General features: G+C 44.9%; 5 protein-coding genes across 7 annotated transcripts; 3 read left to right on the top strand and 2 right to left on the bottom strand.

The window, feature by feature from the left end:
* Positions 1–33,313: 33,313 nt before the first annotated feature.
* LOC136472611 (U-box domain-containing protein 15-like) lies at positions 33,314–35,595 on the top strand. The gene is made up of 3 exons (XM_066470313.1): positions 33,314–33,825; positions 33,905–34,021; positions 34,099–35,595. Exons 1-3 carry the CDS (start codon positions 33,496–33,498, stop codon positions 35,593–35,595), a joined length of 1,944 nt encoding a protein of 647 aa, XP_066326410.1. The 5' UTR covers positions 33,314–33,495.
* A 257-nt stretch (positions 35,596–35,852) lies between these two features.
* LOC136476698 (pentatricopeptide repeat-containing protein At4g02750-like) lies at positions 35,853–39,091 on the top strand. The gene is made up of 3 exons (XM_066474629.1): positions 35,853–36,862; positions 37,458–38,881; positions 38,970–39,091. Exons 1-2 carry the CDS (start codon positions 36,109–36,111, stop codon positions 38,429–38,431), a joined length of 1,728 nt encoding a protein of 575 aa, XP_066330726.1. The 5' UTR covers positions 35,853–36,108; the 3' UTR covers positions 38,432–38,881; positions 38,970–39,091.
* A 274-nt stretch (positions 39,092–39,365) lies between these two features.
* Positions 39,366–47,713, bottom strand: LOC136476700 (putative WEB family protein At1g65010, chloroplastic). Of its 3 annotated transcripts, none has more exons than XM_066474630.1 (2): positions 47,341–47,713; positions 39,366–40,876 (listed from the first exon to the last, which is right to left on the bottom strand). In XM_066474630.1, exons 1-2 carry the CDS (start codon positions 47,343–47,345, stop codon positions 39,589–39,591), a joined length of 1,293 nt encoding a protein of 430 aa, XP_066330727.1. In that variant the 5' UTR covers positions 47,346–47,713; the 3' UTR covers positions 39,366–39,588. The 3 variants fall into 3 exon arrangements, with proteins under 3 accessions (XP_066330727.1, XP_066330729.1, XP_066330728.1); XM_066474632.1 differs by lacking the exon at positions 47,341–47,713 and adding an exon at positions 41,083–41,117; XM_066474631.1 differs by lacking the exon at positions 47,341–47,713 and adding an exon at positions 41,113–41,800 and having other exon boundaries at positions 39,367–40,876.
* Positions 47,714–48,410: 697 nt separating this feature from the next.
* Positions 48,411–51,133, bottom strand: LOC136476701 (14-3-3-like protein GF14-A). The gene is made up of 4 exons (XM_066474633.1): positions 50,453–51,133; positions 50,175–50,297; positions 48,902–49,018; positions 48,411–48,736 (listed from the first exon to the last, which is right to left on the bottom strand). Exons 1-4 carry the CDS (start codon positions 50,936–50,938, stop codon positions 48,686–48,688), a joined length of 777 nt encoding a protein of 258 aa, XP_066330730.1. The 5' UTR covers positions 50,939–51,133; the 3' UTR covers positions 48,411–48,685.
* An 11,231-nt stretch (positions 51,134–62,364) lies between these two features.
* On the top strand, positions 62,365–63,747 carry LOC136472610 (plant cysteine oxidase 4-like). Its single transcript, XM_066470312.1, has 3 exons — positions 62,365–62,560; positions 62,685–62,851; positions 62,961–63,747. The coding sequence occupies exons 1-3, from the start codon at positions 62,425–62,427 to the stop codon at positions 63,450–63,452; spliced, it is 795 nt and encodes a 264-aa protein (XP_066326409.1). The 5' UTR covers positions 62,365–62,424; the 3' UTR covers positions 63,453–63,747.
* Positions 63,748–70,831: the final 7,084 nt, after the last annotated feature.

The following is a 70,831-nucleotide window of genomic DNA, read 5'->3' as shown; positions in this document are numbered from 1 at the left end:
TCGACAGCCGTCCCAACAAGGGATGGGCCCGCGAACGACCAAAACTTAGGTGCACGAGCCTCAAAGGAGTCTCGATCTGCAATCGAGTCTCAACCGGGCTGATCTTGGATGAATCCCCACGAATAGGATACCAGGGTTCCCTTTAAACTATCGAGTTGTCAAAAACACCAGATCTCACAGCCATACCCTCGAAGGGTCCAAAATATCCCCGAGTGATTCTATTCGAATCACCCGGGAGCTCGGGGGCTACACCCGATGGGTGCGCTCGCGCGCACCCTCTGACGAATCAAAATACCCCCAGGCGATTCTGTCCGAATCACCAGAGGGCTCAGGGGCTACACCCATCGGGTGCGCTCATGCGCACCCTCTAGCAAGTCAAATCACCCCCAGGCGATTCTATCCAAATCACCCGAGGGCTTGGGGCTACTATCGGGGACCTAATACTGGGGTACCCAATGAGGTGGAGCTAATAACCATTAAGCGTTGATGCTCCTGAATAGGTGAAAGGTCCTTGTGTGGTCTTGGTAATTGAGTGACAACCTAGGTGGACTAATTGTGTTTATATGAGATACACAGGTGATTAGTCCACAGGTACATGTGTGAGCAACACCATGAAGGCAAAAATGGCTTGGAGATGTTGCAAAGCTCACACATATGAGGATGAAGGAGGTCATTGTACATGAGACATGACATTGAGTCATGTGATCAAGATGGAGAACATCAATACAAGACTTGGCTTGATGGATTGGTTGCAAGCGTGAAGGGCAAGTCGAAGGCTTTGGAGCGATGGACCGCGTGGTGGTGAAGCTTGAGAAAGACTTGGTGCCGATGGACAAAGGCAACGGTGAAAAGGAAGTGATGTCAAGATCGATAAACCAATAGGATCATGTGATGATATGAAGTGGATCATATCATTGTTGATCATGTTGGTGCATGTGTTGCATCGACATTGGAGGAGATGGAATGGAATGCGCAAGGCAAAGGTATAACTTAGGGCATTTCATTTCACCAGTCATAGGTGTGTAGAGAAGTTGATGGCCGGGTTTAGGATAGATGGACGTACTATCAAGAGGGGCAAACTTGTTTGCATATCAGTCATCTAGTGCCACTCGAGTGATCTAACTTTGCATCGTCGCTAGGATTGAGTGGCGTGGCAAGTTGAGTGGCTAATCCTTTGGAAAATGATTGTGAAAATGCTAACACACATACACATGATGGTGTACACTTGGTGGTGTTGGCACATTTATAAAGGAGATGAAGTTGGAGTTGATGTGGATCAACTCGACGATGAAACAGAGGCGAGAAGGGTTAAGAACTCCACCAGCGGAGTGTCCAACGGTGCCACCGGTGCCCTATACAGAAAAGACAGGGTCTCACAGAGTGGACCGGATGCTGGTCACGTAGTGATCGGATGCTGGGGTCCTGCGTCCGGTCAGTGGCGGCAGAGAGCATGCAGGCATCGGTCTTTGATCGGACGTTGGCGCTGAAAGTGATCGGACGCTGGCTAGGTACATCCGGTCAGCTAACATACGGTGACGTAGGCGACACAGAGAAGTTGGAGAAGGACCTTACATTGATGCTGCGTCCGATCATGACCGGTCGGACGCATCCGGTCGTGACTGGATGCTTACTGGAAACGACCGGACACTGGTGTTGGTGCGTCCAATCATTTTGAGCAGCTGTGTCTGGTCATCACTTGACCATTGAGATCAAGCGACTAAGGTTGAATGGAGGCAACATGTGGCGAGCATCCGTTGACCGGACACTGAGGTCCAGCGTCCGGTCGATATGACCGGCGCGTCCGGCCAACCTGAAAAACGCCCAGTGAAGGGGTAACGGCTAGTTTAGCCCATGGGGCTATAAATAGAAGGTGGTCTCGGCCATGGCTAGAGCTGAGCACCATGAGGGACTTTGTGTCCATGCTTGAGAGTGCTTGGGAGCCCTCCATCTCACATATGCTTGATAGTGATCATCCGATTGTGTGAGAGATTGATTCTAGTGCGATTACATCATGAGGTTGCATCGAGTGGCACTAGGTGATCGAGTTGCAAGCCGGTGGTGCTTGTTACTCTTGAAGGTTGCCACCTCCTAGACGGCTTGGTGGTGGTCTCCGTCAAAGCCCGCAAGAAGCTTGTGCGGTGCTCCGAAGAAGAGCTTTATGAGGGGCATTATGCTTTCCCCGTGGGAGCCGCGAAGAGCAACTCTAGTTGAGCGTGTCATTGAGCTACCTTCACTTTTAGGGTAGGTTCTTGTGGTGCTCGATGTGTGGGCTTGGTGGGTGATGCCAATTAGCCGCCGAACCACCAAGTGAGCGGTCGACACAACGGGGACTAGTGTGGCAGAACCTCCTAAGGAATTGGGCCCACATGCACCTATTGTTGTCTTAACAGACCTCGGATAGCATACATGAGTTCCCAACAACTCAACAGGTCTGTCGGGTGTCCTCGGGAAACCCGAATCATCCACGATTCTCTTTTCAAATAGGATCCCAATCACAGTCATTGCAGATTACAACAGTTTATTCAAATATATACCAGAGTAAAAGATAGCGGAAGTCTTAAGATATCATAATTACAAACCGGTTGTTTTCAAACTTACAATACCAAAAGTGTCATACAACCATAGTAGCGGGATAATATTACATTAACTTTATTTATCATACAAACTAGTGCCTTGTCCAAAGGCCATTCATTACTCCTCATCATCATCGTTGACTTCAAACACTGACATGCAGCAGGGACCAAAACAAGCCTGCGCATGCGACTCACCTGCAACAAGGGTTAACAAACCCTGAGTACAAAGGTACTCAACAAGACTAACCCGACGTAACGGGGTGTAAGACTTTAGAGATGCAGGGGTTTGGGACAAGGTAAAGATGTAGCAAAATTCAAGTCCTTTGCTAAAAGCTTACTATATTTATCCTATTCTCAAATTTTACCCCTAAGTCCTTTTAGTTCTTTATCTCAAACTAAATGTAAATTTCCCATATTTCATTCCTTCTCATTCCATTCTTTTTCTCATATTTTAGTAATTCACCAGTACTACATTGCTTCTGTAATGAATCGAGTCTCCATATCCGCGGAGCACCGGCAATTTGAATTGATTCAAATCTCAGCTGGGGATTCCTTATCACACGACATATGTAGAACTTAATCTTGCATATATCAACCTCGCTACAGGATCCTCCTATACTAAGCCGTCTCCACGCCACCCGAGAGCACAGCACACCTCAAATCCGGCCACATTCCAGCCACGAGGGTACACGCTACTCCCGCCATCTCTCCACTCCCAGTGCGCGGGCATTCGTCTTAGTATCGGATTAGCCGAAGTAGGCTTACCGGAGTATGTGACCAGTACTACAAAGTGTCTCGTTCAGAAGATCCACAATGAGTGGCCTTTAAGCGACATAGTCGGCAACATTACCCAACGTTCAAGATAAGTCACCCGACTAGTCTCTAGTTCATTCTACCTTCTTTCTTTCTTTGGCCAGTATGCCATCTTTGATTGTATCAAAACTTTTGCTTTGAAAGCCTATCATAAAGCATACTAAGCATTCTACGCCTTTGTAAATAAAAACATCTTCAAGGATGGTAAACAAGTAACAAGGTAGGCAATGCATCAAGTAGGTAATATTTGAATTGATCAACTTAATGCAATAAGTAACATAGGTGATAAACTTTTCAAAGTAACAAGGTAATGGCTTAATGCATAAACCGGGGCTTGCCTTCGTTGACGATTTCCGGTTCCGGATTAGTACCACAATTATCAAATCCCGTGACAACCGGGGATTCTTCCAGAACTTGCTCAACTAGAATCGTTTCGTTCTCGGGTTCTACACGAAATGATAACATATGCTTTAACATGATGATAATGTAAACATGATGCTTTCACGACACATGAAATGTAAAAACACCCGCAATGGATTTTATTTCACGGTATAGTTGCAAGCCAACAAAACTAACCTGTAACCCTATCATTAAGAACCACACATGTGACTTGACCTAATGAATCTTGGAACCCTACTAGTCACAAAACATGACCAAAACAAGATCCAACACTAATCAAACACTTAGGGTTTGCTTTTATCTATTTTTGAATTAATTTGGAATTAAGCCCAAAAATAAACTTGTTCCAAATGACCTGAAAATTTTATGTAAGCTTCCTTATGACAAATTAGTGTACCAAAACAAATTTCATAATTTTTGGAATTATACAGTGACCTACAAAAATCATGGAAATTGCATTTTTCAATTAATGGACTGAATATTTGAACATTCAAAATTTATCCAAATTTCAAATTTCAAATTTTTAAATCATACTAGAACATGTACAGAAGCTACACAAAAAATTTCAGAATTTTTGGATGTGTAAATAAATTCCTACAAAATTGCAAAATTGCTGCACTATTCAAAATTAGAAAATAACCAAAGCTCACTGTTCTTCTTCCTCAGCTTCACTGACAGCCTGGGTCCGCTGTTAGCGACACAAAGAGGACGCACGGCGGCGCTGCCATACTGGACGGCCAAAACGTGCCGACGGCGAGTCTTCGGCGAGGCGGATAGCACCAAAATGATCTACACCATCCTACGAATCTATCCCAGTCCTCAGAACGGTAGTAGGCACACCGAAGAAGACCCCACGCCGGCCATGGCGGCTCGAGCACGTCGGCTCACGGCGTAACCCCGGCAAAACTGCGGTAGCGTCAAAAGCGAAGTGATAAACACGTTCAGGAGCTCACTGTGATCACGATGGTGGCCTCGGTGCAGTCGGAGATGGTCTGGAGCAGCCTGGCCACGGTGAGGGCAGTCGCGGCGGAGCTCCGACCGGTCACGGGGAAGACGGGTTGCGCAGGGCGATTCCGGCCAACACCAGCGACGAGAGCAAGTCGAGGAGGAGCGCAAGACCAATGCGATCACGTTGACGTAGCTGGGAACGACTGACGTGGCTCGACGAGGCCTACGGCGAGCGGCGGAGCTACACGGTGGCGGAGCAGAGCAGAGGGGAAGAATGGGAGCGACGGCGGCGACTGTGGCTATTTATAGGCCGGAAGGAGGCGTCCGGTGTCGCCAACGCACGGGCGGGTTCGCCACGGTGACATCGGCGTGTCACCACGTGTGAAAGCGGCGAAGAAGGTCGGCGGCAAGCAGACTGCGTGGCGCCGGCGGTGAGCGGCGATGTAGTTTTTTAAATTTTGCATTATTTACAGAACTGCCACTGAGTCTATTTTTCAAATTACTCAGAAATTTTCTAAAGAAGTTGAAAATCTCCAAAAATAAAAGTTGCTCAACTTTTCAAGTACTACAACTTTGGTTTAAGAAACATTTTCAAATTCTGCCTCCATTTTGAAATTCAAATTTGGGGTACATTTAAAGATTTGAATCATTTCAAAATTACTCCAAATTTTGTATGTAAACTTGAAAAACTTTGAATACCAAAGTTGATCCTTATAAAATAATCTCCAACTTTGCTTTTTGCCTCAACCCCAAATTCCTCATGGATTTTGAATTAGTAAAAAGGGGCAAAAAGGACTTTTATAATTTGAATATGAATTCAAATTTGATTTGTCTTCCTTTCACTTAGATTTTGATTTTTGACCAGTAACATGGCCCATTAGGGTTATTTGAGTCAAAGGACATATGACCTCACATGATCACATGAAATTTAACCCCTGTGGTCATGATCTGTATTTAGGGTTTTTGAAACACATCACATGAAATAACAACATTATGAAATAAACCTTATTTAGTGAATGCATTCAAAACTTTATACTAAATGAATGCTTGGCAATGCACATGATGACATGTCAAATTTGAGTATTAGGTCAAAACACCAGAGGTGTTACAACCCTTCCCCCTTAAAGAAATCTCGTCCCGAGATTTAAAACTTAAGGCTAAGTAATGGAAAAGGAAATGTGTCAAGCTAACACATTACAACTTTATTCAAAAGGCTAGCGAGGGGGTTTTCCATTCTATTAATAACAAGACAAGTTACAATATAGACAAGGTATTGCAACTAGATAGAAGCGAAGAAGTCAGGAAAGTTCTCTTCTAAGTAATCCTCGGACTCCCAAGTAGCTTCATCTTCCGTGTGTTGATTCCATTGTACTTTGTAGAACTTGATCGTACGTCTCCGAGTGACTCGATCTTTCTGATCTAAGACTCTAATGGGGTACTCGGCATAAGTCAAATCAGGTTCTAGTTCTACACCACCAAAGTCGATCTCCTGGTCAGGTACTTGAAGACACTTCTTTAATTGAGATACATGAAAGATATCATGTACCGCTGACATGTGATCTGGTAACTTGACGCGATAGGCGACTGGTCCACATCGTTGTTGGATCTAAAAAGGACCGACATAACGGGGCGCCAACTTTCCCCGAATCCCAAATCGATGAACTCCTTTCATCGGTGATACCTTGAGGTAGACATAATCTCCCACTTTGAATTCTAGCGGTCTTCTCCTCTTATCAGCATAGCTTTTCTGCCAGGATTGAGCTATCTTCATATTAGCTTGTATGAGTTTAACTTTCTCTTCAGCTTCCTTGACCACATCCGGTCCAAAGAACCAACGTTCTCCAGATTCTGACCAATTTAAAGGTGTTTGGCACCTACGGCCATACAGTGCTTCGAATGGTGCCATTTTAATACTCTCTTGATGGCTATTGTTATACGAGAACTCAGCTAAGGGAAGGCACTCATCCCATTTAGCACCAAAGGAAAGAACACATGCTCTTAACATATCTTCAAGAATTTGATTTACCCTTTCGGTCTGTCCGTCTGTTTGCGGATGATAAGCAGAACTACGGATAAGTTTAGTTCCTAAAGACTCATGTAGACTTTTCCAAAACTTGGATATGAACAATGATCCTCTGTCAGAGACAATGGTCTTGGGTGCCCCATGCAAACTGAAAATTCTATCAAGATAAAGCTTTGCATACTGCTTCGCTCGATATTTATCTCTGACTGGCAAGAAATGAGCTATTTTGGTTAGACGATCAACAATAACCCATATTGAATTGTAGCCTGCAGATGTCCTAGGCAACCCTACTATGAAGTCCATACAAATATCCTCCCACTTCCAAGATGGAACTGGCAACGAATGTAATGGACCTGCAGTCTTCATATGAACTGCTTTGACTCTCTGGCAAATATCACACTTGGCCACATATTGAGCTATTTCTATTTTCATTTTGGTCCACCAATATCTCTTTCTCAGATCATGATACATTTTGTTGCTACCCGGATGAATGGAGTATCTTGTAGAATGAGCTTCATCAAGAATCTGCTTTCGCAGCTCCGGATTTTTGGGTACTACCAACCTATCCTTGAACCATACAACATCTGATTCATCAATCTTGAAACATGTTGGTCTTCCAGATCTGACTTTATCCTTAATATGGGCTATGCCCTTACATTTCTGTTGAGCAGCAATGATCTGATCTTTGATAGTGGACTCAACTACAATATTGGACAGGGAACCTTGTTCTAAGATTTGTAAATCCAGATGCTCCATCTCTTGACACAATGTTCTCTGCATAGTTTCTACAATTAGGCAATGACAATGACTCTTGCGACTCAGGGCATCGGCAACCACATTAGCCTTGCCCGGATGATAATGTACTTCTAAGTCATAATCTTTAATAAGTTCCAACCATCTTCTTTGCCTCATATTCAGCTCTGACTGGGTGAAGATGTATTTCAAACTCTTGTGGTTCGTATAGATATGACATATATTGCCTAATAAATAATGTCGCCAAATCTTGAGTGAATGGACAACAGCAGCTAATTCAAGATCATGGGTGGGATAATGTTCTTCGTGCTTCTTGAGTTGTCTGGAAGCATATGCTATGACTCTGCCTTCTTGCATAAGAACACAGCCAATACCAATTCCAGATGCATCACAATAGATATCAAATGGCCTCTCGATATCAGGTTATGCTAATACTGGTGCAGTTGTCAACAACTTCTTCAATGTTTGAAAGGCCTCTTCACATTCTATTGACCATACAAACTTAGTTTGATTTTTCAGCAATCCAGTAATTGGCTTCGCAATTCTGGAGAAGTCAGGGATAAACCGACAGTAATACCCTGCCAACCCTAGGAAACTATGAACTTGATGAACAGTTGTAGGTGCTTTCCAGTTAAGGACTTCTTCTACCTTGCTCGGATCAACAGCTATACCTTCAGCAGATAGCACATGACCCAGAAATTGTACTTCCTCCAACCAAAATGCACATTTGCTGAACTTGGCATATAGTTGGTGATCTCTTAATCTTTGTAGAACAATACGGAGATGTTCCGCATGTTCCTCTTTGCTCTTAGAGTAGATAAGAATGTCATCAATAAACACCACGACAAACTTATCTAACTCAGGCATGAAAACTAAGTTCATCAGGTACATGAAATGAGCCGGGGCATTGGTTAGCCCAAAAGACATGACTAGATATTCATATAAACCATATCGGGTAGTAAATGCTGTCTTCGGCACATCTTCACGTCTGATCTTAATCTGGTGGTAGCCTGATCTTAAGTCTATCTTTGAGAATACCTTAGCTCCCGCAAGTTGATCAAAAAGCAAATCAAATCGGGGTAAGGGGTATTTGTTCTTGATGGTGACTTCATTTAATGGCCTATAGTCAACACATAACCTTAAGGTTTGGTCCTTCTTCTTCACGAAAATAGCAGGACATCCCCAAGGTGATGAACTGGGTTGAATGAAACCCTTGTCTAACAACTCTTGTAGTTGCATTTTTAATTCTGCTAATTCTTTCGGTGGCATCCTATATGCTCTTCTGGATATTGGTGCTGTCCCTGGTTTCAGATCAATTCTGAACTCTGCGTCTCGGTCTGGTGGCAGACCAGGTAGGTCATTGGGAAAGACATCCATAAACTCACATACCACTGAAATTTCCTCGGCTCCTTCAACAATAGTTGCACAGACGGTCTCCACTGTACTCTTAGGAAAAGGAAGTTGGATGAGAAGTTGGGTTTTACTGTCAGGTGCATTTACCCTTATTGTTCTACGCAGGACATCTATGATAGCCCCGTGTTGAGTTAGCCAGTTCATACCAAGGATCACATCCATATCTTGATCCTTTAATATCAGCATATTGGTAGGGAACTCATAACCTCCTAAATCAATAGGTACATGCTGAACTACCTCCCTTGTACAGATTCGTCCCCCAGGCGACTGTATATGATAGGGTTCTTTTGTTTCCCCAATAGCTATCCCATGCTTCACAACAAATGTACGATTGATGAATGTATGGGATGCACCGAAATCAAATAAGGTAATTGCAGGATGCTTAGCAATGGGAAACATACCCATCATAACCGGTTCTCCTTCTGGAATAGATTCCACTTGCGTATAGAATACCCTTCCAGTTTTCTTCTCAACAGGACCCTTTTGATGGTTCTAAGCATTGCCCTTGTACTGATTTTGAGCTTGATTAACAGGGGCTTTGGTTGCATCAGGATTGTTCTTCCTAGGATACGGACATTCTCGAGAAAAATGCCCGGGTTTACCACAATTATAGCATGGAAAATTGTGATTCTGGGGAGTAGCATTGCGGTTTGCATTATTGGCATTGTTCTGCTGCTGTGGTGCTTGATGAGTATAAGGTGTATTAGTTGTAGGGCGAATGAAGATTTGTTGCCTGCTTTGGCCTTGTTGTGGGCGAAATGGCGTACGGCCATGATTCTGAGGATGGTATACTATCTTCTGACACTTGCCACTTGATGATCCGGAAGCAAATATTTTCTTCTTCTTCGCCTCCTTGTGTCGGCGGTAATTCTCTTCCGAAGCGATAGCAATGTTGATTGTTTCATGGTAAGTTGCATTACCACAGGCTGCCATCATTGTCTGAAGTTTAGTGTTCAAGCCTCGAAGAAAATGATTCTTTTTCTTCCTGTCCGTGTTCACATACTCAATAGCATACTGAGACAGGTGGTTGAAATGCCCAACATAATGCATCATTGGGTGCTCCCCTTGCTTAAGAGCCAAGAACTCTTCCAACTTCATGGTCATCATACCGTCTGGAATATAATGTGCCCTAAAGGCATCCTTGAACTCCTTCCAGTTGATTTGGTGACCAGCGGGCTGTACTGCTACCAAATTTGTCCACCAGGCACCAGCAGCTCCTCGGAGTTGCTGTGCCGCAAACCTTGGTTTTTGAACCTCAGTACAGTGGATCAGCTCGAACTTTTGCTCTATTGTCCTAAGCCAATCATCGGCTTCTAAAGGTTCATCTGCCTTTGAGAACACAGGCGGACGTGTGTCAGTAAAATCCACATAGGTTGACTTGTCGTTTCCATTATTACGATGGCCACGATTAGGGTATGGTGCTTGCTGGTTCTGCGCCAACTCCCTTAACAGCCTGGCATTCTCTGCCGTTGCGTTGACGAGTGCGGCTATGGCATCTGCCATAGTCGAGGGCATTGGTGGAGGATTTGGGCACTCATTATCGTCGTGCGAGCCACTAGCACCAGTTCGGGTGATAGGATGAGGCATCTGTTAGAGAAACACATTTACTTACATTATTCTTTATTGAAAGCTTTTAAAAGGTTGCATACTACAAAGGGTTCTTATTTATATTACATGTCTTGTATCCCACAAGACAACCCTAGTTTTCTAGGAAAGCAGTAAAGGAACTACTTCTACTCCAAGCTCTCAGTCTTCGGCATCCGTGCCTATATCGGACGAAACCTCATCTTCCTCTGAGAAGTACACTAACTCCTCAGGGTCCTCCTCCTCTTCTTCATTCTCGACTTCTCCTGGAGCTACAATCATTTCTTCATCGGTAACTTCACCATCCCCATGAGGAGGATGAAGTTGAGCATACAGCATATGGACATTCTCATGCAGAATGGCATTGTCCATCTCTAGGTCCTCGACGTAGAACTCCAACTCATTGACGCGTTCATTGGCTGCATCTTCTCGTGTCCAGGCTTCATTCCGCAGCTCCATGGTCATGGTGATACCCCTTTGCATTTCTGCTAGCTCTTCTTGGTCTTTGGCATGAGCTCGACGAAGAGTGTTGAGCTCCTTGTTAAGGTTCTCGACGTTGGCGGGGTTGCTCGAAGATCCTTTCTCTCCTAGGTTCTTGGAACTTCCTTCACCAAGCTCGTGATTTCTTGGTGCCAATTGGTGATGAGGGACTCCATGAGGTCCGGTGGACATGCGTGCGGTTTTCTTGGTCTTTGCCATAGCCTGAAGAATTTAGGGTAGGACTATAAGAATAGCTTGAGGATAACGGAGGTTAGCAAGAATGGGATTGACATTACTTACCCAACCACTATTAAGGGGAATTATTATGCAATGTGCTCAAGCATGATGTATGAATCGATCTTACGAATCTAAGTACAAAAGATTAATATAATCATAAGTACTAGATTTTCATAATACATAGGACAAACCTAATCATATTATCCGCCACAAACTTTTCAAATAAGTCAGGATTGAGTCCCGATCAAAGGTAAGAAGAAAGAAATTGAACTTTCAAAATATCATGTTTACTTTCCTTGATCCAAATCATTTTGAAGGTTTTCCAAAGTAACCTACAATGATCTTAGATGGGAACTGCTCTGATACCAGCTGTGGCAGAACCTCCTAAGGAATTGGGCCCACATGCACCTATCGTTGTCTTAACAGACCTTGGATAGCGTACATGAGTTTCCAACAACTCAACAGGTCTGTCGGGTGTCCTCGGGAAACCCGAATCATCCACGATTCTCTTTTCAAACAGGATCCCAATCACAGTCATTGCAGATTACAATAGTTTATTCAAATATATACCAGAGTAAAAGATAGCGGAAGTCTTAAGATAACATAATTACAAACCGGTTGTTTTCAAACTTACAATACCAAAAGTGTCATACAACCATAGTAGCGGGATAATATTACATTAACTTTATTTATCATACAAACTAGTGCCTTGTCCAAAGGCCATTCATTACTCCTCATCATCATCGTTGACTTCAAACACTGACATGCAGCAGGGACCAAAACAAGCCTGCGCATGCGACTCACCTGCAACAAGGGTTAACAAACCCTGAGTACAAAGGTACTCAACAAGACTAACCCGATGTAACGGGGTGTAAGACTTTAGAGATGCAGGGGTTTGGGACAAGGTAAAGATGTAGCAAAATTCAAGTCCTTTGCTAAAAGCTTACTATATTTATCCTATTCTCAAATTTTACCCCTAAGTCCTTTTAGTTCTTTATCTCAAACTAAATGTAAATTTCCCATATTTCATTCCTTCTCATTCCATTCTTTTTCTCATATTTTAGTAATTCACCAGTACTACATTGCTTCTGTAATGAATCGAGTCTCCATATCCGCGGAGCACCGGCAATTCAAATTGATTCAAATCCCAGCTGGGGATTCCTTATCACACGACATATGTAGAACTTAATCTTGCATATATCAACCTCGCTACAGGATCCTCCTATACTAAGCCATCTCCACGCCACCCGAGAGCACAGCACACCTCAAATCCGGCCACATTCCAGCCATGAGGGTACATGCTACTCCTGCCATCTCTCCACTCCCAGTGCGTGGGCATTCGTCTTAGTATCGGATTAGCCGAAGTAGGCTTACCGGAGTATGTGACCAGTACTACAAAGTGTCTCGTTCAGAAGATCCACAATGAGTGGCCTTTAAGCGACATAGTCGGCAACATTACCCAACGTTCAAGATAAGTCACCCGACTAGTCTCTAGTTCATTCTACCTTCTTTCTTTCTTTGGCCAGTATGCCATCTTTGATTGTATCAAAACTTTTGCTTTGAAAGCCTATCATAAAGCATACTAAGCATTCTACGCCTTTGTAAATAAAAACATCTTCAAGGATGGTAAACAAGTAACAAGGTAGGCAATGCATCAAGTAGGTAATATTTGAATTGATCAACTTAATGCAATAAGTAACATAGGTGATAAACTTTTCAAAGTAACAAGGTAATGGCTTAATGCATAAACCGGGGCTTGCCTTCGTTGACGATTTCCGGTTCCGGATTAGTACCACAATTATCAAATCTCGTGACAACCGGGGATTCTTCCAGAACTTGCTCAACTAGAATCGTTTCGTTCTCGGGTTCTACATGAAATGATAACATATGCTTTAACATGATGATAATGTAAACATGATGCTTTCACGACACATGAAATGTAAAAACACCCGCAATGGATTTTATTTCACGGTATAGTTGCAAGCCAACAAAACCAACCTGTAACCCTATCATTAAGAACCACACATGTGACTTGACCTAATGGATCTTGGAACCCTACTAGTCACAAAACATGACCAAAACAAGATCCAACACTAATCAAACACTTAGGGTTTGCTTTTATCTATTTTTGAATTAATTTGGAATTAAGCCCAAAAATAAACTTGTTCCAAATGACCTGAAAATTTTATGTAAGCTTCCTTATGACAAATTAGTGTACCAAAACAAATTTCATAATTTTTGGAATTATACAGTGACCTACAAAAATCATGGAAATTACATTTTTCAATTAATGGACTGAATATTTGAACATTCAAAATTTATCCAAATTTCAAATTTCAAATTTTTAAATCATACTAGAACATGTACAGAAGCTACACAAAAATTTTCAGAATTTTTGGATGTGTAAATAAATTCCTACAAAATTGCAAAATTGCTGCACTATTCAAAATCAAAAAATAACCAAAGCTCACTGTTCTTCTTCCTCAGCTTCACTGACAGCCTGGGTCCGCTATCAGCGACACACCGAGGACGCACGGCGGCGCTGCCATACTGGACGGCCAAAACGCGCCGACGGCGAGTCTTCGGCGAGGCGGATAGCACCAAAATGATCTACACCATCCTACGAATCTATCCTAGTCCTCAGAACGGCAGTAGGCACACCGGAGAAGACCCCACGCCGGCCATGGCGGCTCGAGCACGTCGGCTCACGGCGTAACCCCGGCAAAACTGCGGTAGCGTCAAAAGCGAAGTGATAAACACGTTCAAGAGCTCACTGTGATCACGATGGTGGCCTCGGTGCAGTCGGAGATGGTCTGGAGCAGCCTGGCCACGGTGAGGGCAGTCGCGGCGGAGCTCCGACCGGTCACGGGGAAGACGGGTAGCGCAGGGCGATTTCGGCCAACACCAGCGACGAGAGCAAGTCGAGGAGGAGCGCAAGACCAATGCGATCATGTTGACATAGCTGGGAACGACTGACGTGGCTCGACGAGGCCTACGGCGAGCGGCGGAGCTACATGGTGGCGGAGCAGAGCAGAGGGGAAGAATGGGAGCGACGGCGGCGACTGTGGCTATTTATAGGCCGGAAGGAGGCGTCCGGTGTCGCCAACGCATGGGCGGGTTCGCCACGGTGACATCGGCGTGTCACCGCGCGTGAAAGCGGCGAAGAAGGTCGGCGGCAAGCAGACTGCGTGGCGCCGGCGGTGAGCGGCGATGTAGTTTTTTAAATTTTGCATTATTTACAGAACTGCCACTGAGTCTATTTTTCAAATTACTCAGAAATTTTCTAAAGAAGTTGAAAATCTCCAAAAATAAAAGTTGCTCAACTTTTCAAGTACTACAACTTTGGTTTAAGAAATATTTTCAAATTCTGCCTCCATTTTGAAATTCAAATTTGGGGTACATTTAAAGATTTGAATCATTTCAAAATTACTCCAAATTTTGTATGTAAACTTGAAAAACCTTGAATACCAAAGTTGATCCTTATAAAATAATCTCCAACTTTGCTTTTTGCCTCAACCCCAAATTCCTCATGGATTTTGAATTAGTAAAAAGGGGCAAAAAGGACTTTTATAATTTGAATATGAATTCAAATTTGATTTGTCTTCTTTCACTTAGATTTTGATTTTTGACCAGTAACATGGCCCATTAGGGTTATTTGAGTCAAAGGACATATGACCTCACATGATCACATGAAATTTAACCCCTGTGGTCATGATCTGTATTTAGGGTTTTTGAAACACATCACATGAAATAACAACATTATGAAATAAACCTTATTTAGTGAATGCATTCAAAACTTTATACTAAATGAATGCTTGGCAATGCACATGATGACATGTCAAATTTGAGTATTAGGTCAAAACACCAGAGGTGTTACAACTAGCGTGTTGGCAAGCACGTGAACCTCAGGAGAAAAATCACCGTGTCAACCTTGTTCTTCCCGTTGGTTTGGAATCCCTTTACACAAGCTTGTGATTACTTTTATATAAATTGTGCTTGTGTAGTTGCTCTTGTAATTAGTTAGCTTGTGTAGCTCACTAGTTACCTTCTTGCTTGTGTAGCATAGAAATAGCTCCCTTGCATGGCTAATTTGGTTTGTGTAACCTTGTTAGTCACATTGCTTGTTTGTGTATCTAAGTATTTGCGCTCTCTAATTTGGCTTTGGTTGCCTTGTTATTGAGCATTGCTAGTGAGCTTAGTTGGCTTTGTGCTTTTGCTTACTAGCATGTGTAGGAGCTCCCTTGTTGCTTAAAGTACTAGTGGCATAGGTTTGTGTGACCTTACTTCTAGAATTGGTTAGGTGAGCTCTAGCTAGCCTGACACCTTTGTTGCTTAATTAGTATCTTTGGAAGGTGCTAGAGAACATAAATAGAGGGGTGTAGTCTTGGCTAGACCGATAGTTTTATTTCCGCACTTGTTTCGGTTAGTCGACATGATTAATTTTAGAAAGAACTATTCATCGCCCTCTAGTCCGCCATCTCGACCTTACAAGTGGTATCAGAGCTAGGTCTCTTATTTGTGGTCTTCACTGACTCAAGAGGATGGCGTCTAGTGGGCTAGATGTTTGTGAAACACATATTTTTGATGGCACAAACTTTGCACTTTGGAAAAATCATATGCTTGATCATTTTCATGCAAAGGGACCTAAGTTTTGGTGGATTGTCACTAGTGGTCTCACTCATGTCTTGGATCATAGAAATCTCACCAAAGCTCAAAGAGTTCTCTATAAACTTGATGCACATGCTTGTTGTTTTCTAATGGATACTTTGAGTTTTGATTTGATAAAACAAGTAAACTACACGGGAACCACTCATGAGATATGGGAGTCCATCAAGCGCACCTTCAGTGATTCCTCCACATGGGATGATGGTAAATTCAAGAAGGAGGATGAGCCCAAGAAGGAGGTGCATGAGTGTGTTGAGCATGATCACAATTTGGTGATTGTGAAAGATTGCTCCACCTCATGGTCAAGTGATGATGATGATGATCGATTCACTACAAGTTCACTTGACAAGATTGATGATGATGCCACAAGTGTTGCACATGAAGATTCTACCTCAAGCACACTTGGTGGTGATCTTGATGATGTTGGTTCATGCTCAAGCCATGATGATGATGCTACTACAAGCTCTCCTACTACACCACATTGTTTCATGTCACAAGGTGACATCAAGGTATCAAATAATAATGTGGTTGATCATGTTGATTCATATGATGATCTTGTTAGTAGACTTGCTAGCATGACCGTGTCTTTAGAAAATAAGAAAGCTAAAACAATGAAATTAGAAAATGAAAACTCATTTTTAAAGAACTCTTGTGAAGAATATAAGAAATTACTTGATGCTTTTAAATCTTCACATGATGAGCTAAAATTGAATCATGAGACACTACTTGCATCTCATGAAGAATTATTAGAACAACATGCTTCTCTCAATAAAGTATTTACAAAGAAACTTAAAAATAATGAGAGCTCCTCACATGGATCAAATGATAAATTGCAAAATATTGCTAACCCTTGTGATGTAGACAAGAAGCATGTATCCACCTCTTGTGATGATTTATTAGATATGTCATGCTCTTCACAATTAGATGCTTGTTCTACTTCTATGTCTTGTGAGACTAACCTTTTGAAGGAGAACAATGAGCTCAATGAACAAGTGAAGAAATTGAGCAACAAGTTAGAGAGGTGCTACAACTCTCAAGTCACCTTTGAGTATATGTTGAAGACTCAAAGAAACTTTGGTGACAAGAGTGGCGTCGGCTTCAAGACTAGCAAAGTCAATCATCAAGAAAGCCACAATGACATAAGTGGCATTGGCTTCAACAAGAGCAAGATCAAGGGTAAAAGATGGGGCAAAAGAAGATATGAAAGAGAGATGAAGAAGTAAGAACAAGAGAAGCTCTCTCATTTCATGTGCTTCAAGTGCCATGAAGTGGGACATCTTGCAAATGGTTGCCCCAATGAAGAAAAGCTCAAGTTGAAGAAAGAAGAAGAGAGGCTAAGGCATGTTAAGTGCTTCAAGTGCCGCACTTGGGGTCATCTTACCTCAATGTGCCCAACCAAGCAATTGGTGAAGCAACTAGAAGAGCTTCAACCAAAGCTACAAATTGAGCAAGAGAAGACACTCCAAGAGCAAATCAAGATCAACCATGAAGATGGTGGTGATTTAATGATAAAGAAGAAAAAAACTAGAAGGGGTGGAAAAGCAAGAGAAAGAGCAATGCGTCCAAGGATGAATCAAGATGCAAAGCAAGTGAGCAAGAACGAAGAAGAGAAAATGGAGAAGATTGCTCACATGAGATGCTATAGTTGTGACATGTTGGGACACCTAGCTTTGGGTTGTCCAAACAAGCTTGAGAAGAAGGCTCAAGCAAACAAGGAGAAGCAAGGCAATGAGAAGCACAACATGAGCAAGGAAGAAAAGGCTCAAGCAAAGAGAAAGTGCTACTCATGCCGGAAAAGGGGACACATGGCACATTCATGTCCTCTAGGTAACACCCCTAAGCCTATTTCAATTAATGATGATTCTATGCTTAGGAATGGTGGTAATGGTACCTCTATGGTTGCTATTGCAAAACATCTCGCTATTCATACTAAGGCTATGCCTAAGTATGTTGCACCTAACTTGAGAGGACCCAAAGTTGTTTGGGTACCATCAAAAAGTGGATGATTGTTTGTAGGTACCATTGGCATTGGAGGCCTAGTTCAAATTATATTCATCTTGTTGATCATGTAGTTGAGCCAAGTATTGCTAAGTGATGATCGTTATCCTAATGCCATGACAAATTGAGTGAAGTCCAAATGTGCTACAACATACAAGTGTCTAATTCAAGTTGTTGGTGATTTATTGGATATATTTGATGGTTTACAAATAATTGAGTTGAAGCTTGCAAGTTGGATGATCATGAGCCAACCAAGGTATATCTCTTGTTGATCATTTCATTTGGGTGCATATGAGTTGATTGAAAGGGACAAATATGCAAAGTTGCTTGCTATAAGTTGATTGAATGGATACTTGATTAGTAATCAAGGTTGAATTGATTTGTGTTGGATAAATTCATGAGATGACTTTTAGTAAGTGGTTTGAATGGATATATGTCTTATGGAAGTATTCAAACAAGTTAGTTTCAAGTTTGATTCATATTTGATGAAGTATAGCTCAATTGTTGAAAATATCCTATAATTGAGAATCTGAGCTAGCTGTGATCTTAGCCATGTTTGAGTAATCAACACTTATTGGATTGGCATAAAAATTGGTGTACATGCTCTAGACTTATGGTATAAGATGTTATACAATTTTTATGAGGATTGGATAAGAAATGCTTCAGTTTTGGAGTGGGTCTTGTCAGCTATAGTGCAGCAGTTTTCAGCATGTAGCAGTGGTGGAAGAATTGAAATCTGGCAGCAATCTAGAAGTCCAATGAAGCTCAAATTTTTACAGCTGCTAGATAACTTAGTTATTCACATCTCCACCAAATTTTGTGGCATTTGGATTTGTACTTTGGGACATATGCATTTTTCTTTAAAGAGTACAAAATCTGCTAGAAAAGTGACAAATATTAGATTGATCTAGAGTCACTTTGATTGAAAGGTCCTCAAGTTGGAAACATGTTTATAAGTACTTTGCATATATTTGGTACTCAAATTAGAAAATCAAGATCAAACTCAAGTGGAAAATAAAGTTTAAGTTCTAGATATGATTGGAGATCATTTGATAGAAAGAAAAGGACTTAAATAAGTAGAAAGAAAAGGACTTAAATAAGGAATCAAGGTTACTCATCAAGTTAAGTCCTTCACTTGGATCAATAAATCAACTTATATCAAGTGAGTGTCAAGAATGGTTTTTGGAGAGAGGTTACTTCTTCCTAGTGTAGGGGATTGCCGCCTATGTGTAGGTGAACCAAGTGTGGTACTTGGAAGGCTAACATGGAAGTAGTGATCCGAAAAACATTTGAGATGCTTAGTTGAAGCAATCAAAAGGGTCGATCAAGAAAAGCAAGCAACACCCAAAAGAGAGCTAATCATATTATTTCAAGTGGTATTCCAAATAGTTCTCTCAAGCAAGCATTGATCAAAAGATGAAGCAAGCCAACCATAAAAAGAAAGTGCACTTGAACATAAGTGGTATTCATTTCATATGGGTGAAGAATGGAATTCAAAATGGTATCTATTGGTCTTCACCAAGCTTATAATTGGACTTCACATTGCTATTGGAGTAATGAATTGGAATCTATGTGACTATCCTCTACTCCAACATAGCAAAGGTATCATTGTAATGTGCATGGTTATTTCATCCCTTACTAGTATGCGGTTAGTGCATATAGTTCATACTTCATAGGATCATGCATAACAAATGAAACGTTTAATTTTATAGCCTACCACTATTGCTTTAATGATTAAATGATCTAGTGGTTAGTATATGAATTTGTTCATGAGCTAAGTAAACCCAAGTCCTTGATTTAATTTGGATTGCCAACAAGTGACAAGTACAACATTGGCACGATAACCCTTGTAAGAGGTGTGAAGAAACTTGTCATTGGTTCAAACCAGACTTAGGCAAGTCAACCATAGAAGCTCATGATAGTGATAAGAGTACAAGCACAAGACAACATTGCAAATGGATATCTAGTTTGTTTGTTACAAGTGGTATCTAGACTCAAGTATTTCATCACTCAAGTATTTCATCAAGAATTCACAAGTGATGTCTAGATCAACTCACAAGTGATATCCTATAAGTGGTACTCGTAAAGATAGCAAAGGTTCAAGAAATGGTTTTTATTGATAAATCCAACAAGTGGTTCCATACTAGAAGATTCTTTCAAGTGATATCACATCTACACATAATATCAATCATGCAAGATGATGGTTCCACAAGTGATCCTCAACTTTAAGTGATCATCAAATGAAGAATGCATCCCTCACCTACAAGAGCTTAAGTGTATCAAATGGATGACCCATGCTATCACATAGGGGGAGGTGTCACACAAATTGGTATCAAGATCAAAGATTCTATGTGTGGTATCTCAAGAAGCCCTACACAAGATACAAGTAGTACAAGTTACAAGTGGTATCTACAAGTGGGTGTTATTCCAACAATCAATTGATGTCCATAAAAAATGCAAGATTTAAGCCTCAACCATCTACCCCAAATGCATACCTTTGCATCAACAAGAAACACACCTTTTATGGAAATTGATGACAAAGGGGAGAGATTGTACAAAGATATGAAAGCTTTGAGATTAAGATTGTACAAGGGGGAGAGATAAGATATGAAAGCTCAAAGAAGTAGAGGTAGGACATGGACATAGACAAAGAGGGAGCAACATTGAAGAAAAGAGATGGATCAAAATTCTTGGACAAGAGAAGCACACAAATAGGGGGAGCAAGCTCATAAACTTTGATTGATTGCATTTGTTATGTGCATATTCATGTGCTTGCTTGCATTACATAAGTTCTTAAATTCAAAATGTATGCTTGTGTGATGTATGCTAGTTGTAGAATGTGATTGATGAAATGAAAAATAGCATGCAAAGGAAGATAGCTAGACACTTGGAATGCTTTTCAAGTGATGCTAGTACCTTGGTTTTAATGTTGATATCACGAGTAAAGATGGCAACGGGGAATTCCCCGTCGGGGGTTAGCACCCCATCCCCATCCCCGCAGGGACAGACTTTCCTCATCCCTGTCCCCGTCAACACTCGCGGGGGAAACTTTCTTCCCATCCCCGTCCCCGCGCGGAGATTTAATCCCCGCGGGGATCCCATCCCCGTAACAAAATGTAATCTGCTAGAGCAGAAGGGGCAAAATCAAACCAGTTTCTAATCTCATAGAATGCAAAGAAAGAATGATACGCTAGTTCTATTCTTTCAAATCCAAAGAAAAACATGCCGAAGAGAAAGAAGACTAAAAAAAGACTAGTTCTCTCATCTCAGATCCAAAGAAAATACATGCCAGAAAGAAAGTATACTACTACGAGGCTATCCACTCCCTACAGTTCTCAGTAGTCAGCATCTTGATTCTTGAGTCTTGACCACTGACCACGTCCATCTTGCGCCCACTCCTTGTGGATTTGGATGGGGACCATGATAGAGATTTAGGATGTGAGCGGACTGTAGGCAGGACCGCCGAGCGCGGCAGCTCACTTGTACCTACGGCGGCATGTCTGCGTGGGTATGCGGATAGGGAGCAAAGCCTGGTGGAGACGTGGAGTTCGCCGGCGGCTAGTGTGCAGGAGTCGGCTGGTGGAGAAAGCAAAGTTGCGGCTGGGGAGAAGAAATGAGGAGCGGTAGAGTTAGGGTTACACAGCTCACATTATATATTCTTGGCTGGCTATTGGGCCTTTAGACGGGCCTTTTACTTCTTTAGTACCGATGGGCCTTAGATAGCGGATCGGGTTTGCGGGGATCGGGGACGGGGGGACTGATCCCATCCCCGTACCCGCCAGACCCAACGGGGACTGATTTCCAACCATTTAAATCCCTGTGGGGGGTCAATTGATCCCATCATCATCCCCTAATAGGGGAATTCCCCGCGGGGAATCGGGGATCGGGGCCCCATTGCCATCTTTAATCACGAGGTATCTAGTGATTTTATTTCCAAGTGATATCTAGTTAACCATGGTGCTAAGGATGAACTTAAAGGTGCAACTTCGATTGGTATCACACTTCAAAGGTTTACTCTATACATCTTAGCATCATTTGGTAGTAATTACTCTCCCACATTTTGAATCTATGCATATGTGCAAACTTCAAAACAAACACTCTAGCACATATGTTGTTGGAGCTAATACTACCATTTTGGGTTTGTGGTACTTGTCCAAAATCATTTACACATGGTAAAATTGCTTGGGCAAGCAACATGAATCCAAAAGAGGTTAATTTCTATATCTTTGTAGAGTTGTCATGAATTAACAAAAAGGGGGAGATTGAAAGGTCCTTGTGTGGTTTTGGTAATTAAGTGACAACCTAGGTGGTCTAATTGTGTTTATGTGAGATACACATGTGATTAGTCCACAAGTACATGTGTGAGCAACATATGCCATGAAGACAAAAATGGCTTGGAGATGTTGCAAAGCTCACACATATGAGGATGAAGGAGCTCATTGCACATGAGACATGACATTGAGTCATGTGATCAAGGTAGAGAAGATCAAGACAAGACTTGGCTTGATGGACCGGTTGCAAGCATGAAGAACAAGTCGGAGACTTTGGAGCGATGGACCGCATGGCGATGAAGCTTGAGCAAGACTTAGCGCCAATGGACGAAGGCAACGGTGAAAAACAAGTGCAGTCAAGATTGACGAACCAATATGATCACGTGATGATATGAAGTGGATCATATCATTGTTGATCATGTTGGTGCATGTGTTGCATCGACATTGGAGGAGATGGAATGGAATGCGCAAGGCAAAGGTATAACTTAGGGCATTTTATTTCACCGGTCATAGGTGTGTAGAGAAGTTGATGACTGGGTTTAGGATAGATGGCCGTACTATCAAGAGGGGCAAACTTGTTTGCATATCGGTCATCTAGTGCCACTCAAGTGATCTAACTTTGCATCGTCGCTAGGATTGAGTGGTGTGGCAAGTTGAGTGGATAATCCTTTGGAAAATGATTGTGAAAATGCTAACACACATACACATGATGGTGTACACTTGGTGGTGTTGGCACATTTTATAAAGGAGATGAAGTTAGAGTTGATGTGGATCAACTCGGCGATGAAACGGATGCGAGAAGGGTTAGGAACTCCACCGGTGGAGTGTTCGATGGTGCCACCGGTGCCCTATATAGAAAAGATAGGGTTTCACAGAGTAGACTGAACACTGGTCATGTTGTGACTAGACGCTGGGGTCCTACGTCTGGTTAGTGGCGGTAGAGAGCGTGCAGGTGTTGGTCTTCGACCGGACGCTGGCACTGAAAGTAACCGGACGCTAGCTGGGTACGTCTGATTAGGCTAACGTATGGTGACATAGGCGACACAGAGAAGTTGGAGAAGGACTGGACGCTGATGCTGCGTCTGATCGTGACCAACCAGACGCGTTCGGTCGTGACTGGATGCTTATTGGAAACAACCGGACGCTGGTGTTGGTGCATCCGGTCACTTTGAGCAGCTGTGTTCGGTCATCACTTGACCATTGAGATCAAGCGACTAAGGTTGAACGGAGGCGACACGTGGTGAGCATCCATTGACCGAACGCTAAGGTCCAGCGTCCGGTCGATATGATCGACGCGTCTGGTCAACTCGAAAAACACCCAGTGAAGGGGTAATGGCTAGTTTAGCCCATGGGGCTATAAATAGAAGGTGGTCTCGTCCATGGCTAGAGCTGAGCACCACGGGGGACTTTGTGTCCATGCTTGAGAGTGCTTGGGAGCCCTCCATCTCACATATGCTTGATAGTGATCATTCGATTGTGTGAGAGAGCGATTGCATCGTGAGGTTGCATCGAGTGGCACTAGGTGATCGAGTTGCAAGCCGGGGGTGCTTGTTACTCTTGGAGGTTGCCATGTCCTAGATGGCTTGGTGGTGGTCTCCGTCAAAGCCTGCAAGAAGCTTATGCGGTGCTCTAGAGAAGAGCTTGATGAGGGGCATTGTGCTCGCCCTGCGGGAGCCACGAAGAGCAACTCTAGTTGAGCATGTCATTGAGCTACCTTCACTTTTGGGGTAGGTTCTTGCGGTGCCCGACGTGCGGGCTTGGCGGGTGATACCAATTAGCCGCCGAACCACCAAGTGAGTGGTCGACACAACGGGGACTAGCGTGTTGGCAAGCACGTGAACCTCGGGAGAAAAATCACCGTATCAACCTTGTTCTTCCTGTTGGTTTGGAATCCCTTTACACAAGCTTGTGATTACTTTTATATACAATGTGCTTCTGTAGTTGCTCTTGTAATTAGTTAGCTTGTGTAGCTCACTAGTTACCTTCTTGCTTGTGTAGCATAGAAATAGCTCCCTTGCATGGCTAATTTGATTTGTGTAACCTTGTTAGTCACATTGCTTGTTTGTGTAGTTGTAACACCTCTGGTGTTTATTCCCTAAAACATGCCATGTCATCATATGCATTGCACATCATTCATGTGTTAGTGAAAACTTTGATATGCATCCACTAAAACAAGTTTACTTTTATGTTATATGTGTTGACTTGTATGGTTTGAATCAAGTTCAAAATCTTTGTATTGATTTGGAATTTCCGAAAACCCTAATTTTCAGCATTTAAATTCTACCCTAAAAACCTAATTCAAAATCTAAGCACATTTTGCGGTTGAGCCTAAAAACAAAAGTGTAGAGCTTGTCAAGGTGTACAAAGTTGGTTTTTGGAGTTTTCAAAGTTGTTATATAAAATTTGAAGTAATTTAAAAAGGTGATAAGTGCTTAAAGTGTCCCCTTTTGATTTTAAACTTGCATTTCAAAATGTAGACATAATTTGGGTATGGTTATTAAAGCAAAGTTGTAGAACTTTGAATTTGAAACCACTTTTATTTTTGGAGATTTTTGAGTTACCATATAAATTTGGGTGTAATTTGGGAAATTAGGTGAGTGGCAATTCTGTAAATATTGTGAACAGTACCCACGGGCAACACCTCACCGTCGGTGAGCTTCCTTGGCGTTCCAGTCGCGCCTGTGGCCATCTTCGGCGTCGCGCTGGCGTGGAAAAGATGTTGCGCGTCGCCTTCGTGTGCCTTAACCGCGTTATAAAGGTCGGGATACCGTCGTCGTCGTTCTTTCTTCTTCCTCTGCTTTTTCCGTCGCCACCGCCCAACTCCGTTGAGCTCGTGTCGTCGCTGTGGTGTCCAGTCTCGGCAAAGCTTGCCACAGCTCCATCTACTCCTTACGAACCCAGCCGACCGGTCCTAGGCGCCTGACTTCTCCGAGTTTCGCTGCACATCGTCGTTCTTCCTCACGGCCGACATCATCGTCGTCGACCTCGATTCACCGTGGCCAGCGCTCTACGGTCTGTCCCTGCCCTTGCTAAGCATATCTTCAGCTTCACCATGTTTGGTCTGGTGCTCTGTGGCCCTTTAATTGATCCTTTTGTCCACCGCAACCACCAGAACACCACCGTCGACGTAGCTTGCGCCGCCGTGTCTGCTGTGATCGTCGACCCACTTCTCTGTTGCTCCTCCGGTTCCTCTTTCTACTCGAGTGTGTTTGGGATGAGCTCCTGATTCTTCCCAGGCTTTGTGTTTAACCGCTACCGGCCTCCTTTCGCTGGCGTGCCGTAGCCACACCGTCGTGGTCGCCATGGCCGGCGTCGTGCTCGGTCCAGGCCGTAATTGGTCTAGCTTGTGCCATCAATCGATGCGTTGTGATGTAGGGAACGTGGTGGTACCGTCGTCATGGCCGAAGACCTCACCGGCGACGAGATATCGGCGGTCAAACCCGCGGTCATCGCTGTTGAGCGTGGGGTACTGTGCTGACATGTGGGACCCCGATGTCAGTGACAGTTTCGTTTGAAAATGGTTTTTTCTATTTTTCTGAATTGAATGAATAGTGTTGTGATTTGTTATTTTTGTAGAGAATTAATTAGAGCTCAAAAAATTATGAAAATTTTTGTGTGACCTCTCTGAGATGTAAACTATTTACGAAAAATATTAAATGTTATTTTTCAGTAATTTTTTAATGTAATAAAAATTTCTCAAATTAATTAATAAATGAGTTTCCATGATTTTTCTAGGCTTATATAATTATCCAAAAATTATGAAAATTGTTTTGCCACTTATTTATCATATGATGAATCTTCACAAAAAATTTGAGCTCATTTGGAAGAAGTTGATTTATTTCATAATTTTAAAATAAATAATTAATTCATAAAAGCAAATAGTAAACCTTAATGACTTAGGTTTTGTTTGAATTTTGGATTGAGTGATGACCTTGGGTTATTAATATAAAATAATTCTTGGTATGTATAGTATGTGTTTGAGTTTATAAAAGTGTTTAGTTAGTTGTTGGTTTGCAACTGTACCGCGAAGGAAAGTTGTATTCCAGTTATTAACTTTTGCATCCATTGTCAAGCATCTTGTTTTATATCGCGCGTCATATTAAACATGGCATGGTTACTACGTGTAGTGAATGAAAGTGAGAACATGGTAGTTAACCAAGTTGTTGAGGAAGTTAATCCACCTGTTGAGGTCGGGTTTGATATCTGTGGAACATCCCTAGAACTTGACTTTTCCGACAACCAAGGCAAGTCCCGGATGCATTTAAACCTACCTTGTATTTTACAAGTTTTTATCGCTTTGGCTTTTCAATACTGCAATAAGTGATTAGGAGTTGAGTGAAAACCTAATTGGTGCATTACCAACCTTGTTTTTTCATATCAACCTTGTTACCCGTTTTAATCCGTGAATGCCTAATTATGCTTAGTCATGCTTAGAATGATAAAAGTCGGGTGATTACCTATCACCTGTGAGATATAAATGGTTTTTTGGATACGACTGGTTATTTATGTGATCATGAGATATGAGCATGTGGAGTAATAAATCTAAATCGGACGGACTCGGTGTATGGGAGCCATAAGACATGGAGGTCTTGTGAGCGGGTTCTCTCCGCTTGTGTCGATTAAGACACGTCCATTGTTGAATTGCATAAGGTGATACTTTGTAGTACTGATCACATACTCTGGTAAGCATTAACTTGGCTATTCTATTACGGGCTACTCGCGCACTAGGAGTGGAGAGACGGCGAGAGTAGCGTGTACCCACATGGCAATGGGCTGGATTGGTAGAGTACTGTATTCTCGGATGGTGCGGACCCGTTCTTGTTTTAGATGATCTGAGGGTGGGTTGGTATATGTAGGTCAGGGACCTACATATGTCGTGTGGTTGGGAATTCCGGCTGGGTTTTAATCGGTTTGAATCGTCGTTGCTTCTCGGTTATGGAGACTCAACTCACTATTCATCATCGTAGTTAACAAATGAAACTTGAGCTGGTTTTGAGTAAGGGTTTGATATGAAGTTCATGATCTCAATACGGATAATGGCAGATTCATATATAGTCTTGAGGAGGTTTCTATGTTGAAATAAAGAATCTTGTTAGAGAGCTTTTACGTAAAAGAACCTTGAGTCTTGTTAAAGCCTTACCTTGAATCCTTGAGCCTGCATTCCTAAGTCTTATTAGTTTTTATTTTGGTTAAGCCTTGTTGAGTACTTTTGTACTCAGGGTTCGTTAACCCTTGTTGTAGGTGAGCCTCATGGGCAGGTCTGTCTTGGACCGTGCTGCATGACTGTTGCTCAAGTCGATGATGATAAGTAAATGTGTGACCCTTGGGCAGGGTACTTTCTTTGTGTGTTATATTTTATGTTACTAATGCCACTCCACTACTATGGTTTGTAATAATAATCGTACTTAGTTTGTAAGGTTTGAAACAACTGTTTTGTAAACTAAGTTACTGTAAGACTTTCGCTATTTCACTCCGATGTATATTAATGAATAAATTATTATAATACTGCAATGACTCTATAATGAGATCCTGCTCGAAAAATCGTGGATGATTCGGGGTTCTCCGAGGATACCCGACAGTCTTCTTAAGTTACCGGGAACATATACATAGTCGTCAGAGATCATTGGACAGTGACAACTGCATGTGGGCTCTATAATTTAGGAGGTTCTGCCACAGTAGCTAAGTATTTGCGTTCTCTAATTTGGCTTTGGTTGACTTATTATTGAGCATTGCTAGTGAGCTTAGTTGGCTTTGTGCTTTTGCTTACTAGCATGTGTAGGAGCTCCCTTATTGCTTAAAGTACTAGTGGCATAGGGTTGTGTGACCTTGCTTCTAGAATTGGTTAGGTGAGCTCTAGCTAGCCTGACACCTTTGTTGCTTAATTAGTATCTTTGGAAGGTGCTAGAGAACATAAATAGAAGGGTGTAGTCTTGGCTAGACCGATAGTTTTATTTCTGCACTTGTTTTGGTTAGTCGACGTGATTAATTTTAGAAAGGACTATTCACCCCCTCTCTAGTCTGCCATCTCGACCTTACAACAGGCAAGAACGCAACTACACTTCTTGCCCTGCGTCTCACCTGGCCCCTAAGGGTTGGCTCTGCCTCGCCAGACCCCCGAGGGCTGGACTCTGCCTCGCCCGACTGCTGGGGGCTGACTCCGCCTCGCTCGACTACCGGGGGTAGACTCTGCCTCGCCCGACGACCGGGGTCTGGCTCCGCCTCGCCCGACGTCTGAGGGCCGGCTTCACCTCACCCGACGGCTGAGGGTAGGCTCCACCCCGCCCGTTCCGAGGCTGGCTCCGCCTCGTCCGACGTCTGCACCCCGTCCCTTCATAATGACGAGCACAGGGTAAGACAGGACACTCTGGTCAACCACAATACCGAGGACCATGCCCTGCGCGCCTGTGGAAAAGTACCGTCAGGGTATGACGGGACGGGCGCTTTAAGCCCTCCCAGGCATGACAGAGCCCGAATAGTGTTGTAGACGTCGACTTTTGTCTTATAGTGTTGTGGGCGCCGCCATTAGCCCTTGGGCGTGGATCCTAACACAAGCATACGACAACCACTACAGTCCAGGAGGGAACTCACATCATCAACAGTAATGAACGTGTGGTCACCTCCCCGTCTGCTCCCCGCAGGGTCACGACTCGGTACCCTGACATGCCGCATCGTCCGCCGGAGTAGAATGGGACATGATCACTAGCTAACCGAAGCCAGGGCACGACCCTATCAGGATCTGCGAACATGCTATCCCTGGCATAGTCTGTCATAATAGCAGGGCAAGCTCAAGGAAAAAGAAAGATCCGATACCTTCGAAGGACTCTCTCTACCTCTGGTTTTTTCCTCTTTCTTCCATCTATAATACCTGCTCCCCGTTGATCAATAAAAGGGAGGGCAGGGCGCCCCACTAAGGGAACGGATCGATTCCACACACAACACACAGCCAAGCAGCAACCGAGCTCTTGGCATCCTTTCGATCTTTTCATCAGAGACTTGGGACATGTCCCTCTCTCGACCGTTTGTACCTCCTACTACGAACCTTTTTTAGTGCTAATAACACGAGCAGCAGCAGACTGGACGTAGGGATATTCTGTCCGAACCAGTATAAATCATGTGTCCTTTAGCACACCATCCAGGCCTACCACGTAACAAATATAAATTTACTAGTTGGTGTTTATTCGAAACATCGACAGTACTGTTTCGGCCTCCAATAGATTACCTGTATGCGAGACGTATTTTGGGTTGCAGCAGACTTACAACCTAAATATGAGTATTCTCTTTTCTGAAGACTTATTTGTAGAAAGGGTTTTCCTTTGGGTCCTATTGTTGGAAAAGACCAAAATGAATATTGAACCCTTTACCTATAGCGCTACCTAAATATAAAATAAATCTGATATTTTAGGTGATATTGTTGAAGATGGTCTAAGGTTCATCCGTTCATGTTTGAGCTTATCAATAGCAGGGGACCTGCTTGATGCGGATCAGATCAGATAGAAGCAACAGGGGGGCCCGGCCATTGCAAACCTGGCAACACTGACTAAGCTGAGATCGATGCGTTAACCGAGTCAGGCCGTCCCCTGTTTTCTTTTGGCGTTGATACATACGGACGTGTATCCCGAATATAATGGACCAATCGCCATTTGACTTTTTGCAATTTCCTGTCCTCTTCTTTGCCGAGTCCCCCTATTGGCTATTGCTGTCCTGTTGTAAGGGTACTTCCGGACCGGATAAAATACTCATGGCTCGTCAACTCGCTCGACTCGTAGTCGGCTCAGCTCGACTCGACTCGGCACGTTTTAACTTTTTCACAAATTGAGTTGGAAGTCCAGCTCGCTATTTTAACGAGCAAGCTCGCGAGCTGCTCATGAGCTGAAACGAGCTAAGACCTATTAGCCTACGACCATGAATCCAAAAGATGATGATGCTGACCTAGAAATGTACACCTATTTTATTGGTATGTAATCTTTATTTTCAGATGTTTCATATGAATTTTATTTTTATAATTGTTGTGGTACTTAAATGCGGATTTTATGGATTGTTTTCCAGGGAGACGATGACATTGAATCTGTGGACTTTTTTAAGTTTGGGGTGACAAACAACTAGTTAGTATTCTGGAACTGTATGATCATGGATGGACCAGCTATGTTGCATGGTTGATACTTTTGATGAACCTGATATGTATTAATCATATATGATTGCATAATGGTGTGCGTCACCTTCTGAAATTAATGTAGCATAAACATTATAAATATGTGTGTCCTATTTTTTTAATAGCCCACGAGCTAAACGAGCCAGCTCGAGCTCGGTAACGAGCCGAGCCGAGCTGCCCCTCTAGCTCGTAATATGTACGAGCCGAGCCGAGCTAGCTCGTTAGCCTAACGAGCCAGCTCGAGCTGGACCGAACTGAACCGAGCTGTCTCGATATCCAGCCCTACTCCCAATACAGAAACCATCATAGTTTCTATGGGCATTAATTGTACTGTCACATAAACGTTTTACTGATGTGGCAAGGTAGTTATTGAAGAGAGAGGGCAAAAATCATATAAACCGGGTCTAAGTTAGAAACCATGTCTACACGAGAACCAAGACATGAAGGGATGTGATTAGTAGAGAATGAAGAGAGAATATATATGATTGGATAAAAAATTGTTCTGTAGAAACTATCTATTAGAATTATGGTTTCTGTACATAGTGTCTATAAAAATTAATAGATATAGAAACTGCGTTACACTGCCTTAGCATATGTTGCCGTTGGAGAGGGACCCGCCTGGGTGTGCTGTGGTGTGGGGACACTCATGCTGTGATGGAGAGCGACGCCGGCGCAAATTGCCCGCTTGCTCATGCTCATGGCCTCATGGGCCTCATGTGATGTGGCACTGGCAGGACATGAGCGTCATTTCACCGCTCCCGGAATGCAAGTGAATTGACACGTCCGAAAACGACCATCATGGACAAAACACCGTGTAAGGTGTAGGATGGATGCCGGTGCGGTGCCAGCGACACGGCAATATATATAGTACCACGGACTAGTAGGAGTACATTTACGTAGCTCTCTGTCAAAAAGACAAAAACATATTATACTCCTGTATGTATGGAGTTTGTGCAGCAGCTCACGGTTTTCCTTTTGTGGTTCTTCGGAGTGTTATTTGGCATCCTCAAACACCACTGCTTTTATAATTTCTAATTTCTCAGCAAAGTTGTCTGGTTCGTTCGTAGTAGTACGACAGGTCAGGATTTGGATGTGCCGGTTCGTCTGTTCCATGTGTTCCTTGGCCACATGTAATGATGTAAGCCAATTTCGACCTCGTTTGGAGGAGCTAAACTTTTTATAACCTGCGATAGTATTTTTTTTGTTTCTTATAAAACTATGAGGGATTTAGGCGACAACTTTTTATGTACCTCAAAAAGGCTAATATCTTTTTATAAGCTGGATTGTTTGCAATTTCTAAATAGGCTACAAACTTAGTTGAGTTGTTTGGATCAATTCTAATTCTTTTAGCAATTAGTAATTTATTATTTTAGTTGATCCAACCATGACCTTAGTGTTGCTAATCGATCGATGAATCTTTTCATGCGTTCAACATTCACCTAGCTAGATATGGATCCTCATTGGTTGCGTCAACCACCCCCCCCCCCCCCCCCCCCCCCCCCACCCTCCACCTCCTTCTCCCCTCCCCTTCCTTCTTCATGCTCACCTGCATGCGCCGCTGGTATGATAGATCTAGTGGTCCATGCTCAAATTCGGTCCTACCCGTGCAATATTTGCTTCCTTGGCTCCAAGTGAAGCTCGTTCTCTTGACCCAATGAAGTTTGTCCCTTTGTTGCTTCCCTCTTCCTCTCTCTCATTCTCCCCCAAGCTATGGCTCCACTAAACTTTGATCGCACTGTCTTCGCATGGTCCACAAGCCTCGTTCGGATCTAGCCTATCGGTCCCTGGATATTGTGCTCCTTGGTCTAGTTGCGGTGGGACTCACAGGCAACTTATGCTTCCCTAGGTCAGTGATGAACGCGCAATGCCTTATCCCGACGTCCTCCACCGCTTGGTCAAATTACTATAGGCTCAGGGGCTGTTTGGTACAGCTCTGCTTCACTGGTGAAGCAACTTGTTTTGGCTTTGGCTCAAAAAGCAGCTCTATTTGAGCACCGGCGCCCGCGCCCGCACCGGCCTCAAGCCGAGTACCGGTGGCCACACAACCCTGCCCCGTCCCTCTCCACACCGCCCCGGGGCAAATATGTCCTTGCCCATGCTAGGCCCACACACGTGAGAGGAAGCTGTGAGAAGCTTGTTTTTTTAGCTCCTTCCGCGCATAACAGCTCTAGTCACCGGTATTTGCGGGACTTCTTGATTGAAGCAGTTTGATAGGAACGCGTCTGGTTGGTGAAGTGCTAAAACAACTCCTAAAGCATTACCAGAAGCCATACCAAATGCCACCTTAGTTTATGAAGGGTGCTTATAAGGGTATGGCGTATGCATATAGATTTATTTATAGGAGTGAGTGGAGCTGCGTAGGTGTATTTAATCCATTTATTTACATGTATGTTTGGGTCTGTGATTGTAAAAATTACCACGCCACAAACATGGCTAAATATTGATAAATCAAACGCGTATTTTTGAATGACCACCGTCCAAAAGGAAAGGAAGGGGGGAAAAAGAGAAGAAGTCGTACAGAGGAAAAGAATCTATGTGCCAGTTGATAAATCAAACATGGCTAAATATGTGCCAGTTGACATTCTAATTACCAGATCAAAACCAACATTCCCGCTCAAAGGTTCATTGAGCCCACAGAAAAAGAGGCCCACTAGGCCATGGTTAGTATACATCCACGGCACTACACCGTGGGCTGGGTTAGTTAGTTTTTCTTTTTAGGCCCACCAATTCTCTCTCAAAAAAAAAACTTGGGTTGCCGATGGACATTGGTTTGCCTACAATGACTGCACGAATATCAGCTGCTACATTTTTTATACAGGAAAGAAACATGTATTTAGCTCATAACTAAAATTCATACGGATTGCAAGGTAAGCTAGAGGAGATTATGAACCAAAGCATAACTATTTTCGGCTTGCATGGTTCCATTTCCTAGTAGAGAAATAGAAATGGAGGCCGGCCGGCCGGAATGGTATACATTTTGGCTCGGCAGCTGCAGCATGCAAGGGGCAGCGCACTATACATAGCATTCTCCATTTTCTTGTGCCGTGTCTGGCCCAGAGCGTCGGAGCACTTCCAATCCTTCCCTGGAATTTCGCACACGCGAGGAGCATCCATTGTTGTTCCTGTTGCTTGTCGATCGTCATCCCGATCAATCGCCGGTGACCGGATCGATCGAGAGCTTGATGCCGCATGCCGCCACCGACGCTGCCACCGTCGTCCCCGGACGACCCCGCGGAGCCATCGATGGGGCGGGAGATGGACGACGAGGACCTGGTGGAGGAGCTCCTGGTGACCGTGAACTCGGCGCGCGCCTTTGCGGAGTTCCGGCGCACGCAGCGCAAGGAGTGTGCCAACCTCCTACGCTGGCTGCAGCTCGTCCTCCCGCTCCTGGAGGAGCTCCGCGACGCCGCACCCCGGCTCACCGACGACGCCTACCGCCGGCTCGCCCTGCTCGGCCGCGCGCTCGCCGCCGCGCGACGCCTGCTCCGGTCGTGCCACGACGGCAGCAAGATCTACCTGGTTCGGTTTCGATCGACGACCCTCCGATCAATCACTGCATGCATGCCTTGCCTGAGGCTCCTCTCTCCTTTGATTTCAGGCGCTTGAGAGCGAGACGGTGCTGGCCAAGTTCCGCGACGTGTACGAGAAGATGCACAGCGCGCTGGACGGGATGCCGTACGCCGAGCTCGCCATCTCCGATGAGGTCAAGGAGCAAGTAAGCTGGCATAGGCATGGGCATGTGTCATGTGTGTCGATCTCTGCCATTAATTCAGAGTCTTGAATTCCATCCAGGTGGAGCTGATGAACGCGCAGCTGACGAGGTGCAAGAAGCGAACGGACACTCAAGACATGGAGCTGTCAATGGATCTGATGGTGATCCTCCAGAACAAGGAGGAGGAGAGGAACGCCGACAGGGCCATCCTGGAGAGGCTCGCCAAGAAGCTGGAGCTGCAGACTCTGGCGGAGCTGAGGGCAGAGACGATGGCCATAAAGAAGCTCATCAACGACAGGAATAACAACGGCGACGGGCAGCACGCGGTGGCGGACAGCACCAGGCAGATGGTCGACCTGCTCAACCGCTTCAAGGAGATCGCCGGCGTGGACGAGAAGGACGTCCTGGGCGGCGACGTGTCCATGCCCAAAAGCCTGGACAAGTGCCCCTCCCTGATGATCCCCAACGACTTCCTCTGCCCCATCACGCTGGAGATCATGACGGACCCGGTGATCGTGGCCAGCGGGCAGACGTACGAGCGGCGGAGCATCCAGAAGTGGATGGACAGCGGGGAGAGGACGTGCCCCAAGTCGCGGCAGCCATTGGCGCACCTGTCCCTGGCACCCAACTACGCGCTCAAGAACCTGATCCTGCAGTGGTGCGACAAGCACATGGTGGAGCTGCAGAAGCGGGAGCCGGAGCCCGCCGCGGAGACGGAGGAGCACAAGGAGGACATCCCGTCGCTGGTGGAAGGCATGTCGTCCATCCACCCCGACGTGCAGCGCAAGGCCGTGAAGAAGATCCGGAGGCTTTCCAAGGAGTGCCCCGAGAACCGGACGCTGATCGCCGACAACGGCGGCATCCCGGCGCTGATCGGCCTGCTGGCCTGCCCCGACAAGAAGGTGCAGGAGAACACGGTGACGTCGCTGCTGAACCTGTCCATCGACGACAAGAACAAGGTCCTCATCGCCAGGGGAGGCGCCATCCCGCTGGTGATCGAGATCCTCCGGAACGGCACCCCGGAGGCGCAGGAGAACTCGGCGGCGACGCTCTTCAGCCTGTCCATGCTGGACGAGAACAAGGCGGCGATCGGGAGCCTGGGCGGGCTGGCCCCGCTGGTGGAGCTCCTGCGCAGCAGCGGCACCGCCCGCGGGAAGAAGGACGCCGCCACGGCCATCTTCAACCTGGTGCTCAGCCCGCAGAACAAGGCCCGGGCCACCCAGGCGGGCATCGTACCGGCGCTGCTCAAGGTCATGGACGACAAGGGGCTCGGCATGGTGGACGAGGCGCTGTCCATCTTCCTGCTTTTGTCGTCCCACGCCACGTGCCGCGCCGAGATCGGGACGACGGCGTTCGTGGAGAAGCTGGTGCGGCTCATTAAGGACGGCAACAGCACGCCCAAGAACAAGGAGTGCGCGCTGTCGGTGCTGCTGGAGCTGGGCACCAACAACAGGGCGCTGCTGGTGCACGGGCTCAGGTTCGGACTCCACGAGGACCTCTCCAAGATCGCCAAGAACGGAACCAGCAGGGCGCAGAGGAAAGCCAACTTGCTCATCCAGCTCGCGCGCAAGCTCTGATCTGCGCCCCCCCCCCCCCCCCCCCCCCCCCCCCCCCCCCTTTTTTGTTGTGTGTGTGATGAGGAGGCGTACAATAACAATGTGCAACGTCTTTCGGCAGGGCATAGAAATTTGAGAATTTTTGGTGTGCTTGTGTATCCATCGCCCATGGCCCAACAGATTCGTCATGCGTTGCTACAGTACTAATTAGGATAGAAGACATGGCTAACTTAATTTTTGTTCTGGGCAAATCTGGGAGTGCCTGCATACCAATGCAATGATGCAACACGTAGTGGTGACAACATATGAAAAAATCAGGGCACGCCGATTCAACGTCCAAATCCAAATAAGTACAAAACATTGTTTAGATTTTTTTCTTAAAAATAAAACACGGTCACGCAGCAAATTAGTTATTTTGTTGGAGCAGGGGCATTTGCAATGGGTGAATTGAATCAATTGGGGGCCAATTTTGTCATTGAATTCAATATTTGATTGACTGGAATTCGGCTTGCATTGCACTCCCCTGTCCCCTCCATGCTGTGCTGTCCAGAACTCCAGATGCTCCCGCTCCGTCGCCCAGCCTCCCTCGCCGCCCGCCGCCTCCTCCGCGACAACCAGCGCATCAGCGCCGTCGCCCGCGCGGGCGATGTCGCCGCGGCGCGCCGGGTTTTCGACTCCATGCCGCACCGTGACGTCGTCTCCTGGAACGCGCTCATCACCGCGCTCTGGCGCGCCGGCCGCCACCACCTCCCAGCCGCTCGCCGCCTCTTCGACGAGGCCATGCCTTCCCGCGACGTCGTCTCCTGGAACTCAATCATCGCCGGCTGCCTCGCGCACGGGGATTTGGACGCCGCCTCCGCCTACTTCGCCTGCGCCCCGAAGCGCAACGAGGCCACGTGGAACGCCATGCTCGCGGGGCTCCTCCGGCTCGGCCGAGCGGATGACGCCGACAGGCTGTTCGGAGAAATGCCCAAGAGGAACGTGGTGTCGTACACAACCATGGTAGACGGGCTCGCGCGGCGCGGTGAGGTTGCGAGGGCGCGGGAGGTGTTTGACGCAATGCCAGACAGGAATTTGGTGTCGTGGGCGGCCATGATCAGTGGGTATGTTGATAACGGCATGTTTGTCGAGGCGACGGAATTGTTTAAAGCGATGCCCGAGAAGAATGTTGTGGCATGCACTGCGATGATAACTGCATACTGCAAACAGGGGGATGTGGAGAGCGCTAGGAGGCTGTTTGATGGGATTCGTGCCAAGGATGTCATCTCCTGGAATGCCATGATCGCTGGTACGTCCTACATGTTGAATCCTCTTTCCTGTGATTTCATTTTGGCTAGATTTTCAAGCTGTAGATGAGGCTGCACACCCGCATTCCTCAACTACTTGTGTCATCGCGTTGCTTCAAATGATAGATAATAAGCTTTGAAGAATGTTTATGTGCAATAAACTTCTTGTGAATTACAGTTTACAAAGTGTACACCTACTAATGCTTGTAATACTCTGAAGTTATAACTTGTCTTGGGGATCTTTAAGTGTATGATTGCCATGTTTTATTTGAGCTTAACAACTTTAACTTTTGTGCATTCATGCTTCAGTTTCTTTTTCGTTTATTCAATTAAAAAAAGAAGATATACTTGGTGAATGCAACATTCACGTTGGACAAACTGTGGAATTTCAAGCTTTTAGCTCATGTTTCATTGTTATTGATTCAGTGATTCAGATAATCCTGTCGATGCGTTTTTTTTTTTTTTTTTTGTTAAAGAAGGGGATTTATAGTAAACAAGAATAAAATATAAAGATCATGCATTTATCCCTTTTATTAATTGTGCCGCTGATCATGCAATGATAGAACCCTCACGGTTCACTTCTCCGTATTTCTGCAGGATATGTTCACAATGGACACGGGGAAGAAGCCATGAGATTGCATGCTGTAATGTTCAGAGAAGATGTAAAACCAGATCATGCGACTCTTATTGCAGTCCTGACAGCCTGTTCTGCTCTTGCTTTGCTCAGACAAGGAAAATCCACACATGCTATTGCCATCAAAGCAATGCTAGAATCTGGCGTCTCTTTTTCTAATGCCTTGATGACAATGTACAGTAAATGCGGTAATGTGGGTGAGTCAGAGTTAGTCTTCATCAATCTCAGAACCAAGGATATTGTTTCTTGGAACACAATAATTGCTGCATATGCACAACATGGTAAATATCAGAAAGTTATAGCCCTGTTCCATGAGATGGAAGTGACTGGACTTATTCCCGATGATATCACCTTCCTTAGTGTGTTATCGGCATGCGGGCATGTTGGCATGGTTGATGCCAGCTTGAAATTGTTTGATCTGATGTCATCTAAATACGCCATATCCCCAAGAGCTGAACACTATGCTTGTATTGTGGATATATTGAGCCGAGCAGGACAATTGGAGAAAGCTTCTAGTTATATAAAAGATATGCCATTAGAAGCTGAGAAAAATGTATGGGGTTCTTTGCTTGGAGCATGTCAGATTCATGGTAACGTGCAGCTCGGTGAACTTGCTGCTAAGATGCTTGTTCAGTCAGACTCTGAAAGTTCAGGTCCTTATGTGATTCTTTCGAATATATATGCTGCTGCTGGCATGTGGGGTCAAGTCAATCAAGTAAGAGGTCAGATGAAAGAAAGAGGTGTGAAGAAACAACCTGGATACAGTTGGACTGAGATTGCAAATGAAGTTCATATGTTTGTGGGTGGAGATGCATCTCATCCAGAGATGAGAAAGATCATATCTGAGCTGAGAAAAATCAGCTTTCATATGCGAATGGTCACCAATGAAGCTTATATAATGGTAGATCTGGCACAAGAATGTGGTTACTTTTCATAATCTTAAGTGCCATGCCATTTGAAACATCCACTCTACTCAGTATCCTATGAGTTCAAGGATCAATTTTTTTTGGAGTACAGGCGTGTTTGGATTCTTTGCAGGTTACTGTGCTGCCTAGGTGGGCAAGGGGTTCGCGTGGAATCAGAGTTTGGTTCCCTGGTTAGCATTGCCTTGGTGCCTGTGCTTTCCAGATTTTCCTTGCTAACAAGAGTGAGCCAATGCTGCTCACCGTCGTGGGCAAGGTTATGCTTGCCTGGCAAAGCTAGCTGTAGAACTAAACTTGCCCTAAACTCGGCAAAATGGAATTCCAACAATCCAGCATGTCCTTTAATCAGACAAGTTTAGTGGCTATTGTAATGATGACACTGGATTCTTTGCGATAAAAGAAAAGGACTCAAGTTTGAAAACTTGATGGTTGGAGCTGCAAATTAGAAGGAGCAGTTCTTAAAGGTAATAATTGTATTCGTTTGTGTTGTCCTCGGAACTTCTAGTGTTTTAGACAAAATCTAGATCCAACTTACTTTAGGCATATTTTCAGGTTTCACAGCAACATCCAGGAAAACTGCAAATTACCTAAAGGAAAGTGATACGGTTCTTCAGACAGTGTTGTACTGGTCCTCCACAGACCTTTGTAGTTTTCATTAAACCTCGTAATGAAATACCTTTTGCGGTTTTACTTAGACGGTTAGGCCTATTCGGATGGTGGGGGATTCCACTGTTAGATCACAGACACACATAATTAACTTGTAAATATGCTCTTTGGAGAACCTTGACACAAGTTCTTTCAATCTCGTCATTAACTGTATTAATCAACGTATTTCTCAGAAAGATAAGGTAATTTGGGCATACTGTAATCTGGGAACATGGGCTGCTTAATTGCATATAGCAGGCCAAGATTTTATATAGAGATTCAAAAATGCAGAAACTTATAAAACCATAAAAGGCTATGACACTTTCTTATTTCATTCTCTGTATTTTTACATGTATGTTCCATTCTTTGTAGTCTAAATCCATGGCATGAAGTAAAAGGGAAAAAGGTTACCCCACACAGTCGTCATTGTAAATCTTTGCCATTCCAGCTGTCCTGTGTGCTCAGTGGATCTGAACAATCAAAATCGAAACTATACTGCTTTCAATTCACAATACTATATTACAATTTAAGAGTTTCTTTTCTTCATTATTTCACCAAATCTTCTGAGAATTGTCTTCTTTTTCTGCTTTCCAGGGTTTTTGATGTCGTCTGGTTGAATAGATCTTTCGACATCAGAATACACATCATCTGCTGCCACAGAATTTTCTTTCATCTTGCTTCCCTTGGCATCACGAGGTGATGCTGTTGCTGATGTTTTGGTCGATTCGGAACTGAACATAGCATCAATCATATCCTTCAATTCTTTAATGCTACTCTGTGCTGCTGCCTCACTGATCTTGAGGGATTCATATTCTTGCTTGATACTCTGCAAGATACTCTCTTTCTCAAATATATGTTCATTAAGGCGAGAGTTCTCCACTCTGGCAATCTCCAGTGATTCCCTTGCTACGTTAGCTTCGCCCACCGCGTGCTTAAGCATCTCCCTCAGCCGAGAATTCTCATCTCTGATCACCCTCTGTGATTCAATCAGCTTATCATTCTCTTCCTTTCCTCTACTTAGGTCCTCCTCAAACAGCTTGATGCAATCAACGAGGCCCCTCTCTTTTTCTTTTGACGCCGCTGCCAATTCATCTGACTCAACTTTTAGTCGCTCTGCCTCTTCCAGTGCCAACTGCAGCTTGCCCTCTGTGCTTTCTAGCGAGGCCTTCAAGCTCTCCACTTCGACCCTTGCATTATTCAACTCAGCTTGCACCAATGAAAGCTTCGCTTTTGTTTCTCTGGCCTCTGTAGTTTGTTCATTCAAGGCTATGGCCAAGTCATCCATGGCCTTCTTGCACTTCTCCTCAGATTCCACAGCTAACTTGAGCTCACGCTGTAGCGACCATGTCTCAACCTCTCCAGGGTCGGCAAAAGAGAATGACATCATACCCCTTCTCCTGAAATTCTTCAACGGCTGCCTACCCGGATTAGAGCTGTTGGTGCTGTCTCGTAGCGAAACTATCTCAATCTTGGCCTCCTCCAGAGATACCTTGGTCTGCTCAAGCTGCTCTGTTTGGGCCTCCAAAGACAGCAGCATCTTCTTCTCTGAATCTCTTGCTGCCTCCAGTTCGCCTTCCAGGTGCTGTAACCTGTCTGCAAGGTCCGACTGCTCTTCGCCTCCATTGCTCTTCAATTTATTGTTCCTACTATTCTTGTTCGTCGTCCTGAGCTCTTGTATCTCATCTAGGGCACGTGCCTTCTCCTCTCTCTCCTTCCGCAGCTCCTCCTGCAGTCTGCTCAACTGTTCCTGCACGTCTGAGTCCTCCATGAAACCTTGGTTGGGGACTCTGCTGCCATTGAAGGATGACCTGAGGCTGACAACGTCAACAGAAGCACCACTCATGTGAGTTCATGGATTGGTGACAGGAATCGATACAAGAAAGGGAAAAGCAACACAGTGAAATGAATCAGCAGAGATCCAATGCTCAGTGAAGATCGGCTAGTGACAAACATGATCGCATAATCTGATGAATGAATAAGAAAAAGTAGGGAAACTAGTATCGAGTGCGTGCGTATCTACCTGGACTTGAAAGAAAACATATTCTCCAACCTAGAACCCTGGAGGATGCAGCAGCCAGACTCAGAATCAACCAACCATACCACTCGCGGTGGGCCTATGAAGCCGCAACTTTTATGTCAGAGATGATCCGGTGGCGAGCCGGAAAGTTGGTTCACGCGCATAGGAGACCAGTAGGTTGTATGTTGGAGCGAGGAATTTTCTCTTTTGGTGTCGTCAGAGGAAAGGGGAAGACGAAGACGAAGCCAAGTCTTATTGGTGAAGGATTGTGGCGTGGGTCGGAACTGAAACGGTCGATCTCTCAGCCCCTCAGGAGAGGAGCCGGCTTGAAGATGGAGGGGTCAGGTGGATACGAGTCGGCGATGGTCAAGACGTGTGGTTTCTTTAGATTTTTTCTTCCTCTTTTGGTGCCGGTTACCGAAAGGTCCTCTGACCTTGACGTCCTACGCTTTGCTGGGCCCAGCAGTCAGCCTGTGAGACTCTTTTTTTCTTTTAAAAATAAATAGAGGAGCCGGTGCGGTGAGACTATTGCTTGACTCTCCTTACGCGGTTCAGGATGGCAACAATGACACCTCCAGCTCTACTAGGTAAATGAATCCTCCGTTCTATGCGGCTCGTCATGTCTTTCCCCTTTCTCGGCCGTTCCGGGCACAATCAAGAATTGATTAGTATTTTTTCCTTGCCAAAGAAAATGAATTGTTTGTTTTGGTAGTTCGTTAGTAGCGTGCACGTATTGGCCATATGGAATTGACATTCCTGGAAAAAGGAAATGCTGGAGGAATGATTTGCACGTACTATGTGTTTTATGTGCACATTTGATACCTGACAATTTGGCCGGCTTTGCTCCCCTTTTAACACTTAACGTTTTTACAAATGGCCCCGTTCGGCTTGCTGAAATTTAGCTGAATTGGCTGAAAACACTGTTTTGGCTGAATTGTTGTGAGAGAAAAACACTGTTCCGGCTGAAAAAAACAAGCTGAATAGTGCGGATTATAAGGTAAGCCGAACGGGGCCTTGTGTAGATAAGGATGCGCTGGCCCAAATCAATTGTTGGCAGCTGTGGAGGGTGATTAAGCTTGCGTGTACGCAAATGACGTTTAAAGCCCTCATTCAGTTTGCACATTTGTCATGAACCCCTCACTGGCATAAAAAGAGGCGAATTTTAACGCTCCGGTCTCTCCATCTTCCACCACTTGCCGCTGGTTTCACCATGTTGAGTTGAGATCACTGGCCTGCAGCTCCTGCGAAGGAACCGAGCAGTTTTAGCGTGAAGGATTGTCGTTATCTGTAGGAGGCAAGCAGGCAATCAAGCATGCCGTCTCAGTCGCTGCGAGGGGCGAGCATGGACAACGCATTCTTGTTACTGTGGCTCATTTTCGTGCAAAAACCGTAGCGACGAACCGTGAGTCCGTGACTTTTTGTCTAACACTCGGCCCAGGTGCCGTGCGGCCCACATGTGAGTGACATACTGACATTGCATACGTACATCATAGGATCCTGTCGCGTTCAAACCCGGCTGGTGCTTCGTCCCACTCCCTCTTTTTCTTCTACCTCTTTTATCTATCTTAAAGGCCTGGCTGGATTGGTGTCCAGTCGGTAAAACTATTTAGTGTACAATACAGCAGAAAAGTCAGTCTATTAATTTTTTTTTTGAAAATTGCGCAGTACAACGTCGGCGTCCACAACACACACGCATACTCACCCTTATGAACACACGTACGCAAACACTACCCTATAAGTACTTTCGAAGGATTGAACCGACAGATCTTGAAATTTACGAAGTCAGCATTTGATTGTTGAATGACATATGACTATATACGATAAATGATGAAAATTATTGTTTATTTGAGATTTCTCTTATGCTCTTGATCCGTTTAGTAAATTACTACTTCTCGGTATAGAAAGTGACTAACACGTAAATATTTATAGTTTTGCTATACGTTGTGATCAGATGTGGCCTAACACTTAATGACACGGGGTTTATACTGGTTCAGGCAACGTGCCCTACGTCCAGTTTGAGTCGGTCGGTGACTTTATTCCTGAGCCTAGGTGCTCGAAGTTTGCTGTGGGGTTACAAACGGAAGGGAGAAAGATGGGGGTACAAGAGGTCCGGTCGAACTCTGATCTGAAGGGCCGAGAATGACGGGAGCTCCGCTATGTGCTAAGTGTTCGAGCGTGCGCTCTGTGTAGCTTTAGAGTGTCTAAAGCTACAAAGGATGAATCGATGTAAGTGAACTGAGGGATCTATCTGTTGGGAGAGAGCGCATCCCCCTTTATAGATGAAGAGGATGGTCTTACAAGAGAGAGAGTGTGTGTACGTATGCTAAGTCTTGCTGCCCACGTAGTCGGGTACAAGATGATTGTAGGCGCCCATAACACTGTTAATGTCAGATGCATGTGGGAGGTTGCGTCGTCTTCTTCTGGTATGGCAAACGTCAGTGCCTGTTATATTGTTGGTTTTTACCATGTTCGTCCGGTATGGTAAATGTCGGCGTCCGCAACACTGCTGATGCCTAGAGGCATGTGGGGGGAGCCTTACCATGTTTGTCTGGTAAGGGAGTCGATGGCGCCCACAACACTGTAGAGAAAATGTCGACGCCCACAACACTGCTTGAGTTCTGATATACCATGAAGATTGCAGGGTACTGTTCTGCATGTGTACACAGTACGGTCCTCGGTATTGCTGTTGACATTGAGCGTCCTGCTTTTGAAAGTGCATCTAACCCTTTAGTGGGTTTTGGATAATTGAATGACAACGTGATTAAAGGACTAACCCGTTTGCTATGTGTGGACAGGTAATAGGTTATCTCACAGGTACTTAATAAAAGCCAAAATAATGTGTTGTTGTATAAACAATCTAGTTCAAGCACAAGACAACAATGCAAATGGAATTCATGCAAAGGCTTAATTATTTTGGGATTTTCGTGTACTATGTGAAAGCAAGCTTGTAAGAATTAATTAATGAGACATAAGGGATTGCATATGGATTGGTCTCATATTTGAAGCTTGCTAAATTAAAATGAAAAAGATAACAATACATGAATGGATGATTCAACACAAGATGTGACTTGATGGCTTGAGATGGTGAAGATAGCAAGAAAAGGCTTCGAGGTACTAAGCAAGGGTGAAGGGCAAGCGATGGCTTGGCGGCCAAAGAACCTAGCTAGGGTGAAGAAGGAAGTACTTGCATTTAGTTGAGGTACTAATCAAGCTATGATAGCCACGTTTATGTGGAGGATCAAATCACTATTGAAGTGTTTGATGGAAGTGACTTGACACATTTGGGATTATTCAAATTTGATGAATGGAATCAAGTCACATGCTCAAGATGGCTATGCTCAAGTGAAAAGATCAATATCAACATGTTAGCACCCTTACTCGATCAAGATTGAAAGGGATGGCATCAATTCAAAAGAGATCAACTCAAGTGGTATGAATTCATTTTTCCTTTTGTCTTGAGTACAATAGGGATGTCGTACTATTAAGAGGGATGCATCATGTTGATAGATAATGTTTCATAAGTGCTCAAGCCAACCCATGTGAGTTTTGAGTGTTTGAGCAACAAAAGAGCTAACTTTATTTTTTGCTGGTCTGGCATATTGATACCAGACGTGTCTAGTATTTTCCCAGTAGTGCTAAAATTGTTGTTCTCGGGTTGGTTCGTCGGGAGTTCCGACGTAAGTCGGGAGTTCCGATGGTCGGGAGTCCCGACATGGGTCGGGAGTTACGACGTCTCACACTTTAACTGACTTGGAGGGTTTACTGTCCTAGCCATACCGGACGTGTCCGGTATGCATGACCAGAGGCCAACGGTTAGTTTTCAAAAGCCTTGAGGGTCGGGAGTTCTGACATGAGTCAGAAGTTCTGACGGTCGGAAGTTCCGACATGAGTCGGGAGTCCCGACACCTCACATACTTTAACTCAGTTACATGTTTTTCAAAATTGCTGAGGGTTGGGAGTTCCGGCATTCATTGGAAGTTCCGACGACTCACAACTTCACTGTAACTTAGTTACTGTTGACGCAGTGTAAGTCATACCGGACGTATCCGGTATTGCAACGACTATAAAATGACTAGTTTTTCCAAGGGGGTTATAAATACCCCCAAGCCTCCACCTTTTGAGGCTGCTAATTCTGCTGACATACACACACATTTTTGAGCCTTGCCAACTCTCCCAATCCTCTCTTAGTGAGTGATTGATCAAATTTGCCAAATCAAATTGTGGGTTGAGTGAAATTCAAAAAGAGAGCAATCCAACCACTTGAGCACTTGTGCATATTGTCAATCTCGTGATTCGCATTTGTTACTCTTAGACTCTTCGGTCCTAGACGGTTAGGCGTCGCCGGAGAGCACCCGAGAGATTGTGGTGTGCCTCAGAAAGTTTATAACGGTCGATTCCGCCGCCTCGGAATCATTTAGTGGAAGGAGGAAAAGGAGTTGAAAAAGACTCCAACAAGAGTGACCTTCGTGGTACCCTCTAGGGCTGACCTTCGCTGGGTCGCCCGCAGCCCCCTCAACGGAGAGTAGGACTCGAACGAGTCCGAACTTCGGTAAAACAAATATTGTGTCTCAATTTGTATTTTATTCGATATTTGTGTTGCTCTAGCTCTTGTGTAGGTTCTCTGTGTTTATTGATATCTCTAGTAGGTATTTGCAGTTTGGTTTGAAGACAGAAATCGAAAGGAGCAAGTCCGGGGCTGTTCTGCAGAAACCGTGCAGAGTTCTGTGCTAAAAATATTTATTCGCAGTTCTAACTTTGTGTTGCAGGGTTGTAGCTTCTAGATATATTCTTCATATCTTGTATACTCTGTGGCTAAGTTGTGAGGGGTGGTACTACTCTTATTTGGAGTTTCTATTTTGGAAACTCCATTTACTAATTGTTTCCGCATTTAAAGGTGTTAATTTTCAGAAATGTCTATTCACCCCCCCTCTAGGCGGCATCCTAGGTCCTTTCAGCTTTACTTGCTCCGCCCGTTTCCTGGTCCTTACCGAGCGGGTGTCCCCGGTCGGTTGGTCCCAATCGGCTCCGACTGTGCCAGTTGGAGAGGAGTTGTAAGCAGAGGTTCGGTGTATCCCCGGTCGGAGACGCGGGTCGAAGTCGGAAGCAGTGTTTGGCCATGCCTTCTGGTCGGAGAGGCGGGCCGAAGCCGGAAGCGAGCGTTGTTCCTCTTTGGCCAGGCCTTCCAGTCGGAGAGGCGGGCCGGAGTCGGAAGCGAGCGTTTGTTCTGCCTTAGCGAGGTCTTCTGGTCGGAGATTGGATTGCCCTTCTGGCCAGTTGTTTAGGTATTTGGGCCGGCCCAGTAGTTGCACGTCGTTCGCAATGTTATCTGCTGGGCCGAACCTTTGATGGGAAGCCGGTCCATGAGGGACCCCGAGTTTATAAACCCGGCCCTACTCTCACCGTCCTAAAATATGTGTACATCTCATATTTTAAGAAGTTAACTAATTTCAAGTTTAGCTAGATTTATAGAAAATATTATTGATATTTGTATCTTCAAATAGGTTTATTATGGAAATATATAACATGATTAATCTAATAATATTTATTTGATGATATCATAAATATTAATATTTTTATATATATTTGTTTAAAGTTAAGGTTCGTTTACTTCTAGGAAGGGATATAAAATGTGCACTTATTTTACGACATACACGACATCTTTCCCTCGACCCTCTCCCTTTCACACGTCGTATAATAAGTGAGACGGCTGATCTCACCTAGGGATGAAAACGGATGGAAACGAGCGGAAAAACTCCTCTTCCATTTCCGTTTCTATATTTTTAGCGGAAACAGGATCGGGTTCAAAAAAAACGGAATTAAAAACGGATGGGGATATACAGAAATACGGAAACAAGCAAATACGGAAGGAGAGCCGGAAAAATAAGTTAGAATAACATGATCAAATATTCTTGAGTGTACATGAACAAAGTCATAAAATAATATACATGTACGAAATTATCGGTCCAATATTCACTAGTATACCATGTGTTAACATGTTAACATGCATAATTTATGATTAGTAGGTTTATAAACATATCAATTTCTAGACATATCTCACGTAGATTGAAAATAGGATGAAAAACGAAATAAATACGGGTCAATTCTAGATAAAACGGGATCTCGTGGAAACGGACGAAAAAAAAACATTTTCCGTTTCCGTAAATACGAAAACGGGATCCCACAAATACAAAAAAAAAAAACAGACAGAAAAAGTAGAAAACGGAACGGATCCGAACATGAATTTTTCAACCTTAATCTCACCTCATTGCGCACGCTCTGATTGGGGAATGGCTACTTCACTCCACCATGGCAGCAACATCGGTATCCATGAGAAAAATATGTTCGGCCCTTGCAGAAATGCAGTGCAGATTCTTTTGAAATCAAGTCAATTATTTTTTTAACAAAAATCCTCCACAAGTTTTCCAATTGGCAATAGCACAGAATATGGGAATATATCAATTCAAAATTCATGAACGAGATTAAAAAGAACAAAAGACTAAGGAGTTGCCTGGCTTTCACAGCAGCAGCGGCTGGTTGCGTATGGCACAAAACACTGTAATACCAGTTAAAATCAGGAAAAAAAATCTATGCATACTGTATCCACTGCTGCGCCATGCATACATGGCGTGGATGCCTGACACGTGTCGGACTTCAACGATCCAACGCTAGCCAAGGAGTGGTCCTCTTGGCCCCAGCCAAGCTCGTTCACTCGGCCACGCCCATCTGCCGCATGTCTGCATGCACCATAAAGAACGCATGTCCGCTATCCATGCATCTATACATGGCGCAAATATGGATACAGTTTTCATAGAATTTCTTTCGGAAAATCGACAGCTACATGGCTGTCTGAGCAAGCACGAACAGCTTGTGTTGCAACTTGCAACAGGGTATAATGGTGGCCTTAGCGGTCACCAGTTTACCACAACGCACAATGGCGACCTAATTGTTCAGAAACGTGCAAAACGATTAGCTGCAGTGAACGTAAAATTATCACTCGCCGATAAATGAAACCATCAGCATAACGTCACATCTGAGTGTCACCACCACTAGCCGAGGTCGACAGACCATGTTCGCCTAATCCTCTCCCAGATATCTTCGGCTGGAAAGCCTACAGACCAGCATAAAAGCTCAATAGTGCAATGATACATCCCAATCCATCTCCCATGCCATACCCATGATTACAAATTATTGTATCTCCAGCTGCGATCCATCTCTTCCCAAGATCAAAAGGGACATGATTGTAATCACACACAGCTAAACAACAACCCACAGCCCTAGCCATCACTAGGATATTGGTGGATACACATCCAACATGCATAACCATTCAATCATAGACTCATACTAGTTCATAAGAGTTGGCGGCAATCCATGTACTAGTTAACAGCGGGCTTAGGTTATTCTCTCCCACACACTAACAGTAACAGGGTTCCAGTTGCAAGGTGAAATGATACATGGGGGACCACAATATAGCAATATAACAAAACGAAAGGTAAGCAGACCCGATGATAAAAGGACACACGAAAATGGTCCTTGTACAAGCATCACGACTACCCCAAGGGTTAAGACTTAAGAGACAGAGATGGCAGTCACTTGGATGGTCTGGCTACTACTCATCTTCAGGCTTGCTTGCATCCCTCATTTCATCACTGCCATCCTCCTGATACGTACAGCATGATAAGCATTACTTACTAACAATAGAACTCCAAGTGTTCTGAATTGTTGTCAGCTATCCTCATATGATGATGAGGTTAGCATTACTGACAATAGAGAAGAATCCCAAGTGTACCACACACTAAAAAAAGTGTAAGGTTTACTGATGTACCTGCATGTCAGAAGTCCACAAGGTGAGGTTGTCACGAAGAAGCTGCATGATAAGGGTGCTATCCTTGTAGGATTCTTCCCCAAGAGTATCCAGCTCCGAAATAGCTTCATCGAAGGCCTGGAACCAAGTAGGGATATGATATGATCATATGATGGATTGCATAAAACAGCATGTGCTACCTATATTGGCTAATTAGCAATTACTTGCACCAAAGCTTTAAGTACAGAATGGTAATCTCTATATCAGAGAAGAAGGGTTTTACAAGCATCTAAGAATTCAGTTCAGTGCCACAAACTCTGATGCAAGACAAGTTTAAGAAAGGCCTCATCTCATCGCAGCATGGGACTACCAAAAGAGCAACCCCCCCACTGAGATGGGCAAGCTGATTGCGCCCAACAAACAGGCCCCATTGCTTTGGGAGATTCCTGATTAAAGATATAGCAAGTTGCGGTGGATCCGTAAAGGCAGCATGGCTGCCCTCCATGTTGATGCTAGGCAGCACATGCAATGAGTTCATACATGCCAGTAGCAAGCATGTGGGGGACTACACTGTGCAAGATACTTAGGGGGTGTTTGGTTTGGGCTGCTAAACTTTGGCTGGCTAAACTTTAGCCCATTTAGTCATTTTTTACCCAAACACATGGACTAAACAGGACTAAAAGGGGAGCTAAAGTTTAGTCACCAAGGGAGAGCTAAACTAGACTAAAAGTCAGGCTGCCTCACCTTTTAGTCACTTTGTAGCCAAACACCCTGACTAAAAGAAACTAAAAGGCCTCTTTTTGTCTCTTTTAGTCCAAGAAACCAATCAGGGTGACTAAAGTTTAGCAGCTGGTTTAGCTGGCTAAAATTTAGCGGCTTCGGTCCAAACGGGGCCTCAGTAACAAACTAACAATCACATCTTGGAAGCATCCGGCAATTTGGGCCGGCATGGACGCATCGGATACGCAGCTACTACCACAGGGTGCAGGTGCAGTGGGCAGTGACCAAGGTGATTGGGGGCGCGGAAGAGTCAACACACGCCACCCAAACCAAAGGTGACTGTAAACCAAGAACAAACATTTTTACGGATGCAAAAGCGTTGAGCAGTGCTAAAAAGGAGGTGAACCGGGCTAAATCAATCATCCACATGCACAGAATGAAATCCCAGTTTGTCCTGCAAATCTTGGGGGTTTAGCTTAGCAGTTACAGTGTGGAGCAAGCAAACCAAACTAGCGAGTTGAGATCTACACCTACGCGCGTTTGTTGAAGAAATTAAAGTGAGGTGAGGAAGAACCTGCTTGGCGAGGGAGCAGGCGCGGTCGGGCGAGTTGAGGATCTCGTAGTGGAAGACGGAGAAGTTGAGGGCGAGCCCGAGCCTGATGGGGTGCGTGGGCGGCAGCTCCTTGACGGCGATGTCCTGTAATTTAGGCAGGGTTTAGGAGAGGAGACAAGAGATCCAATGAATCCACAACCATCTATGCATAATAACTGGTAGGTAGCAACCGCTACGGAGAAGAGAAGACAACAGGGAAAGGGAGATCCAATCCAATGAAGTGAACTAGCACGACCCACCTGCGCGGCCTGGTATGCGGCGAGCGTGGAGTCGGCGGCGTCTTTACGCTCAGCAGCGGTCTTGAACTCGGCGAGGTAGCGGTGATAATCCCCCTTCATCTTAAGGTAGAAGACCTTAGCATCAACGGCCGCCGCGGCGGGGACGAGGCGGTCGTCGAGGAGGCGGAGGATGCCCGCGCAGATCCCGGAGAGCTCGGCCTCGACGCGGGCGCGGTAGCCTCTGGCGGCGGCGGCGTGTCCCGCGGCGCCCCGCGTCTCCTCCTTGTGCTCGATGGAGGAGACGATGCGCCAGGACGCCCTGCGCGCGCCGATGACGTTCTTGTAGGCGACGGAGAGCAGGTTGCGCTCCTCGACGGTGAGCTCGGAGGACGCGGCGGCCGCCACGACCTTCTCCATGAAGTCGACCATCTCCTCGTACCGCTCCGCCTGCTCCGCTAGCTTCGCCATGTAGACCATCTCCTCCCGGGTGCCGGCGGCGGCGGCCATGGGTGCGGGGTGTGTGTGTGGCTCGTGCGGGTTGGGGAGTGGGTGGGTGGAGATGGGAACGGGAGAGGGAGGGAGAGAGGGGAAGGAGAGCGGCTGCGGTTTTGTTTGTTTTAAAACGAAGGATGATGGGATGGAAACGCGAAACGGAGGCGACGACGGCGAGGGGCTTTGAATTGTTCTCCCTCCCCTCTTCGCTTTTACCCTTTTCTGGAGTACAACAAAACACAAACGTTGCTGGCTTTGCTGCGTTGGAGATAAGAACGAACGAGCCAACAAGAGGACAGAGGAGAGAGAGAGAGAGCGGAGGAGCTAGAGCTTGGCGTGGCGCCTTGTGTTGTGTTCATACGGCGTGTCGATTGGTCAAAGGCCCGGCCCCCTGGTTGCTGCGGCTGCGATGTTGGGCCAGGCCGCTCCGCGGCGGCCCAAACGAAACGCTCCCTTGTATTTTTCACTTCCATTGGGCCTCTATCCCGTTTCGTCCTGATTGGACCGGAGCGGGCTAGATTACCATCCCAACAGGCCAGGCCGATTTGAGCAGCCGCAACCTTACCTGCCTTTGCCTAGTGCTCAAAAAAAAAAACTGCCTTTGCCTGACCCATCCATGGGCTAGGCTGGCTACCTGCGGGCGGTTTCCGCACCCCGTCGTCCACGCCCGTGCCGTGAGCACGTGAGGTGCACGGCACATGGCATCGTGCGCCCCCAGGAACAGCGAACAGGATCCTGTGCGGACCTGTGGTTGCCTGCCTTGTTGGCCACAGCGCATTCATCGACGACCAGCCCAGCGACCCCTCCTCCTGCCCTGCCCCATGTTTGCTTCGCCCTCCCCCTGTTTCTCTCGCGTTCAGGGCCCGGGGTCTATTATTGCACCACCGGGTCATGTGAACTGATAAGCCTTCTTTCCCACTACTCTTCTTAAGAGTACTCCCGTAACCAAAAAAAAAAAAAAACTCCCGTAAAGGCAAGAAACCACGTCTAAATAGCATGTCTTTCTCTCTACACTATCTACGTATCACATTTCTTTATATCTTGGTTCTTGTATCAATATTTTTTTTTCTCGAATACGCATGAGATTTGCGTATCATTGCATTTAAAAAGAATAGAGTATATGTTACAAGAATAGCCGGCTCAGCCAGTTTCAGTTAACCCTGTTCGCTTCGCTGAAAAGACAAGCTGAAAATTACTGTTCGCTAATTTGTTGCGAGAGAAAAACACTGTACATTCGTTGAAAAAGTACAGGCTGAAAATACGAGCGAACAGGGCTGCCTCGGAAGCAACTTGCATTCCGTTCCTTCCACACCTACCAAGAAACAAACGCAAATAGTGATTCGAGGCCCTTTTGATCATGGCCATCAGCAAGCTTACGTATTTTGCGCCACCAGCTGATTGTGGATTGGGTTCCTTGCAGGAGCTAGAAGCCAAGCACTTGTAAGATGAAGTGCCAGAGTTCCCGAGTGAACGGACATGAAGCGATGGTGTGGTCGATTGTTTCAGGGGCTTGATCACAGAGATAGAAGCGGTCTCTTGCCTCGAGGCAATGGCGAGCTCGCCGATCCGCCGTCCAGTTCCTGCGTCGCAGAGCCAACCAAAGGAAGATCTTGACTCTGCGCGGCACCCAACTCTTCCACATGAGCCGGTGACCATGGAAATTGACCGCGCTAGATTATATTGGAGCATGATGTATGCTGACTTGGTTGAGTAAGCGCCATCAGGTGACCAGCGCCATACGAGCCTGTCCGGCTGATCAATGAGATTTATCTGTTCCAGGATGGTCCATAGTTCCAAGTACTCCTCAATAGCTGTCTGCGAAAGGCCTCCGGCGATTGCGTGTACCCATTGCCTGTTGGTCAGAGCCTCCTGAACTGATTGCTGCTGCCTGGTGTGGCTTGGTACTAGCTGGTACAGACATGGCGCAAGACGACTGATGCAGTTTCCATGAACCCATCGGTCTTCCCAGAATAGGGCCAATCGTCCATCTCCGACAGCGGTATATGTGGAGGCCCGGAAGAATGGCTGTACCTCAGGGGCTGTCTTGATCGGCAGCTCGCTCCACGCCCTGTCTTGGTCCGTCTTTTGCAACCACAGCCATCGGGGTCTGTAGCGCGAAACCTTGGAGCTTTAGGTCGCTGATGCCAAGGCTGCCCAATTGTGTTGGTTTGCAAACTGTTGGCCAGGCCACCATACATCTCCCCCTAACCGAAGCATCACTACCTATCCACAGAAACTTGTGGCAAAATGGCATCAATCGCCCTGTTTGTTTGAGCTTGTTTGGCTGATAAGCCATGGTTGAAAGTACTGTTGGCTGATTTGGTGTGAGAGAAAAATACTGTTCGTTGACTGAAAAAGTACGGCTTATAAGCCAAACAAGCCCAAACGAACAGGGTGTATCTCCTTCCTAGCCCATGCTAGAAGATTTTCTGCCATCATGGCATATATTGGGACAGCGCGCAAAACTGACTTGATCCACACCAGTCGCCCACTTCTTGCCATGAACGATCCATGACAGGGGGGCAGCTTGCTTGCCACTGCCTCGACTACCGATTGGAGTTGTTCCGTATCAATATAGTTTCTCATCTAGAGAGCATTTCCTCCTCCTCCTCATCTCTCTCTCTCTCTCTCAATTTTCCGCATCACCATTTTGCTTAGTTGCCACCATAATTAATAAACACAGAAGTTACTCTATGTTATAAGTTTGGAGTGCCCTAACTCTAACAAACTTCAGTACAAAATAGATATAGATTTCTATAAATTCTTGTAAAAGACAGACATCTTCTAATTTTCTTGCACATTTGTGGCATCTAAGTCCGTCAAACAATAACCTAAAGTAACCAATAAAAGTCTACCCTCTTTGTTTTAAAATAATAACTACACATCTCCCTTCTCAGTAAGTTAAATTTTTAAGTTTTACTATATATATATAAATATTATCAACATTTATATCTTTAGATAGAATTATTGAAAGTATATTGAATGGCCAATATAATGATAATATATCATAATTATTAATATTTATATATATATATATTTAGTTAAACTTAAAGTCAGATGAATAAACTGTTGGATATATTATGGGCTTGACCCGTATAATATTTAATAAATCAAATAAAACTCTATGGTACGTAACATTAAGTGTTGTATGGTTTAATACCATACGAGATTTTGACTGAACGTTGACTCAGCTTATATGGTTGGAAATTGTTCATCTTAATTGAGAAGCTGAGAAAAGGACATACGCGTGCCACAAGCGCGCGCGCGCCGCCGCCTCTGCCGCCGGCCGGGCGTGGGCCGAGGCAGGCGGGCGGCGAGCGAGCGGGCGGGCTTGACCAGTCTTTTGCCACTTAAATCCACGTAATCACAGGAGTTTCTCTCTTTAATAGTGGAGGCGAATTGATTGCACCAGTTACCGTCCTTTCCGCTTTCCGTCTCCTGAGATTCTCCGTTGCCTTTCTCCCTTCTCGTCGCAGCCATATATCGGCAGTCCTTCCCCTTCTGCATCCACTTCCGAGAGAAACCACATCTCAGCAGCTCTCTGGCTTCCCCGTCCTGTACCTCTACGCGCACGGAGTAGCGGGAGAGCAGGTGCCTCCGGAACCCTCGTCCGCCTAAGAACCTTGCACAGGGTGAGCGACGATTAGGTTTCTGGGGAGCGATCCGCGACTGCTCGTCCACGTACGTCTTCTTCCTAGTGGTGATCGCTCTCGGAACCCGTCTTCTTCCCGGTGATTGCTTGCGGAACAGCGAGACATCTTATTCCTGGTGAATGTTCGTGGGACTGCACTGCGAACATCTTCCTGCATCGACTGCGGTCTACGACTTCGAGCAACGCACTATGTCGACTAGTGTGAATGGAGCCTCCGATGCCCTCGGCATGGGACCCTCCGCTGAGTACATTCTTATCTCTATAATTACCGCACTTTGCATTCTTACTGTATCGATCTGTATGTCATGTTTGCATGCTGTAACGTTCATTAGAGATATACACATGCACATATATGCCGTCACGAACCTGCAGATATTATATTTCTGGATTAAATTAACCATGAAAATGTCTAAATCTCTAACAATTCAAAAACCTATTGTTAGACAATTTTATGTTATTGGTTTTGTTGCTGCTTTGAAGCCAAATAATTTTGATGGCAAAAATTTTATGATATGGTGTGCCAAGATGGTATTGTGGTCGACTGCGATGAACTGCTATCACGCCGCGCAGGGGAAGCCTGAACAGTTTACTCCCGAGGAGGAGCAAAAGTTCTTAGCTGCCGATAACCTGTTTCGAGGCGCCGTGATTAGTGCACTTCATCCTAAGTATAAGAAAAACTACATATCTTGCACATCAGGCAAAGAGTTATGTGATACACTTGAGGCAAAGTTTGGAGTTTCTGATGCTGGTAGTGGGTTGTACCTTATGGAGCAGATGTATGACTACAAAATGGTTGAAAACCGTTCTGTAGTCGAACAGGCTCATGAGATACAGGCGCTAGCAAAGGAACTAGAATATTTCCCATGTTTGTTGTCTGACAAGTTTATGGTCGACGGTATAATCGCTAAGCTGCCACCTTCTTAGAGGGATTTTGCTACTTCTCTAAAACACAAGAGACAAGAGTTTAGCGAGGCTGAACTTATTGGATCTCTTGATGTTGAGGAGAGGGCGAGAGCAAAGGACAACCGTAGAAAATGAGTTGAGTCTTTCGCTGCCAATATGGTGCAGAAGAAAAACTCATTTGCATCTCATAATAAAAAGAAGAAGAACATGTAAGAGAACAACAATGCAAAGCCTAAGCAGACTGCTCAGTTTAAGAAGAAAAATAACAAGAAAGGTGGAGGTTGCGTTGTTTGCGGTAGTGATGAGCATTGGGCAAGTGCGTGCCTAGACCGCAAATATAAGTAAGAAAAGAAATCAGCAAACGTAGTGATTAGCGAGACTGGAGGAGAAACATCTGGGTATGGTAATTCTTTACCTTTTGTTCTTTCAGTTTGTCTTTCACCTGAGTGGTGGATGGACAGTGGTGCTAATATTCGTGTGTGTGCTGATGTTTCTTTGTTTACTTCCTATCAGCCCGTAGGACTGGAGCCTTGCTGATTGGAAACAATTCGTATGCGTGTGTTCTTAGTGCTGGTACGGTCGTTCTGAAGTTTACTTCGGGAAAGACGGTGCTATTAAAGAACGTGCAGCATGTCCCCTCCGTCAAGAAGATTCTTGTTAGCGGTTCTCAGATGTGTCGCGATGGCTTTAAAATTATGCTTGAGTCCAATAAGTGTGTTGTGTCGAGACATGGAACATTTGTTGAAAAAGGTTATGATTGAGGAGGCTTGTTTCGTTTATCTTTGCTTGATGATGTGTGTAATAAAGTACTGAACAATGTTAATGTTTCGGATGAGTCAAATATATGGCATTCACGATTTAGTCACATTAATTTTGACTGTCTCACGCGGCTTGCAAATCTGAATTTAATCCCAAAATTTAACTTAGTCAAAGATTCTAAGTGTCAGGTGTGTGTGCAATCGAAGCAACCACGCAAGCCTCACAAGGCTGCTGAGACGAGGAACTTGGCACAATTAGAACTCGTTTATTCTGATTTATGCGAAATGAATGGCAAATTGACTAAAGGTGGTAGACGACACTTCATAACATTTATAGATGATTGTACTAGATTTTGCTACGTGTATTTATTGAAAACTAAAGATGAAGCATTACATTATTTTAAAGTCTATAAAGCTGAGGTAGAAAATTAACTTGAGAAGAAAATCAAGCGTTTGTGGTCCGATCGCGGGGGAGAATATTTGTCAAATGAATTTTCTGAGTTTTTGCGCGGTGCATGGAATTATTCATGAGAGGACGCTACCATACTCACCCCAGTCCAATGGGATTGCAGAGAGAAAGAACCACACTCTAACTAATTTGGTTAATGACATGTTAGAGACTATGGAACTATCTAAGGAATGGTGAGGTGAGGCTATATTGACAACATGTCATGTCCTGAATAGAGTGCCCACAAAGAACAAAGAAATTACACCATTCGAGGAATGTGAGAAAAAGAGATTAAATCTCTCTTACCTGTGAACTTAGGGTTGTTTGGCAAAGGTAAATGTGCCAATAAACAAAAAGCGAAAGCTTGGACCAAAGACTGTTGATTGTGTTTTTCTTGGTTATACTATTTACAGCGTGGGTTATAGATTTTTAATTATAAATTCTAGTGTTTCTGAGATGGCTATTGATACAATCATGGAATCTAGAGATGCTACATTTTTTAGAATGAGTTTCCTATGAAAAATGCACATAGCACGACTGGTTATGAATTTATAATTTCCCATGAGCATAAAAATTTTACTCCGATAGAACAAACTAAGAAACCCTATATGTAAAATCCTGAGGAGGATGACACTATAGTCACTAGAAAAAGTAAGAGACAGAGGATTGTAAAGTCTTTTGGTGATGACTATATTGTGTACCTTGTGGATGACACACCAACGACCATTGAAGAGGCATAGTCCTCTCCTGATGCTGACTTATGGAAGGAAGTAGTACGGAGTGAGATGGATTATGTTATGTCTAATGAAACTTGGGAAAAAGTTGATCGTCCCTATGGGTGCAAGCCTATAGGGTGCAAATGGGTGTTCAAGAAAAAATTTAGGCCTGATGGTACTATCGAGAGGTACAAGGCAAGGCTTGTGGCCAAGGGTTATACTCAAAAGAAAGGTGAGGATTTCTTTGATACTTATTCACCGGTTGCCCGATTGACCACAATTTGAGTTTTGCTTTCCCTAGCAGCCTCTTATGGTCTCATCGTTCATCAAATGGACGTTAAGACAGCTTTCCTAAATGGAGAGTTAGAGGAGGAGATCTATATGGATCAGCTGGATGGGTTTGTAGCAAATAGTCAAGAAGGCAAGGTGTGTAAATTATTAAAGTCATTATATGGCCTAAAACAAGCTACTAAGCAATGACATGAAAAGTTCGACAGAACTTTAACATCTGCTGGCTTTGTTGTGAATGAAGCTGACAAAAGTGTGTACTATCGGTATGGTGGGGGTGACGGAGTTATTCTGTGCTTATATGTTGATGACATACTGATCTTTGGATCCAGCCTCAAAGTGATTGATGAGGTGAAGGAATTTTTATCTAATAATTTTGAGATGAAAGATTTGGGAGGGGCTGATGTTATTCTTAATATCAAGCTTCTAAGAGAAGGTGATGGTGGGGTAACTCTATTACAATCCCACTATGTGGAAAAGGTGCTGAGTCGCTTTGGGTTTAGTGACTGTGCACCTGCTCCTACACCTTATGACCCTAGTGTGCTATTGAGGAAAAATCAGAAAATAGCAAGGGATCAGTTGAGATATTCTCAGATCATTAGTTCGCTCATGTATCTTGCTAGTGCAACAAGGCCTGACATCTCATTTGCTGTGTGCAAGCTAAGCCGATTTGTGTTAAACCCAGGAGATGATCACTGGCGTGCTCTTGAGAGAGTGATGCGCTATCTAAAAGGCACCATGAGCTATGGTATTCGTTATACCGGATATTCGAAAGTGCTGGAAGGCTATTGTGATGTCAACTGGATCTCTGATGCTGATGAGCTTTATGCCACAAGTGGATATGTGTTTTCGCTTGGAGGTGGTGTTGTTTCCTGAAAGTCTTGCAAGCAGACTATCTTAACGAAGTCTACAATAGAAGCAGAACTCACAGCATTAGACACTGCTGGCTCTGAGGCCGAATGGCTTCATGATCTCCTTATGGATTTACCAGTTGTTGAAAAACCCATACCAGTTATTTTTATGAACTGTGATAACCAGACTATGATTACGAAGGTTAACAGTTCTAAGGATAACATGAAGTCCACAAGGCATGTTAAGAGACGACTAAAATCTGTCAAAAAATTTAGAAACTCTGGAGTAATAGCATTAGACTATGTTCACACGTCTAACAATCTGACAGATCAGTTCACTAAGGGTCTGTCACGCAATGTGATAGAAAGTGCATCGAGAGAGATGTGTTTGAGACCCACTTAAAATTTGCTATAGTGGTAACCTGTTCTATGTGATCGGAGATCTCATGAAGTAGGATGGTGAAACAAGCTAGTAGTAAATTATGAGTAAAGATCCTTAGTAAGATTCATTTCTGATGCATATTTTCTTTCTGTAAGGCTGGTTGGTTTTTATCTTGATGTGTGTTCAAGTGGCTTGCTAAAGCAAAGATGTTGTCCTACAGAACATCTTTTGAGGAGCACACCTATATGAGTTAGACTGCTGGTCACAGTCTATGAAATTTGGGTGATCTCTAAATACTCATGAAAGGCACTGGAGTATGACTTATATGCTTCAAATAGAGGGGATGTATTTTACAGCCAAGTATCAGCTAAGGACTTTAGTGACATTCACCTCACATAAAACTATCAATTCAAGGCTTAGTCCATTGTTCAGTTGTGACTGAGTGAAACTATTGCTCTAGATGGATGTTCAACTTAACAGTCTCCATCGAAACATTGGTATATAAAAGAAATGTGGTTCTGAGACTATTTTGTTACAAACCCTAGAGTTTGGTGGAGATTGTTGAATATATTATGGGTTTGGCCCGTATAATATTTAATAAATCAAATAAAACTCTATAGTACGTAACATTAAGCGTTGTATTGTTTAATACCATACGAGATTTTGACTAAACGTTGACTCAACTTATATGGTTGGAAATTATTCATCTTAATTGAGAAGCTGAGAAAAGGACATAGGCGGGCCACACGCGCGCGCGCGCCGCCGCCGCTGGCGGCCAGACCGGGCCGGGCTCTGGGCGTGGGCGTGGCAGGCGGGCGGGCGTGGCCAGTCTTTTGCCACTTAAATCCACATATTTATGGTAGTTTCTCTCCTAGGCGAGGCAGGCGGACGAGCGTGACCAGTCTTTTGCCACTTAAATCCATATAATCATGGGAGTTTCTCTCCTTGATGGTGGAGGCGAATTGATTGCGCCAGTTACCGTCCCTTCCGCTTTCCGTCTCTTGTGATTCTCCGCTGCCTTTCTCCCTTCCCGTCGTAGCCATATATCGGCAGTCCTCCTTCAGTCCTTTCCCCTTCTGCAACCGCTCCTGAGAGAAACCACATCTCAACAGCTCTCTGGCTTCCCCGTCCCGTACCTCTACGCGCACGGAGTAGCGGGAGAGCAGGTGCCTTCGGAACCCTCGTCCGCCTAAGAACCTTGCACGGGGTGAGGACGATTAGGTTTTTGGGGAGCGATCCGCGACTGCTCGTCCACGTACGTCTTCTTCCTGGTGGTGATCACTCTCGGAACCCGTCTTCTTCCCGATGATTGCTTGCGGAACAGCAAGGCGTCTTCTTCCTGGTGATCCTTCGTGGGACTGCACTGCGAACATCTTCCTGTATCGACTGTGGTTCACGACTTCGAGCAACGCACTATATCGACTAGTGCGAATGGAGCCTCCGATGCCCTCGGCATGTGACCCTTCGCTGGGTACATTCTTATCTCTATAATTACTGCACTTTGCGTTCTTTCTGTATCGATCTGTATGTCATATTTGCATGCTGTAACGTTCATTAGAAATATATATATGCACATATATGCCGTCACGAACCTGCTGATGTTATAATTCTATATTAAATTAATCATAAAAATGCCTAAATCTCTAACATAAACTATATTTAGACAGATACTATTATTTTTATTCTGAAAGTAGAAATAACCTATGGCCAGCTGAATACTTTGTGTACCTAGACATGTTATGTTTAGATACATTGATAAAAACTATATATTAAAAAAAATGTTACACGATTTACAATTTTAAATGAATGGAGCAAGAACCATGGAATAAATAAAGCGAAATGGACAGTCATCGTCACATCAGCGGCAGGAACACGCACGTACTGCGCACCGAGACCAGACGACCTAACCATTAGCAAGTCCAGGTGATGCAAATAAAGGCCTCGTTTAGATTGAGGTTAGCGATCAATATTTGACACTGTAGCACTTTTGTTTGTATTTGACAATTATTGTCCAATCATAGTCTAACTAGGCTCAAAAGATTCGTCTCATAATTTACAATCAAACTGTGTAATTAGTTATTTTTTTTATCTACATTTAATACTCCATACATATGTCCAAAGATTTAATGTGATGAAGAGAGAGTGAAAAAACTTGCAATCTAAACAAGGCCTTCACAGCCACCTGACTGACTTTACAGGGGTTCCAAACAGGGGAATTGATGTGACAGCAACAAAAATGTCAATTTTTTCCTTCGCCGCATGGTAGATCTTTTTCGTTGAGCTAGTCGGCCGGCCGGTGGTTGTTTTGCATCTTACCACTAGCTAACAGCGTGCATGGAAAATAAAAAAAGCGCGGACGGGAGAATGGATGGAATGCTTTTCTTGTCACGCTATCCGTGTCTCAAGCAAAGCAAGAATGCATTTTGTTCGTCGGATTGGAATTGGAGTCGGTGCGCGGCTGCTTGCCCCCCCTGGTTACACCACTGTCTACTGCTAATTTAAGCAATGTCAACACTGATCTATATTTTCTCTATTCCAAAATGTAATTCTTTTCATTTTTACATATATTATTATATATGCATGTAAATATTTCATGATTTCTCAAGAAAAAAACAAATACATTTTATGGTGAATTTTATAAATCCGCGTAGATGGGGCTGGCTGCATTTTTTTATAAACTTGGTAAAAGTTAGAGAAATTTAACCTGGATAAAGCTAAAATAACGTGTGTTTTACCACAGAGGGAGTACCTTATTAGCGTGACCCAGCATGTTCGCTTGTTGGTTTCAGCCAGGGCTTATCAGCCAGCCAATAATGTTTTTCTCTCACAACAAACCAGCATCAGCCGGACTTATCAGCCCAGAAACCCACCAACGAACATGCTCAACAATGTAAGATTTGGTTTATGTCAGCAATACTAGTATACTACTAAGCAGTACATGCATAAAACTTTGCTAACAAGGTGGTACTACTAGGCTAGTGGCGTTAAACCATTCCGGAAACAGAATAAAACAAGGCAGTATCAAATATCAAGTGGGTGCTACCGCTACATGTACAAAACCCGATTCCCAATAAGGATGCTGTCGAGATCCCAAGCGACCAAACACAGGCCACAAGTTCCGTGCAGCAACTTGTTTTTATTGTCAGGAAAGGAAAAAAAGGGGGGCGAGCGTCCGCAGGCAGCGCCGTCCGTCAGAAACAGCAGGGCAGCGCACGGGGGTTGGGTTGCCTGGCTGGCTGGAACGGCGCAAACTTGGGTTGCCCGGGCCCCTGGAAAAAGCACGCGAGGCCCACGGTTTGGCCGTTTGGGGTTTGGGCGGTCGCGGAATGCCGCATCCAGACCACCCACGGCGCACCACGTACGCACGCGATGCCATGCCAAAGCTTTTATAATCCGGGCCCGATCCAGCGGTGCAGCTGCAGCCCCCAAATTCCAGACTCCAGAGCGCGATCGACACCCGACATCGACACGACGACCTGCAAGAAGTCACTCGCTCACTCACCATGGCCGTGGCGTTCCCACCGCACATCATGGCGCTGAGCAAGGTGCAGCGGCTCTACGACGCCTGCGACGTCGTCTTCTCCTCGCCGGCGGCGGCGCCCACGCTCGGGGAGATCAGATGGCTGCAGAACATCCTTGGTCAGTTCACTACTTTCTGTCGTGCCTATGCCTTGCTTCGGCTTCATTTCTTCTTTTTGCATGCGTCCTGGTGTTCGCCGGCTGGTGAATGAAGACGACTCATAAATGTTTTCCTTTGGTTCAGATGGCATGGAGGCAGCCGACGTCGGGATCGACGACGGGGAGAAGCCGACGTCGTCCTCGTCCTCCTCCGACGACGAGCTGAGCCCCAAGAGCGGCCGCTGCCTCCTGCCGGCGCCGGCGTTCACGAGGATCACCTACGTGCACATACACCAGTGCGACGATTTCTCGGTAAGCAGGGGCTGCTGTTTAGCCGCGGCGGATCGAGCTTGTGGTCGGTTGGGTTGTGTTGTGCTTGTACTGAATACTGATCCCGTCCCGGCGTGTTGCCTGCTTTCAGATCGGCGTCTTCTGCTTCCCGGCCGGCGCGACGCTGCCGCTGCACGACCACCCGGAGATGGTGGTGCTCAGCAAGCTGCTGTACGGCTCCGTGCGCGTGCGCTCCTACGACTGGGTCGCCGCGCCTTCGCCGTCGCCGTCGAGGAGGAAATGTGGCCTGGCAAGGGTGGTGGCCGCGGACGTGGTGCGCCGCGCGCCCTGCCAGGCATCCGTGCTCTTCCCGCGCAGCGGCGGCAACCTGCACGCCTTCACCGCCGTCACGCCCTGCGCCATCCTCGACGTCCTCACGCCTCCATACTCGGAGGACCACGGACGCCCCTCGACTTACTTCACCGACGTCCCCGTCCCGTCTCTCCCGGGTTTCGCTGTCTTGGAAGAGACGGACCTGCCCGAGGGTTTCACCGTCGCCGGGGCGCCATATCTTGGCCCTGAGCTCACGGTCGACATGGATGACGATGACGACGACGACTACGACTGCTACGACGACGAGTAGTTAGCTGTAGATAGTTACCTTCTCTCCCTGTTTTCTCTTTATGTCTCTCTCTCGATCGAAAGAGCTAGATGATGCAGATACTAGCTAGCTATAGATAGTTCATAGTTGAGCTAGCTATAGATAGTTCATAGTTGCAAGCACAAGCTCTCTGCAGATCTGTGCATGGCCACTGTACAAATTCTTCGCCCAACCGACCGACGTGTCACGTGTGTGTACTAGCTAGGAGAGTTCTGATAGTAAAGTACCACTGCTATGGCCCTGTTCGCTTCGCTGAAAAAATAAACTGAAATACTGTTTCGACTGATTTATTGTGAGAGAAAAATACTGTTTCGGCTGAAAACAAGCTGAAAAGTACGGATGATAAGAGAAACGAACAGATAGAGAACACCGTGGTTTCACCAAATGACACACCCCTGTAAATAATCAGACAGATCGGACTCCCTGCGTCCGTCTCTCCATCCCTGTTCTTGCTCCATTGTCCAATCCATAAGATATATTCATGTCTGTATTATATGTCATAGTAAATCTAAAAACATAAATCTTATGCTGTTAACATTTATATATTTTTTCAAATTAATGATCAAAGGTATACATGTTTAAATTAGAACAAAACTTTACAAAACAAATTAGTCAATTGTATGCTAGACACATCGGTTAAGAAAAGTCCGAAAATGGCACTTATGGTGTGAAATCAAACACACATGCCTAAAATGTGGTGTAGCAAGTTTTAATTAGCTAGCAACCAACCAAATAGACCGTTATCAAGATGCCAAGGCAAGCTCCGTGGTCCCGCCCTCCTCTCCAGATCTGACATACATTGGAGTCTTCACCAAAATCTCTATCCATATCTCCCACTCTCCTATATACAACTGAAAAGAACAAAGCGTGAATACTTTTTGGTGCGACAATTTAACTTCGCCTCGTCGTCCTGCCCTCCCCCGTGTGACAAAATTTCGCGTCGTCGCTCTGCCCGTCCGTGCGAATTTTTTTTGCCTCCCCCTCGCCCCCGATGCCGCCTCCCACCCCACGCGACTCCCCCACTCCCTCGACGCCTCCTCTCGTACGTGCGCGACTCCTCCTCGATGTCTCCCCCACGGATGAGGCACCAGCCCACCAGGCGAGGGAGACACCCATCAGGCGAGGGCGCCGGCCAAGGACGCCAGGCTGCCTGCCTCCGGCACGGCAATACAGGACTCCCGTCGCTGGCCACCAGGGCGCAGGGCCCGCACGCACTCTCTCTCGTGGCGACCGCAGACCATCGCGGCAGCCCTACGCTAGGTGCCCAGGTTTTCGTCGGGCCCTTCGCCATGTCTTCGCCGGACCCTTCGCCGGTGACGAGCATCCAACAGGTACGCCCATCCCTTCCCTGCTCTCTCTTCTGTGCGAAGCCGAGGACCCAAACCCTAACCTAAGCTATTTGGTGTACTCAGATCTGATCTAATATCAAGTCTACCAAATTCGTTTTTCTACAAAAGTTATCAAGTGTGCATATGTCCACCGTGTCCTTTTACTGGATCCGCCCCTACTGTTGGTCTTGGTTTTGTTGATTTGCTCTGTAGTGATGGAGGGTTTAGGGATGAACTACGTTGCGAATCCAACAGAAGCAATTGGATAGTTTGGTAAATCTACTAGCAGAGGCAAGCCGGTACTATTGCTATGCACCTTTCGCTCAGTTTATAATAGCAAAATTGCTGGTAATTTTGTCTCGTCATGATTGACAATGATTTGTACCCATACGTCCAGCTAAACTATGTACTGACTACTGAATTAGTTCTGGCATCTCAATAGTGTCTACAGTTTAATTATTCATCCATAGAAACAGACCATGTTTTCTACACATTACGATTTGTGAATATATAAATTGTTTAATTATTTGTTCATCCATGACTCAAGGTCCTATGTCTTCTTTGCATTTGATGAAATGCCTAACACATGCCATTTTTATATTGCTTGTCTTATAGAATAGCAAATAAAGAATCTTGTGCACGTGCTCAAGGGACCATCTCTGGTTGTCTTCATCCTCTCTCAAACACGATGCAAGTACCTGACAATTATGTTGGTATTAAATAACATATGATCTACTCAACATGTATAATTGGTGTTTATTGTTTTTTCCATTGCAGGAAGGAGCGGTTCCTCTCGCTCGTGGTGCTGGTGCCACATAGGAGGTGTCCTTGGAACCCCTCACCCTAGCGCCGTTGTTTCAGCCTGCCACACGGTTCTAGTAACTGCATCACCCGCACTTCCATGACACTACCCTAGATATGGACATCACTGTCAGTTCAAAAACCCCTTTCACTATCAGATTTTGAACCGACAGTGGCATACCGACAGTGATGGGGGGTTGACATCACTGTCGGTTCTTAAAAACCAACACTGATCTACAGGCAACAGTGTCGGTTCCTGGGTCTATAGGCAACAGTGTCGGTTCCTGGGTCCACCAGTGTCGGTTCCTAGGTCCACCCAGCAGTGTCCAGTTAAATAACACTGCCGGTTTGTAGTCCCAACCGACAGTGAAGGTTGCTTCAAGAGTGTCGGTTCTTGGCTCAAGCCAGCAGTGTTGAGCAAGCCTACACTGTTGGTTCATGGGTCAAACCAGCAGTGTTGTCGTAACCATCACTGTCTGTTCATGGCTCAAGCCGGCAGTGTTGAGCAAGCCAACACTGTCGGTTTGTTGCTAACCGGCAGTGATGGTTACGATAACAATGCCGGTTTGTTGCTAACCGGTAGTGATGGTTACGACAACACTGTCGGTTTGTTGCTAACCGGCAGTGAGGGACCGTTCGCATTTTATTGTTTTATAATTTATTTTAATTTATATTTTTCGTGGAATCGAATTTCGCTTTATATACGCTACGTAGATGATAGGTCCATCAATATTAAACATTACAAATGTTACGGTTACAGTTCAAATGTTCTTATCAAGATCTCGATCCCTCAAAATAAAAAAGAAATTATTCGATAAGATAAAGCATGCTTCTCGGACTTGTTATAATAATCTGGCGAGCCACTCTAGGCCATATTGGTCCTTGAACTTCACGGATTGTGCAATGGAAAATACTCCATCTTTTTCCAATACCTCGACTAAGATGAATTTTGCCAGCTCTGATTGCAGCGCGATGATCTCCATATCTAACAGCCTTTCGTGGTTATATTTCTTGCGCCGTCGCTCAAAAAAGATGATATCCAAAGAGGAATCAGTAAATCATTTTGTTGAATGATTAACAGATATAAATGAAATGAGGATTATACACACCAACTTATCGGCTTCTTCCGATTTCCCACCGATATAGCGAAGCATTGCCCACATTACATAAAACCCGCATTCATTGTTTCCCGCCGGTTGTTTTAGGTACTTACCCTCCCTTTCAACAACCTTGAATGGGACCTGCGTCCCACCGATATGTCTTCTTCGGACACTGAGCAACATTAAAAGGAGAAACATTAGAAAGCGGTATGTGTGATTAGAAAATAATATGTTATTAGGATCGCTTACTAATTCAGCACTGCCACCAGTGCATCCAGATGATGAAATGGTTTTTCTTCGAGTCCCACACCTCGATCAGATTTTTGGCAAGATTAACACAAATGAAGACGAAATGGTGGCTGCAATCACAGAATCCTAATTATCGAATAATCTTAACGAAAAAAGAAGCATAAAATTAAAAGCCGAGAACACATACTCGCAGTTGTAGGCTAGAAGTATGTGGGTTTTGTTCTTCATCTTGAATTCGTCGAAAACAGCAATCAATCTCTGTTTTAGGTCCTCCACGTCACATCCATAGAGGCCTAGACATGTCTTCTCATTGACTCGCAAGGGGTCCAAGAAGCCTATGTTATCCCATTTGCTTTTTAGAATGCAAAATTTTGCTATACACCTACATAAAATCATGGGAACTGCTCAAAAGTTAACAATTTGTGTCCCGAGAGAGTAGTTAATTATAATATCGTGCATGTAGGGTACTTACATAGTCCACAACATCAACATTTGTGTATCGAGAGAGCATTTCTGGTATAGCTAGAACAAGCACTCCCACTCGACATCGAATTTCTCTTCTTTAGGATAATTAAAAACATGTGGTGAACGGATAATAACCTCAAAACCAAAATCCTCTGTCTCTGTTGTTTGAGCCATGTAATATTCATACAACTTGCGCATATATGTTGTCAAATTTTTATACTCGTCATCGGGAACCAAAAGATTGCCCCTTTCATACTTCATTGCTGGTGTTGTCGTCCCTTGTACATCATAATAGATGGTCGCGGCCTCTTCCATGGTTAATTCGGGGTTGTCTTCGACGAACTTCTGTATCTTCCTTAAATCTTCATTGTGTATTTCATCGGCTCTTGTTGTACATACTGATTCTATGTTTGCCTTTCGAATTTGGACTTCAACAAAAATGGAGGCAGTGAGGCACAGAGATTGAAGAAACTAATACAATCTTCCTTCAAGATGTGTGCTGTAAATTTTCCTTTCATCAAGTTTGTAACGCTGCCACTGAAGGACCTTTTTCTTTTTTGTTGGTCCACTTTGGGAGCATTAGCGACCGAATCCAAGGACCTTTTCTGCAACTACGAGGATGTCCTTGATCTTATTTTGGGCTAAGGTGGAGGAGGAGGAGGAGGATGACGACGAGAATTTTGTTTTCCCAGGGCTGATGAAGATGGAGGAGGAGTCTCTTTTTTCGGGGCTGATGAAGATGGAGTCGGACGAGGAGGAATAGAAGGAGACCTCTATCTTCTCAGGGGTGATGGCACGGGATGAGGAGGGGAGTGATCTCTGTTGGGAGATGGTGAGTGATCATCGTGGGTGGGCGAAGACTCGCAATCGTCCTCATCATTAGAGGACAATTGGTGGCCAAGCTTAATAAAGCGCTTGTGCCAGGCCACTTGAGAGCCCTTGTTATGACCAAGTTTTCGGTCTGTCTTCCGCTACGGGGTACTCAATGTGTATCTTGTTATACTTTTTATCAAGTATTCTGTCAATGGTGACACGAGCGTACCCCTGTGGAATTGGGCGGCCATTAATGGTCCCGTCTCCCGTAGGCCAGGCCTGGCCGAGCGCCACCTTGTCCTTTGTCCATTCCTGATGGATGTACAACTTAACATTGACGAGTTCAGTGATGCCGTCCACTGGATGAGACACATTCGCATCTTCTTCGTCGAGCGGGGTCGATCCGCAGCTGCTGCGACCCCTAAACTTTGGGCTAAAGGTAGTAGGAGTAGGGTTTTGTGGTACTCCTGACCCCTTGGACAGCAAAATTTGTTGGACTCGTGCTTCAACAGTCGCCTCAATCCGTGCGTCCATTCTTTCTTCCATCTCTTTTAGTCGCCTCAAATACTCTGCCTCCTGATCCGCTCTACCCCTCGAACAACTCTGATAAGTGTTAGATTCTTGGGGGAATGCTAGTTTCCAAGGAACAACACTGGTTTCTCTAGTGCGACCAGGATGCTCCTTGGTTCCGAGTGCTTGGGTGAGCACGTCTTTCTCCCTATTAGAAGTGCAAGTCCCTTCCTCACCTCCTCAGTTACCTGGGAGATCCTCTGGATGAGTTCGCTCATGGGTTGATTTGTGGAGCAAAAGCTCCCGTCCTCTGCGTGGCGTACATTCCTCCCCATACAGTATATTACCAATCTGGGCTCCCAATCGACGGTCTCAACCTGAACGCCTTCCTCAGCAAGGCGATCCATCTTTTTGAAGTTCTGCTTCAAATTCTGGCATCTTTTTGGCGTAGCCACGAGAGCCGAGATGATGAGGATTCGTCGCTTTCTACGAGTTCTCCTTATTATTCCTGCTCAGTTCTAAGTACTCCTTGGATAACCTGTATTCCTTGAAATCCTGCCAGAAGTCCTTCTGCTTGCTAAACTATCCATCATCGAAATCTGACTCTTTATTTTGGAAGACAAAATTCTTGTACAATGTCCCCTTGAAATTCTTAAAGCATGTCCCCATGATTTCTTTTGCTTTTTTCTTGACTAACTCCCTATCATACTACGTTGGGAAAGTAAAATACTCTAGGATCTTAATTTCCCATATGTAATCCTTCTCACTTTTGGGAACCCTCCATGGGTCATCATCTTTCCCAATCCACTTCCTGTACCTAATCGGGATGAAGTCCCTAACAAGTAACCCGAGGATAGTCTTGTATTTGGTCAAAGCTATAAACGGTGAGAGTGGATCCCCGAATTTATCGAACTCAGTAATGTGTCAGTGTGCATTCCTACCAATAGGAATCTTTGACATGCCTCGCTTGGATCTGGCCTTCCTTCTACCCAAACCCTCTGGCTCCTTGGCCGGCGGAGGCTCCTGCTAGAGACACCAAGTAAGCTATGACCCTCTCAATTGATTAGCGTGTGTGGCTATATAGTCACATGATACCAAAGTTACCTGGCTATCTTGGTCATTTTGACCCAGATCGAGCAGGCCGAATAGGGTCCATGGCTGCTCGTTCTCATCGTCCTAATTAGCACCATCACCGTTTGTCGGATCATGCGACTCTCCCATCCCAGCAATATCAGCCGATTCTTGTTGTCGATCTGTTCTTCGACGACGGGGAAACATGCGATGATGAGTCATGGCTGTGACATGATCATGGTTAGTTTTGGCTGCGAACAACTACTAATAGCATATGTTCATATGTATATAATTGTTTTAATGCAAGTCTAATAATAAGTCCACATACAACAAAGTCAAATAATAGCATATGTTCACCTAGAACAAATTCATTGTTTGATTGACCACATACAACAAAGTCCACCTACTATTCTACGAAACTAAACCTACATCAACATCCAAATAAGAAAAACAATGACCATCGCCATAAATAAAAGCATGACATCTTTCCAAGACCAAGGAGCAATTCTCCTAATCTTTACATCTCCGGCGGGTGGCTTCTCTTCAATCTCCAGTGCCAGCGGATGGCCATGGTTTGCATTCATTGGACCATAGTAGGCCGGTTGCCCATGGTTTGCAAGGTATGCCGGATGACTATAGTAGGCCCTCAAAGCTTCAGCTTCTGTGTTGTAATTTTTGTGCAAATTACTAGGATAGCGATTGACTTGAGCATAGCAATCTTCCCAGGTTCGATAAATCCCAGGCATGTGACCAACATGCACTACATACCATGCCATGGTTGTCTATACATTTAAGTAAATTAGGCATGTGGTAAGTGGTAATGGTAACTCACTGAACAAGAGTTATTATTCAAGTTATATGGCCAAACTAAATCTATTTAATGTTACTCATCCTCCAAGCAATCCAGGTGACATTTCAAGTGAAAATTTTGCAGGGCTGCAAAGTCACTTTGCATTCATTGATCATGAGAGAAAGTAAAACAGCTTATTATGTGCATTGCTTTGCTAGTATTGCCTGTCGCTAC

Source organism: Miscanthus floridulus, chromosome 8 (assembly GCF_019320115.1).
Source record: "Miscanthus floridulus cultivar M001 chromosome 8, ASM1932011v1, whole genome shotgun sequence".
In the NCBI taxonomy this organism is placed as follows: Eukaryota; Viridiplantae; Streptophyta; class Magnoliopsida; order Poales; family Poaceae; genus Miscanthus; species Miscanthus floridulus.
The sequence above is the reverse complement of the archived record's forward strand: the minus strand, read 5'-3'. Positions and strand labels throughout refer to the sequence as shown.

Excerpts from the sequence above, each read along its gene's own strand:
- LOC136472611 (XM_066470313.1), top strand. The coding sequence starts at position 33,496 with ATGCCGCCACCGACGCTGCCACCGTCGTCCCCGGACGACCCCGCGGAG. Across the intron at positions 33,826-33,904 it reads ACGGCAGCAAGATCTACCTG|GCGCTTGAGAGCGAGACGGT; the intron begins GTTCGGTTTCGA and ends CTTTGATTTCAG. Across the intron at positions 34,022-34,098 it reads CCGATGAGGTCAAGGAGCAA|GTGGAGCTGATGAACGCGCA; the intron begins GTAAGCTGGCAT and ends AATTCCATCCAG.
- LOC136476698 (XM_066474629.1), top strand. The coding sequence starts at position 36,109 with ATGCTGTGCTGTCCAGAACTCCAGATGCTCCCGCTCCGTCGCCCAGCC. Across the intron at positions 36,863-37,457 it reads CTGGAATGCCATGATCGCTG|GATATGTTCACAATGGACAC; the intron begins GTACGTCCTACA and ends GTATTTCTGCAG.
- LOC136476700 (XM_066474632.1), bottom strand. The coding sequence starts at position 41,102 with ATGTTTTCTTTCAAGTCCAG. Across the intron at positions 40,877-41,082 it reads ATGTTTTCTTTCAAGTCCAG|CCTCAGGTCATCCTTCAATG; the intron begins GTAGATACGCAC and ends TGACGTTGTCAG.
- LOC136476701 (XM_066474633.1), bottom strand. The coding sequence starts at position 50,938 with ATGGCCGCCGCCGCCGGCACCCGGGAGGAGATGGTCTACATGGCGAAG. Across the intron at positions 50,298-50,452 it reads CCGCATACCAGGCCGCGCAG|GACATCGCCGTCAAGGAGCT; the intron begins GTGGGTCGTGCT and ends CCTAAATTACAG. Across the intron at positions 48,737-48,901 it reads TGTGGACTTCTGACATGCAG|GAGGATGGCAGTGATGAAAT; the intron begins GTACATCAGTAA and ends TGTACGTATCAG.
- LOC136472610 (XM_066470312.1), top strand. The coding sequence starts at position 62,425 with ATGGCCGTGGCGTTCCCACCGCACATCATGGCGCTGAGCAAGGTGCAG. Across the intron at positions 62,561-62,684 it reads ATGGCTGCAGAACATCCTTG|ATGGCATGGAGGCAGCCGAC; the intron begins GTCAGTTCACTA and ends CCTTTGGTTCAG. Across the intron at positions 62,852-62,960 it reads ACCAGTGCGACGATTTCTCG|ATCGGCGTCTTCTGCTTCCC; the intron begins GTAAGCAGGGGC and ends GCCTGCTTTCAG.